Source organism: Triticum aestivum, chromosome 1D (assembly GCF_018294505.1).
Source record: "Triticum aestivum cultivar Chinese Spring chromosome 1D, IWGSC CS RefSeq v2.1, whole genome shotgun sequence".
NCBI classification, from domain to species: domain Eukaryota; kingdom Viridiplantae; phylum Streptophyta; class Magnoliopsida; order Poales; family Poaceae; genus Triticum; species Triticum aestivum.
The window spans coordinates 293,306,110-293,378,198 of record NC_057796.1 but is presented as its reverse complement, the minus strand read 5'-3'; the positions used below and the strand labels follow the sequence as shown (position 1 = coordinate 293,378,198).

The following is a 72,089-nucleotide window of genomic DNA, read 5'->3' as shown; positions in this document are numbered from 1 at the left end:
CTACTTAGGTTTCTTGCCAAACCACAGTTCATATGGTGTCGTCTCAACAGATTTAGATGGTGCCCTATTTAACGTGAATGCAGTTGTCTCTAATGCATAACCCTAAAACGATAGTGGTAAATCGGTAAGAGACATCATAGATCGCACCATATCTAATAAAGTACGGTTATGACATTCGGACACACCATTATGCTGTGGTGTTTCTAGGTGGCGTGAGTTGTGAAACTATTCCACATTGTTCCAAATGAAGACCAAACTCATAACTCAAATATTCACCTCCACGATCAGATCGTAGAAACTTTATTTTCTTGTTACGATGATTTTCCACTTCACTCTGAAATTCTTTGAACTTTTCAAATGTTTCAGACTTATGTTTCATCAAGCACATATACCCATATCTGCTCAAATCATCTGTGAAGGTCAGGAAATAATGATACCCGCCGCAAGCCTCAACACTCATTGGACCGCATACATCAGTATGTATTATTTCCAATAAGTCAGTTCCTCGCTCCATTGTTCCGGAGAACGGATTCTTAGTCATCTTGCCCATGGGGCATGGTTCGCAACCATCAAGTGATTCATAATCAAGTGATTCCGAAAGTCCATCATCATGGAGTTTCTTCATGTGCTTTACGCCAATATGACCTAAACAACAGTGCCACATATAAGTTGCACTATCATTATTAACTTTGCATCTTTTGGCTTCAATATTATGAATATGTGTATCACTACGATCAAGATTCCATAAACCATTTATATTGAGTGTATGACCATAGAAGGTTTTATTCATGTAAATAGAACAACAATTATTCTTTGACTTAAATGAATAATCATATTGCAATAAACATGACCCAATACTATTCATGCTCAACGCAAACACCAAATAACATTTATTTTAGGTTCAACACCAATCCCGATGGTAAAGGGAGTGTGCGATGGTGATCTTATCAACCTTGGAATCACTTCCAACTCACATCATCACCTCGCCCTTAACTAGTCCTTGTTTATTTTGCAACTCCCGTTTTGAGTTACTACTCTTAGCAACCGAACCAGTATCAAATACTGAGGGGTTGCTATAAACACTAGTAAAGTACACATCAATAACATGTATATTAAATATACCTTTGTTCACTTTGCCATCCTTCTTATCCGCCAAGTATCTAGGGCAGTTCCACTTCTAGTGACCATTTCCTTTGCAGTAGAAGCACTCGGTTTCAGGCTTGGGTCTATCATTGGGCTTCTTCATGGGAGTGGCAACTTGTTTGCCATTCTTCTTGAAGTTCCCTTTCTTTCCCTTGCCCTTTTACTTGAAACTAGTGGTCTTGTCAACCATCAACACTTGATGCTTTTCTTGATTTCTACCTTCGCTAATTTCAGCATCGCGAAGAGCTCGGGAATCGTTTTTGTCATCCCTTACATATTATAGTTCATCACGAAGTTCTAGTAACTTGGTGATAGTGACTAGAGAACTCTGTCAATCACTATCTTATTTGGAAGATTAACTCCCACTCAATTCAAGCGATTGTAGTACTCAGACATTCTGAGCACATGCTCACTGGTTGAGCTATTCTCCTCCATCTTGTAGGCAAAGTACTTGTCAGAGGTCTCATACCTCTCGACTCGGGCATGAGTCTGAAATACAAATTTCAGCTCTTGGAACATCTTATATGTTCCGTGGCGTTCGAAATGTTTTTGAAGTCCCGGTTCTAAGCCGTAAAGCATGGTGCACTAAACTATCAAGTAGTCATCATACCGAGCTTTGTCAAACGTTCATAACGTCTGCATCTGCTCCTCCAATAGGTCTGTCACCTAGCGGTGCATCAAGGACATAATTCTTCAGTGCAGCAATGAGGATAATCCTCAGATCATGGACCTAGTCCGCATCATTGCTACTATCATCTTTCAACATAGTTTTTCTCTAGGAACATATCAAAAATGAACGGGGAGCTACATCGCGAGCTATTGATCTACAACATAGTTATGCAAATACTATCAGGACTAAGTTCATGATAAATTAAAGTTCAAAATCATATTACATAAGAACTGCCACTTAGATAGACATCCATCTAGTCATCTAAATGATCACGTGATCCATATCAACTAAACCATGCCCGATCATCACGTGAGATGGAGAAGTTTTCAATGGTGAACATCACTATGTTGATCATATCTAATATATGATTCACGCTCGACCTTTCGGTCTCTGTGTTCCGAGGCCATATCTGCATACGCTAGGCTCGTCAAGTTTAACCCGAGTATTCTGCTTGTGCAAAACTGGCTTGCACCCGTTGTATGTGAACGTAGAGCTTATCACACCCGATCATCAAGTGGTGTCTCAGCACGAAGAACTGTCGCAACGGTGCATACTCAGGGAGAATACTTATACCTTGAAATTTTAGTGAGAGATCATCTTATAATGCTACCGCCGTACTAAGCAAAATAAGATGCATAAAGGGTAAACATCACATGCAATCAATATAAGTGATATGATATGGCCATCATCATCTTGTACCTTTGATCTCCATCTCCAAAGCACCGTCATGATCATCATCGTCACCGGCTTGACACCTTGATCTCCATCGAAGCATCGTTGTCGTCTCGCCAATTATTGCTTCTACGACTATCGCTGCCGCTTAGTGATAAAGTAAAGCAATTACATGGCGATTGCATTGCATACAATAAAGTGACAAACATATGGCTCCTGCCAGTTGCCGATAACTCTGTTACAAAACATGATCATCTCGTACAACAATTTATATCATCACGTCTTGACCATATCACATCACAACATGCCCTGCAAAAACAAGTTAGACGTCCTCTACTTTGTTGTTGCAAGTTTTACGTGGCTGCTACGGGCTTAGCAAGAACCGTTCTTACCTACGCATCAAAACCACAAAGATTTTTCATCAAGTGTGTTGTTTTAACCTTCAACAAGGACCGGGCGTAGTCACACTCGATTCAACTAAAGTTGGAGAAACAGACACCCACTAGCCACCTGTGTGCGAAGCACGTCGGTAGAACCAGTCTTGCGTAAGCGTACGCGTAATGTCTGTCTGTGCTGCTTCATCAAACAATACCGCCGAATCAAAGTATGACATGCTGGTAAGCAGTATGACTATTATCGCCCACAACTCTTTGTGTTCTACTCGTGCATATAACATCTACGCATAGACCTGGCTCGGATGCCACTGTTGGGGAACGCAGTATTTCAAAAAAATTCCTACGATCACGCAAGATCTATCTAGGAGATGCACAACAACGAGCGGGGAGAGTGTGTCCACGTACCCTCGTAGACCGAAAGCGAAAGTGTTAAGTAACGTGGTTGATGTAGTCGAACGTCTTCACGATCCAACCGATCAAGTACCGAACGCACGACACCTCCGCAATCTGCACACGTTCAGCTCGGCGGCGTCCCTCGTACTCTTGATTCAGCTAAGGCCGAGGGAGAGTTTCGTCAGCACGACAGCGTGATGACAGTGATGATGAAGTTACTGACGCAGGGCTTCGCCTAAGCACTGCAACGATATGACCAAGGTGGAAGTATGTGGAGGGGGGCACCGCACACGATTGAGAATCAACTTGTGTCACTATGGGGTGCCCCCTCCCCTGTATATAAAGGAGGGGAGGAGGAGAGGGCCAGCCCTCACAGGGCGTGCCCAATGGGGGGAGTCCTACTCCTAGTAGGAGTAGGTTTCCCCCCTTCCCTAGTTGGAGTAGGAGAAGAAGGAAGAGGGAGAGGGAGAGAAGGAAAGGGGTGACGGTGTCCTGGACTAGGGGGTACTCACCACATCATCTCCCGACCAGGTGGATCGGGCCGAGGACCCCCATGACGGTTCACTCATGGGCCACTTCGGGCAGCCCATGCCGCATACAAGGAGTATTCCACAAGACTTGGTGATCAAGACAAGGCTTCTCTCCACCAACGTATTTGGCTAGGACTATTGTTATCCTAGGCCTCTGGTGCATTATATAAGCCAAGGCCAGGCTATTCGATAGATCATGAGGACATTAATCATCATACTCTTAGGGTTTAGACCACAACATATGATCTCTGGGTAGATCAACTCTTGTAATCTCTATATTCATCAAGATCAATCAAGCGGGAAGTAGGGTATTACCTCCATTAAGAGGGCCCGAACCTGGGTAACATCGTGTCCCCTGTCTCCTGTTACACATCGATCCATGACAGACAACTCGGGACCCCCTACCCGAGATATGCCAGTTTTGACACCGACAATGGTGCTTTCATTGAGAGTTCCGCTGTGTGATCGGCAAAAGATCAATGGCTCGCATGTAGATCAACTGCGACGTCGGCGTCTTCGTCGCCGGCTTGACCAAGGACTATGCCCTTCCTCCAATCGTCATGTTCGGACGAGGGCCTTCATCAACATCAAATCCGTTCTCTATCATGATCATGGAGGAATCATCCATGGAGCTCGGGGGCTCAACGTCAACATTGCCCTCGGGCGACCGTGCTGTTTTTTCAAACAGCGAACTTGTATCTGCTACCACCACCTCCTCGAGCATCGCTTTGACGATTCCTTCGGTGGAATTGTGCGGAATTGATTCTACAACAACACTGTAAAATTTCGTTGCGTTCTGATGGAGCAATCTCCGCCGATCTCCTATATACCGAAGCCCTGTCGAATCTGGATGGGAATCTGGACGATTTTGGAGCATGGTGTCCATTATCTATCTCGGACATCCTTTGAAAGATCCAACCGTTGATCGGCTGCGGAATTCCTATGTCTACCACCTCTCAAAATTTCAGCTCGATCCGACCGTCCAAACTCCGGGAACCTTCCTATTAGTGCATCACTTTTCGGATCTGTTTTCTGTGCAAATACGAATCCGACCCGAGTTCATCTTTCTTCATGAACGGGATATTGGACAACCTTTTTGGAAGAATCTCTTTGTAGGGTATTGTGTTTTGTTTACGAACACGTGCTCACAAATTTTTCTCCTTTTTGGAGGTAATCTTCGTCGTCATGCCGGTGTCAAACCAACCTTTACTCCACGTCTGCCGACCTGCGCTAGACAGATCGTCGCTTCATCGAGCCGAGCCCAACCATATCGGATCATCAGCTCGGCAAGCCGAACAAGAGTTCGGCATCACGAAGACTAAATTATCACCAACACCATCACCCCACGGATTGCATGGGTCAGGCGCGCCGACATCGCCGCTCAGTCACTTCATCAATCCGGCTTTGACCACGTCACAAGTTATGACCAGCGTCAGCATGGCCGCACTGTTGCTTCTTCAAACTGATGTCCATCATGCCGAACTGCTTCAATACCTCGGCTGACATGGCAGCTGCAATGTCTCCTTACCGACCCGCTCCGTTACCTCGGCCTAGACCGGGGGCTTCGCCATCTCTTCATCAGCCTAATCCGGAGACTTCGGCGTCACCAGCCGACCAGCTTCGTCACGTTAGCTGGACCGGGGGCTTTGCCTCGGCGAGCCAACATTTACCAGCATCGCCATGCCGTCGCTTCACTGCCCATCAGGCAATGGGTATGCGGATCGAGTCCCAATTTTGGGAGTCACTTTTCTTCGGACTGCTAGAACAAATAAACCAGGTGCTATTAATCCTAGCAATTTTTGCTTGTTTGGGTTTATTTTTTCCAAGGAATTTTACTCTAGTGTGCTCCATCATCTGTACACAGGTCTATCAAATGGTGGCCGCATTAACGACGGTCGCGTGGTGGTTCGGTCAGTTTCCGTACATAGTTCGACGAATGCCGCATCCGGAACTCGGACCGACCTGTGAATTCAGGCTTTGCCACGCCTTTAACGCATCACGCCGACGCCCTGCATGGACATTGACTTCAGCGCCAGGCCACATATCTTTAAATAAATTATTTTGCGTAAATTAATTACGCGAGGATTTTTATATATTTATATTATTATTGTTGGCCTGCACTATTTTACATGTGCAGGTAATGGACTTCGATTGCGCCACGTGGTCTCTTCGGCAAGCCGACGCCGTCGTCCCAATCGGCATAAATCGGCTCGCGGGATCACCTTGTTGGTCGTGTTTCCATAACGACGTGTTCGGTTGCCTCGGGGACTTCGGCATCGCCGAGAGAGCTCTACCTCATCGAGTGTTCGACGCATAGGCCATATTTCTCTTTATTACTCACTTTGCATAAATCATTTATTATGCAACATTATTTATTTATTTATTATTACTATTATCTCCGGTTTGCACTATTTTTTGTGCACAGGAAAATGATCCGGGTCGGGCTTTGTTGTCACCTCGGCTGGACGGGGGTCTTCGTCAACACTTCATTAACCCACGCCGGGGACTTCGGCGTCACTCTGCCGGCCTGCATTGGTCGTGCTATGTCACCACTTCGGAGTACCGAGCTCTTCGCTCCGCCACCTTGGGACCGGCTTGGGGAATGGAACCTTGTCCCACATCAAGCTCAGACCGCGTCATCAATGCCGAACACATTAACCAGCTAAGTCGCTTTCATGCTCAAAAACTTTTAGTTTTAAATTTTGTTCGGTTCGACCAAGCATTATACATTTTTTGGCAAAAAGTTGTTTATGAAAAACTTCCTTGTCAAAACTTTGTTTGTGACACACAAATTCAAATACCCCGTCTACTTGGGGGCTTCCTTTATGAAGCCTTTCCTCTTGCATATGATTATACTTGTATGGCTTCGTTCCTTGTTCGTGTATTACACCACAATATGCACCATGTTGACTTAAGTGTTCCGCAAGCTGGGTTGCCTTGCTCCTGTGTTTGCCCCTACGTTCCCAATTGTTCGGCTAGGGAGTAAAGGGAACACCTCTGCGATTGTCACGATCGGGTCATCCGAGCTCGGACCTTAGACTGGGTGAATCCGAAAGCTAGCACTCTTATTGTTTTCAATCATGGTAGGCATACAACAGAACTCATGAGTACAAAAAAGCTATTGCACAAGTCTCATAGTAAAAATGAGCAACCGAAGAAAGGTATCGGTGGGGTACTATTTTCTTTGAAGATGCTTCTTACACTTCGTCAGTAATGTAGCATAAGTTCCCTGAGCGCGCTTTGTCTGTTACAGCCTTATGGCCTGATTGCCTGGTTATTGGAAACACCGTCGATATTCTCGATAGGTGGAGTACATAACACTTTTCGGCCCTTGACCAAAGAGGGAGAAGCCGACGGTCGGTTAAGACGCGTTTAAATTTCGGGTGAACACATATATAATATAAGTACTTTGGTACATACAACCATTATACATAAATTTCTTTTTTTTACCCAAGTCACTTGGGGGCTCTTTTTTATAAATTAGTATGAGTCGTTTTATAATAGATGTTTTCTTCTTAGTCGCTGCACAGTCTTTTTCTATCACTCCTTTCTCAACTCGAGTGTGTGGTCAATAGCCAGATAGCCTATTTTCTCTCTAATGCCGCTCGAGTTTAGTTCGCTAAACTGGCTTAATAAGCGGTACTCCGCCTTTAGGATAGGAGGTTGCAGCCGTAGGCTGACCCGCTTGAAGTCTTGAGATCGGATGTGTCATATTAATGCACGACAGAAGCACAAAAGTAAGACCAATTTTTGGATTGGTACCAAATGACATGATTTAGTTCGGGCATAAAGTTTTTGCTGAAGTTTTTGGCTTTTTGAGCCTACGGCACTTTTAAACTATTTGTGTGTTTCCAGCATAAGTCTCGTAGTGCAACGTCGGACACCTTTAGAGATTCTGCAAAAACATTCTCGGATATTGCTATATATGCATCGGTTTCGAATTGTGTCTTCGGCCAATAGTTGGGTTGCCCGGCTCCTGTGCTTGCCTCCTACGTTCCGCTTTGTTCGGCTAGGTGCGCAAAGGGAGAACCACTGCGATTATGCTTCCAGCTAGCATGGTTAAGCGCCTCAGTGGACAAAACCGAAAACTGACTGTCACAATAAGCGTAAACTGGTCAGCGACCCGGTGACTGTATTAAACTATAAGATCGATAGAGGTCACCCCGTGTTAAATGACGATCCATTCATAACATTGGCCGAAGTGTTTACGGCTTGACCTCGACTGTCGCCGAACACTAACCGGGGGCTAGTAACTGGCCTCCCAACTTTAAGCTCCTATGACTAAGTGAAATTATAAAGCCTGCATATCTGATTGCCTTGTTTCCGCTAACACAACCGCCTTCGGGCACCGAGACGTCGGCTAAGGGTTGTCTTGTTATTGCGAAAACACCCTGCATAGCATCTACAAGGGGGCGGAAGCCGACGATGGGCCACTTTCAAAAAACTGATAAACGGTCGCAACGGAGTCAAAATAAACATATCATCGGTGTTTGTATTTAATATACAAAGGCTGCCTTCCACAATCATCTTTATAAAGCCATAAATATGCATCAATTTGACTTAAGATTTTGGCCAAGCTGGGTTGCCTGGCTCCTGTGCTTACCCCTACGTTCCCGATTGTTCAGCTAGGCGGTAAAGGGAGCACCTCTGTGATTGTTACTACCGGGTCGTCCGAGTTAGTACCTCAGACTGGGTGAAGCCGAAAGCTGGCGATCTTAAAGGATATAATTGGTCGGCAACGATGGAAGTAAAAAAATTTGGTTCATTAATACCATAGAGTTCGGGAACCTTCCCCGAACTAAATCCTCCATATTTTCGTCCCACATTGATCGGAGGTGAGGTTTCATGATCATGATCAGCATGACAACACAAAGAAAGGAACTAATAACGGGACTATTTTCTTTGGAAGATTTTTTTTACATTTAATAGCAATATAGCATATCTCTCCGTGTACCTTTGTTTATAAAATTGTATGGCCGGATTGCCTTGTTTGCCGTAAATCTTTGCCCTCATAAAGGCTTTATAAAGTAGGACAAACACTCCCTAGCTAGTGGCCGAGGAGGTTGAAGCCGATGGTCGGTCAACAAAGTTTTGTACAATACGGATCCGAGCATTAATGATGTAAAGTACTTGGATACATAGAATTATTACACATAAAATTGCGAGTAAAATCCATTTACTGCAACCCATCTTTTAAACCCCTTGGGGCCTACCTTGGCGAGCTCGGATTTCGACCAGCTCTAAGCTCCTTTAAGAGATCTTTATTCTCTTTCTGAGAAGTTTGTGTTAAACACAACAAAATTTTCTGTCAAACGGATATCGATCCTTAATTCGGCCACCTGTGCCCACATTAAGGCTCGGGGGCTACTGGGCTTCCCGCTCATTATTTATAAATATTAAAGGGGCACATCGATCCCCTGATCTGGTGTTGCCACCCGACCAGTGTCTCGGGGGCTACTGCATTTCTTATTCAATGCAGAGAATTCAAAGTGCTCCGTGTTCGGCATGACCGAACTATGGGCAAGCGCGTCTTCAGACAACACTAAGTACCATCTGGGACTTATCCGGCATCAAGCTAATATATCACAGCGACTTCTCACAACCCTCTCTCAGGGGTCTGTCCGTCGATCATTATTTCTAATATATTACACTGCGTTTCTATTCCTACGTATGGTGCCGAGCTAGGAGTTGATCCTCAGGCCGATTTTGCAAATCGACCTGAGTCTCAAGGGCTACTAGGATCAGCAGTTTTAAGTTTTCCTTCAGGTGCATCTCGGGTTTCAGACCGACGCACACCTTGAGGGCTACTGGATATACATATACTGACTATATATCTCGGCAGAGAATAAATTGCACCAATAAAAAATATTCACAAAAATCAGCCCGCGGTCGTGGTGGTGCACCACCTCGGAAGCAGTCCGGCATAAAGCTTGGGCGCCAGTGGCTGGCTCCATAGAGGGCATTTCCGGCATTAAGCTCGGCTGAATTCGTTCAATCTTTTAAAAGACCGAGGTAGTTTACGACACCTCGGACGCTGACCATCGTTGGAGCTCAGAAATGGTCAGGCATAAAGCCTGGATTCAAATGGCTCGTTCCATAGAGAACTTTTCAGCATTAAACTCGGATAACCTCCTTCAATCTTTTTCAAGCCAAGGTGATCTATGACACCTCGGACATAGTCCGGTGTTGGAGCTCAGATATAGTCTGGCGTGGGAGCTCGGATATAGTCCGGCGTTGGTGCTCGGCTGCAAAAGATATCCCGAATGCAGTCCGGCGTTGGAGCTCGGATACAAGAGGACACCGCTGCACGGGAACAACTTCAAACCCGAGGTGTGGCGTAAAAAATAATAATAAGGCATTGATAAAGGCCGATAACTAGGGGCTCCTCGGATACCCGACGTATAAACTCTTCGGATTCACTTTGGCGATCCTCAAGATCGAAGATGAGGAGATTTGTTGAACCAGTTTTCAAGACCAACGACCGAAGATGAAGAACAGTTCGAAAGGATTGAGGAGCGTCCCCAACTTGAAGACCGGTTCAGGGGCTACTGACGGTGTCCTGGACTAGGGGGTACTCACCACATCGTCTCCCGACCAGGTGGATCGGGCCGAGGACCCCATGACGGTTCACTCATGGGCCACTTCGGGCAGCCCATGCCGCATACAAGGAGTATTCCACAAGACTTGGTGATCAAGACAAGGACTTCTGTCCACCAACGTATTCGGCTAGGACTCTTGTTATCCTAGGCCTCTGGTGCATTATATAAGCCAAGGCCAGGCTAATCGATAGATCATGAGGACATTAATCATCATACCCCTAGGGTTTAGACCACAACATATGATCTCGGAGTAGATCAACTCTTGTAATCTCTATATTCATCAAGATAAATCAAGCAGGAAGTAGGGTATTACCTCCATTAAGAGGGCCCGAACCTGGGTAAACATCGTGTCCCCTGTCTCGTGTTACCCATCGATCCATGACACACAGCTCGGGACCCCCTACCCGAGATCTGCCGGTTTTGACACCAAGAAGGGGGGCCGGCCCCCACCCCAATTCGGATTGGGCTTGGGGGGGCGCCCTCCACCTGGCCGCCTCCTCGTCTCTCCCACTAAGTCCCAATAAGGCCCATTGACTCCCCGGGGGGTTCCGGTAACCTCCCGGTACTCCGGAAAATGCCCGAACTCATCCGGAACCATTCCGGTGTCCAAACATAGCCTTCCAATATATCGATCTTTATGTCTCGACCATTTTGAGACTCCTCGTCATGTCCCCGATCACATCCGGGACCCCGGACTACCTTCGGTACATCAAAACACATAAACTCATAATACCGATCGTCATCGAACGTTAAGCGTGTGGACCCTACGGGTTCGAGAACTATGTAGACATGACCGAGACTCATCTATGGTCAATAACCAATAGCGGAACCTGGATGCTCATATTGGCTCCCACATATTCTATGAAGATCTTTACGGTCAAACCGCATAACAACATACATTGTTCCCTTTGTCATCGGTATGTTACTTGCCCGAGATTCGATCGTCCGTATCCTCATACCTAGTTCAATCTCGTTACCGGCAAGTCTCTTTACTCATTCCATAATGCATCGTCCCGCAACTAACTCATTAGTCACATTGCTTGCAAGGCTTATAGTGATGTGCATTACCGAGAGCGCCCGGAGATACCTCTTTGACAATCGGAGTGACAAATCCTAATCTCGATCTATGCCAACTCAACAAACACCATCGGAGACACCTGTAGAGCATCTTTATAACCACCCAGTTACGTTGTGGCGTTTGATAGCACACTAAGTGTTCCTCCGGTATTCGGGAGTTGCATAATCTCATAGTCATAGGAACATGTATAAGTCATGAAGAAAGCAATAGCAACAAACTAAACAATCATAGTGCTAAGCTAATGGATGGTCAAGTCAATCACATCATTCTCTAATGATGTGATCTCGTTCATCAAATGACAACTCATGTATATGGCTAGGAAACTTAGCCATCTTTGATTAACGAGCTAGTCAAGTATAGGCATACTGGTGACATTCTGTTTGTCTATGTATTCACACATGTACTAAGTTTCCGGTTAATACAATTCTAGCATGAATAATAAGCATTTATCATGATATAAGGAAATATAAATAACAACTTTATTATTGCCTCTAGGGCATATTTCCTTCAATAAGTACTGTAGCAAACCAATTCATATTTTGTCCTTGCATTATATCTACTGTATTCCAACTTTTCTATGGCAAAAACTCATCAAAGAAAACCATAGAACCATTAAAACAAGCACACAACGCAAAGAAAACAGAATCTGTCAAAAACAGAATAGTCTGTAGCAATCTGGATATTTCGAATACTTCTGGAACTCCAAAAATTCTGAAAAATTAGGAAGACCTGAGTAATTTGTATATTAATCTTCTGCAAAAAGAATCAAGGCAAAAGCATGTTTCTGTGATTTATGAAAATTATTTTCGTGAGTGCATAAGTTTCTATTTTTCAGCAAGATCAAACAACTATTACCCAAGAAGATCCTAAAGGCTTTGCTTGGCACAAACACTAATTAAAACACAATAATAATAGTAGCATAATTTTTCAAACACTCAAGAACAGAAAGCAAAAAGCAAAACTGAATTTTATTCATTGGGTTGCCTCCCAACAAGCGCTATAGTTTTACGCCTTTAGCTAGGCATAAAGCACGGATCTAAGTTTTGTCATCTTTGTTTCGAGATCCATAAGATGCCCTCATGATTGATTCATATGGTGGCCTAATTCTTGTTCTAGGGAAGTGTTCCATTCCCTTCCTTAGTGGGAATTGAAATTTTATATTGCCTTCTTTCATATCAATCACGACACCGATAGTGCGTAAAAACGGTCTACCAAGAATAATTGGACAAGACGGATGACAATCAATATCAAGAACAATAAAATCTATGGGCACATAATTCCTATTTGCAATAATAAGAACATCATTAATTCTTCCCACAAGCTCTTTAATAGTAGAATCTGCCAAGTGCAAATTTAAAGAACATTCTTCAATATCGGTAAGACCAAGCACATCACATAAAGATTTCGAAATTGTAGAAACACTAGCACCCAAGTCACGTAAAGCAAAACACTCATAATTTTTAATCTTGACTTTGATAGTAGGTTCCCACTCATCATGTAATTTTCTTGGAATTGAAACTTCTAATTCCAATTTTTCTTCAAAAGCTTTCATCATAGCGTCGACAATATGTTTAGTAAAAGCTTTATTTTGTTCATAGGCATGGGGTGAATTTAACATGGATTGCAACAAAGAAATACAATAAATCAAAGAGCAACTATCATAATTAAAGTCTTTGTAATCCAAAAGAGTGGGCACATCACTATTTAAAGTCTTGACATCTTCAAACCCACTTTTATCAATTTTCTCTACAAGATTTTCACCCTCTGAATTATCGGGACGCCTACTAGCTAAAGTTGACTCTTCTTCAGTCCCTTTTTCATCAATCTTAATTTTGCTAAACAAGGAATCAATAGAAGAAACACCAATCATTTTAAGATTTTCATCACTTTTGTGAAACCAATCACTAGCAAACGCTTTTTCTAAAAATTCTCTTCTAGCTCTAAGCATAGCGGTTCTTTTCTTACTTTCATCCATAGAAACATAAAGAGCTTTAATTGATTCCTCAAATTTAGGAAAATTTCATCTTGAGATTTTCCACATCATGAGAAATTCTATCAACACTTCTAGACAAATCATCAATCTTATTCAACTTTTCCTCTATGGTAGTGTTTAAAAAATTTTGCGTGTTGATAAATTCTTCAATATTATTCTCAAGATCAGAGGTGTTCCTATTATTATTATAAGAAGGATTTCCATAGGAATTACCATAATTATTAGAGGAATTACTAGGAAAAGGCCTAGGATTAAAATTACCTCTATAAGCATTGTTATTGAAATTATTGCGAGAGATAAAATTCACATCTACGACATCACTATTTTTCTCAATCAAAGTAGACAAAGGAATATCACTGAAATCAATAGGAGCACTTTTACTAGCAACCAATCTCATAAGAGCATCAACTTTTTCACTCAAAGAAGAAATTTCTTCAACCGAATTAACTTTTTTACTAGTAGGAGCTCTTTCGGTATGCCATTGTGGATAATTTGCCATGATATTTTCAAGCAATTTGGTGGCTTCACCCAAAGTAATTTCCATAAAAGTCCCACCCGTGGCGGAATCTAAAAGATTACGAGAAACAAAATTCAACCCTGCATAAAATTTTGTATGATCATCCAAAGATTTAACCCATGAGTTGGGCAATTCCTTAGCATCATTTCCATCCTTTCCCAAGATTGTGCAACATGCTCATGTTCAAGTTGCTTGAAATTCATGATCTGGGTTCTAAGGGAAATAATTTTTGCGGGCGGAAAATACTTAGTGATAAAAGCATCTTTGCACTTATTCCAAGAATCCATACTATTGTGAGGCAAGGAAGAAAACCAAATTTTTGCAGAATCGCGCAAAGAAAATGGAAATAATTTCATCTTCACAACATCATTGTCCACATCTTTTTTTTTTGCATATCGCATAATTCCATGAAGGTATCAAGATGGGATGCGGCATCCTCATTAGGAGTACCGAAAAATTGATATTTCATAACAAGATTCAGCAAAGCAGTATTAATATCACAAGACTCCGCACTAGTGGCGGGAGGAGCAATCGGAGTGCCAATAAAATCATTGTTGTTTGTATTTGAGAAATCACACAACTTGGTGTTCTCTTGAGTCATGATGACTACGCAACAAGATTGTACTAAAAACATATCCGGCAAGAAAATAGCGAACGAAAAAGAGGGGCGAATAAAAACGGCAAATTTAAGTGAAGTGGGGGAGAGGAAACGAGAGGTAAATGGCAAACAATGTAAATTCCAAAGAGATGAGATTTGTGATTAGGAACGTGGTATATGTTGAAGATCCTCCCCGGCAACGGCGCCAGAAATTCCTTTTGATTGCGGCTTGAAGCTACGTTGGTATTTCCCCAAAGAGGAAGGGATGATGCACCACAACGGCGGTAGGTATTTCCCTCAGTTATGAGAACAAGGTTATCGAACCAGTAGGAGAACCAAGCAACACAACGTAAACAGCCCCTGCACACAAATAACAAATACTCGCAACCCGACGTGTAAAAGGGGTTGTCAATCCCTTTCGGGTAGCGGCGCCCCAAGATAGGCAAACTGACGTGAAATAAATTGTAGTAGACTGATAGATCGAAAGCCAAATAAAATAAATAAGAATAAATTGCAGCAAGGTATTTTTGTATTTTTGGTTTAATAGATCTGAAAATAAAAGCAAAGGAAAAGTAGATCGCAAAGGCAAATAATATGAGAAAGAGACTCGGGGGCCGTAGGTTTCACTAGTGGCTTCTCTCGAGAAAAATAGCAAACGATGGGTAAACAAATTACTGTTGGGCAATTGATAGAACTTCAAATAATCATGACGACATCCAGGCAATGATCATTATATAGGCATCACGTCCAAGATTAGTATACCGACTCCTGCCTGCATCTACTACTATTACTCCACACATCGACCGCTATCCAGCATGCATCTAGTGTATTAAGTTCATGGAGAAACGGAGTAATGCAATAAGAACGATGACATGATGTAGACAAGATCTATCTATGTAGAGATAGACCCCATCATTTTATCCTTAGTAGCAATGATACATACGTGTCGGTTCCCCTTCTGTCACTGGGATCGAGCACCGTAAGATCGAACCCACTACAAAGTACATCTTCCCATTGCAAGATAAATAGATCAAGTTGGCCAAACAAAACCCAAATATCGGAGAAGAAATACGAGGCTATAAGAAATCATGCATATAAGAGATCAAAGAAACTCAAATAAATTTCATGGATATAAAAAGATAGATCTGATCACAAACACAAAGTTCATTCCGATCCCAACAAACACGCCGCAAAATGAGTCACATCATATGGATCTCCAAGAGACCATTGTATTGAGAATCAAATGAGAGAGAGGAAGCCCTCTAGCTACTAACTATGGAACCGAAGGTCTACAAAGAACTACTCACGCATCATCGGAGAGGCACCAATGGAAGTGGTGAACCCCTCCGTGATGGTGTCTAGATTGGATCTGGTGGTTCTGGACTCTGCGGCGGCTGGAATTGATTTTCGTCGACTCCCCTAGGGTTTCTAGAATATTGGGGTATTTATAGAGCAAAGAGGCGGTCCAGGGGCACCCGAGGTGGGCACGACCCACCAGGGCGCGCCTGGGCCTCCTGGCGCGCCCTGGTGGGTTGTGCTCCCCTCGGAGCACCCCCCAGGCGCTGCCTTGGCCCATTGGGTGTCTTCTGGTCCAGAAAAAATCTTTGTGAAGTTTCGTTGCATTTGGACTCCGTTTGGTATTGATTTCCTGCGATGTAAAAAACATGCAGAAAACAGCAACTGGCACTTGGCACTATGTCAATAGGTTAGTACCAAAAAATTATATAAAATGACTATAAAATGATTATAAAACATCCAAGATTGATAATATAACAGCATGGAACAATCAAAAATTATAGATACGTTGGAGACGTATTAGCCAACTAGATTGATTTTTCTTGCAATGGGAGAGGTACTATGTAATGGGTTTGATCTTGCGGTGCTCTATCCCAGTGATAGAAGGGGACATGACATGTATTGTATATCATTGCTATTAAGGATACAAAGATGGGGTTTATTCATGCATGAGTTTACTTTATCTACATCATGTCATCTTGCTTAAGGCGTTACTCCGTTCTTTATGAACTTAATACTCTAGATGCATGCTGGACAACGGTGAATGTGTGAAGTAATAGTAGTAGATGCAGGCAGGAGTCGGTCTACTTGTCTCGAACGTGATGCCTATATACATGATCATTGCCTTATATATCGTCATGATTATTTACTTTTCTATCAGTTGCCTAACAGTAATTTGTTTACCCACCGTATGTTATTTTCAAGAGAGAAGCCTCTAGTGAAAACTATGGCCCTCGGGTCTATATTCATCATATATCAAAAACTAAAAATACCTTTCTGCAATTTTCTTTACTTTACTTTATTTTATTTTGTGTTTTATTTATCCATCTACCTATACAAGATTTTATCCTTGCAATTAACCGCCAAGGGATTGACAACCCCTTGTTCGCGTTGGGTGCAAGTATTTTTCATTTTGTGTGCAGGTGTTGTTAACAAGGTGTTGTGTGGTTCTCCTACTAGATTGATAACCTTGGTTCTTAACTGAGGGAAATACTTATCTCTACTGTACTGCATCATCGTCTCCTCTTTGGGAAAATCCCAACGGAGCTCACAAGTAGTAGGAAGAATTTATGGCGCCGTTGTCGGGGATACATCATAAACATCTATCAAGTACCTACGCATAAACTCTCATCTCCTTGCATTTACATTATTTTCCATTTGCCTGTCGTTTTCATCTCCCCCACTTCTAAAACGTTTTCACAAAAATACAAAAATATTTTTCGTTTGCCTTTTTCGTGTTTGCTTCTTTGCTTGCTTGTTATCTTGTTTGCCTAGTCACGAATTCTCAAGAAAATAAAAAATTGTGCAATTTTTCCAATAATAAGAATAGTGATTTTATTAGTACTCCGATTGCTCCTCCCGCCACTAGTGCGGAGTCTTGTGATATCAATGTCGCTTTGCTAAATCTTGTTATAAAAGAACAATTTTTCGGTAGTCCTAATGAAGATGCCACATCCCATCTTAACACTTCCGTTGAATTGTGTGATATGCAAAATAAAAAAATGTGGATAATGATATTTTCAAACTAAAATTATTTCTGTTCTCACTAGGAGATGACGCTAAAACTTGGTTTGAATCTTTGGCACGTAATAGTATTGATTCTTCGGATAGATGTACTTATGCTTTTATTGCCAAGTATTTTCCTCCCACGAAAATTATTTCTCGTGGGAATCAAATTATGAATTTTAAGCAACTTGAGCATGAACATGCTGCCCAATCTTGGGAAATGTTGAAACTAATGATAAGAAATTACCCAACTCATGGCTTAAGTTTGTGGATGATCATACAAATTTTTTTATGCGGGATTGCACTTTGTCTCTAGACATCTTTTAGATTCCACCACGGGAGGTACTTATATGGAAATCACATTATGAGAAGCTAGTAAATTGCTTGATGGCAAATTATTCACAATGGCATACCGAAAGGACTCCTGCTAGTAAAAATGTGAATTCTGTTGAAGAAATTAGTACTTTGAGTGATAAAGTAGATGCGCTTATGAAAATGGTTGCTAGTAAAAGCGCTAATATTGATCATAATGGTGTGCCATTGTCTACTTTGATTGAGAAAAATAGTGATCCCATAGATGTGAATTTTGTTTCGCGAAATCATTTCAATAGCAATGCTTATAGAGGTAATTTTAATCCTAGGCCGTTTCTTGGAAATCTAATAATTATGGAAATTCCTATGGTAATTCTTATAATAATAATAATAATAATAATAATATGTCCTCTGATCTTGGTAGTAATATCAAAGAATTTATTAGTGTGCAAAAAGTTTGTCAACACTACGATAGAAGAAAAATTGAGTAAACTTGATGATATGTCTAGGACCATGGATAGAATCGTTCATGATGTGGAAAATATTAAATCTAAAATTCTGCCACGTCTCCAACGTATCTATAATTTTTTATTGTTCCATGCTATATTATATTCTGTTTTGGATGTTTAATTGGCTTTATTATACACTTTTATATTATTTTTGGGACTAACCTATTAACCGGAGGCCCAGCCCAAATTGCTGTTTTTTTGCCTATTTCTGTGTTTCGAAGGAAAAGGATATCAAACGGAGTCCAGACGGAATGAAACCTTTGGGAACGTGATTTTCGGAACAAACGTGATCATGAGGACTTGGAGTCTACGTAAAGCAATCAACGAGGAGGGCACGAGGAAGGGGGGCGCGCCCACCTCCCCCAGGCGCGCCCTCCACCCTCGTGGGGCCCACGTTGCTCCACCGACGTACTTCTTCCTCCTATATATACCTATGTACCCCCAAACCATCAGGGGCATCCACGGAAACCTAATTCCACTGCCGCAACCTTCTGTACCCGTGAGTCCCATCTTGGGGCCTTTTCCGGCGTCCTGCCGGAGCGGGCATTGATCACGGAGGGCTTCTACATCAACACCATAGCCTCTCCGATGATGTGTGAGTAGTTTACCTCAGACCTTCAGGTCCATAGTTATTAGCTAGATGGCTTCTTCTCTCTCTTTGGATCTCAATACAAAGTTCTCCATGATTCTCGTGGAGATCTATTCGATGTAATCTTCTTTTGCGGTGTGTTTGTTGAGACCGATGAATTGTGGGTTTATGATCAAGTTTATCTATGAACAATATTTGAATATTCTCTGAATTCTTTTATGTATGATTGGTTATCTTTGCAAGTCTCTTCGAATTATCAGTTTGGTTTGGCCTACTAGATTGATCTTTCTTGCAATGGGAGAAGTGCTTAGCTTTGGGTTCAATCTTGTGGTGTCCTTTCCCAGTGACAACAGGGGCAGCAAGGCACATATTGTATTGTTGCCATCGAGGATAAAAGATGGGGTTTATATCATATTGCATGAGTTTATCCCTCTACATCATGTCATCTTACTTAAAGCATTACTCTGTTCTTATGAACTTAATACTCTAGATGCATGCTAGATAGCGATCGATGTGTGGAGTAATAGTAGTAGATGCAGAATCGTTTCGGTCTACTTGTCGCGGACATGATGCCTATATACATGATCATACCTAGATATTCTCATAACTATGCTCAATTTTATCAATTGCTCGACAGTAATTTGTTCACCCACCGTAATACTTATGCTATCTTGAGAGAAGCCACTAGTGAAACCTATGGCCCCCGGGTCTATTTTCTATCATATTAATCTTCCAACACTTAGCTATTTCTATTACCGTTTATTTTACTTTGCATCTTTATTTCTCTTTATCATAAAAATACCAAAAATATTATCTTATCATATCTATCAGATCTCACTCTCGTAAGTGACCGTGAAGGGATTGACAACCCCTTTATCGCGTTGGTTGCGTGGTTCTTATTTGTTTGTGTAGGTGCGTGGGACTCGAGCGTGATCTCCTACTGGATTGATACCTTGGTTCTCAAAAACTGAGGGAAATACTTACGCTACTTTACTGCATCACCCTTTCCTCTTCAAGGGAAAACCAACGCAGTGCTCAAGAGGTAGCAAGAAGGATTTCTGGCGCCGTTGCCGGGGAGATTCGCGCCAAGTCAAGTCAAGATTTGACTCCCAACAACAAGCCATTTTTGGTGCCGTTGTCGAGTCTACACAAGTCAAGACATACCAAGTACCCATCACAAACTCTTACCCCTCGCATTACATTATTTGCCATTTGCCTCTCGTTTTCCTCTCCCCCACTTCACCCTTGCCATTTTATTCGCCCTCTCTTTTTCGTTCGTCACTTTCTTGCTTGCCTTGTCGTTATGGCTAGTCCCTTATCTTCTCCATTGTCTCCCGAGAATGAAGTTCTTAGTTTTAAGCAAAGGGAGGGAGAAAATCTAAAAGACGCTTCGTATAGAATTTGCAATGCTCAAAATAGATCTACCAGGAAGCAATCTACTTCCGTTCTTCTCCGCAATTTTTATGTAGGCGTTACTCCTTGGTACAGATATATTCTTGATACCATTACCAGAGGGAATTTCTTGGGTAGCCATACTTTTGATTCTTATAATGCTATGATAGATTTATTTGGCTCACCACCTCTTTTGGTTAATGGAACTATGTTAACTTTGGAACATGTGATGCAAAGGCTTGAAATTATTGAAGATAAAGTTGCTACTGTAGAGTTGATTGAGAATTTGGATAAAAAGATCCACAACCAAATTACCCAATATGGATCTAAGGTGGGAGTTACTCTGAAAAGTTTTAAGGAAAAAGAACCCATAGTTAATGAAAGAATAGATCAAGATTCTACTGGAATCGATAAACTTGAGGGAATTATCACTAACCTGGGGTCCGCTTTTTCTTCCGTTAAAAATACTCCAAATCCTCCTACCAAAATTGCCAAGCTTGTTTATGTTCCTAAAAATAAGGGTGAATCCTCTAGTAAGGAAACTGCGGATTTAAAATCAATAAGTGTTCATCCCAATCTTTTTGCTATCATTAAGGAATCATTTGCTACACATGATTTTCTTGATTTTGTGCCTAGTAGTTTGATAATTAATAAAAATAAAGAAACTCCTAGGGGTTATAGGTGTCTTATTGAAGAATTGCCTACCAAAGATGGCAATACCTAGATCTATCCTTGCTTTTATGCCTAGCTAGGGGCGTTAAACGATAGCGCTTGTTTGGAGGCAACCCAATTTTATTTTAGTTTTTTTTGCTTTTTGCTTTTGTTTAGGAATAAATATTTGATCTAGCCTCTGGTTAGATTTTTTATGTTTTAATTAGTGTTTGTGCCAAGTTAAACCTATAGGATCTTCTTGGATGATAGTTATTTGATCTTGCTGAAAATTCCAGAAACTTTCTGTTCACGAAAACAATTGTTAAAAATCACCAGAACGTGATAAAATATTTATTCCAATTGCAGAAAATCAATAAACAAATTGTTTAGGTTGTCCTATTTTGGTAGATTTTTTTGAGTTCCATAAGTTTGCGTTAGTTACAGATTACTACAGACTGTTCTGTTTTTTGACAGATTCTGTTTTTTCGTGTGTTGTTTGCTTATTTTGATGAATCTATGGCTAGTAAAATAGTTTATAAACCATAGAGAAGTTGGAATACAGTAGGTTTAACACCAATATAAATAAAGAATGAGTTCAATACAGTACCTTGAAGTGGTGTTTTGTTTTCTTTCGCTAACGGAGCTCATGAGATTTTCTGTTGAGTTTTGTGTTGTGAAGTTTTCAAGTTTTGGGTAAAGATTTGATGGATTATGGAACAAGGAGTGGCAAGAGCCTAAGCTTGGGGATTCCCATGGCACCCCAAGGTAATCTAAGGACACCAAAAAGCCAAAGCTTGGGGATGCCCCGGAAGGCATTCCCTCTTTCGTCTTCGTCCATCGGTAACTTTACTTGGAGCTATATTTTTATTCACCACATGATATGTGTTTTGCTTGGAGCGTCTTGTATGATTTGAGTCTTTGTTTTTTATTTTACCACAATCATCCTTGCTGTACACACCTTTTGAGAGAGACACACATGATTCGGAATTTATTAGAATACTCTATGTGCTTCACTTATATCTTTTGAGCTATATAGTTTTTGCTCAAGTGCTTCACTTATATCTTTTAGAGCACGGTGGTGGATTTGTTTTATAGAAACTATTGTTCTCTCATGCTTCACTTATATTATTTTGAGAGTCCTACAAAACAGCATGGTAATTTGCTTTAATTGTGAAATTAGTCCTAATATGCTAGGTATTCAAGATTAGTAAAAACTTTCTTATGAGTGTGTTGAATACTAAGAGAAGTTTGATGCTTGATGATTGTTTTGAGATATGGAGGTAGTGATATTAAAGTTGTGCTAGTTGAGTAGTTGTGAATTTGAGAAATACTTGTGTTGAAGTTTGCAAATCCCGTAGCATGCACGTATGGTAAACGTTGTGTAACAAATTTGAAACATGAGGTGTTCTTTGATTGTCCTCCTTATGAGTGGCGGTCGGGGACGAGCGATGGTCTTTTCCTACCAATCTACCCCCTAGGAGCATGCGCGTAGTGCTTGGTTTTTGATGACTTGTAGATTTTTGCAATAAGTATGTGAGTTCTTTATGACTAATGTTGAGTCCATGGATTATACGCACTCTTACCCTTCCATCATTGCTAGCCTCTTCGGTACCGTGCATTGCCCTTTCTCACCTTGAGAGTTGGTGCAAACTTCGCCGGTACATCCAAACCCCGTGATACGATACGCTCTATCACACATAAACCTCCTTATATCTTCCTCAAAACAGCCACCATACCTACCTATTATGGCATTTCCATAGCCATTCCGAGATATATTGACATGCAACTTTCCACCGTTCCGTCATGACACGTTCATCATTGTCATATTGCCTTGCATGATCATGTAGTTGACATCGTATTTGTGGCAAAGCCACCATGCATATTATTTCATACATGTCACTCTTGATTCATTGCCCATCCCGGTACACCGCCAGAGGCATTCATATAGAGTCATACTTTGTTCTAGTATCGAGTTGTAATCATTGAGTTGTAAATAAATAGAAGTGTGATGATCATCATTCATAGAGCATTGTCCCCCAAAAAAAAGAGAAAGGCCAAAAGAAGAAAAAAGAAAGGCCCAAAAAAGGGGCAATGCTACTATCTTTTTTTCCGTACTTGTGCTTCAAAGTAGCACCATGATCTTTATGATAGATAGTCTCTTGTTTTGTCACTTTCATATACTAGTGGGAATTTTTCGTTATAGAACTTGGCTTGTATATTCCAACAATGGGCTTCCTCAAATGCCCTAGGTCTTCGTGAGCAAGCAAGTTGGATGCACACCCACTTAGTTTCTTTTGTTGAGCTTTCATACATTTATAGCTCTAGTGCATCCGTTGCATGACAATCCCTACTCCTCACATTAACATCAATTGATGGGCATCTCCATAGCCCGTTGATTAGACGGGTTGATGTGAGACTTTCTCCTTTTTGTCTTCTCCACATTACCCCCGTCATTATATTCTATTCCACCCATAGTGCTATATCCATGGCTCACGCTCATGTATTGCGTGAAAGTTGAAAAAAGTTTGAGATTACTAAAGTATGAAACAATTGCTTGGCTTGTCATCGGGGTTGTGCATGATGAGAGCATTCTTGTGTGACGAAAATGGAGCATGACCAAACTATATGATTTTGTAGGGATGAACTTTCTTTGGCCATGTTATTTTGAGAAGACATAATTGCTTAGTTAGTATGCTTGAAGTATTATTACTTTTATGTCAATATTAAACTTTTATCTTGAATCTTTCGGATCTGAATATTCATACCACAATTAAGAGGGTTACATTGAAAATTATGCTAAGTAGCATTCCACATCAAAAATTCTGTTTTTATCATTTACCTACTCGAGGACGAGCAGGAATTAAGCTTGGGGATGCTTGATACGTCTCCAACGTATCTATAATTTTTTATTGTTCAATGCTATATTATATTCTGTTTTGGATGTTTAGTGGGCTTTATTATACACTTTTATATTATTTTTGGGACTAACCTATTAACCGGAGGCCCAGCCTAAATTGCTGTTTTTTTTGCCTATTTCAGTGTTTTGAAGGAAAAGGATATCAAACAGAGTCCAAACGGAATGAAGCCTTCGGGAACGTGATTTTCGGAACAAACGTGATCCAGAGGACTTGGAGTCTACGTAAAGCAATCAACGAGGAGGGCACGAGGAAGGGGGGCGCGCCCACCTCCGCCAGGCGTGCCCTCCACCCTCGTGAGGCCCACGTTGCTCCACCGACGTACTTCTTCCTCCTATATATACCTACATACCCCCAAACCATCAGGGGCATCCACGAAAACCTAATTCCACCGCCGCAACCTTATGTACCCGTGAGATCCCATTTTGGGGCCTTTTCTGGCGTCCTGCCGGAGGGGGCATTGATCATGGAGGGCTTCTACATCAACACCATAGCCTCTCCGATGATGTGTGAGTAGTTTACCTCAGACCTTCGAGTCCATAGTTATTAGCTAGATGGCTTCTTCTCTCTCTTTGGATCTCAGTACAAAGTTCTCCTCCATCTTCTTGGAGATCTATTCGATGTAATCTTCTTTTGCGGTGTGTTTGTCGAGATCCGATGAATTGTGGGTTTATGATCAAGATTATCTATGAACAATATTTGAATCTTCTCTGAATTCTTTTATGTATGATTGGTTATCTTTGCAAGTCTCTTCGAATTATTAGTTTGGTTTGGCCTACTAGATTGATCTTTCTTGCAATGGGAGAAGTGCTTAGCTTTGGGTTCAATCTTGCGGTGTCCTTTCCCAGTGACAGCAGGGGCAGCAAGGCACGTATTGTATTGTTGCCATCGAGGGTAAAAAGATGGGGTTTATATCATATTGCATGAGTTTATCCCTCTACATCATGTCATCTTGCTTAAAGCATTACTCTGTTCTTATGAACTTAATACTCTAGATGCATGCTGGATAGCGGTCGATGTGTGGAGTAATAGTAGTAGATGCAGAATCGTTTCGGTCTACTTGTCGCGGACGTGATGCCTATATACATGATCATACCTAGATATTCTCATAACTATGCTCAATTCTATCAATTGCTCGACAGTAATTTGTTCACCCACCATAATACTTATGCTATCTTGAGAGAAGCCACTAGTGAAACCTATGGCCCCGGGGTCTATTTTCCATCATATTAATCTTCCAACACTTAGCTATTTCTATTACCGTTTATTTTACTTTGCATCTTTATTTCTCTTTATCATAAAAATACCAAAAATATTATCTTATCATATCTATCAGATCTCACTCTCGTAAGTGACCGTGAAGGGATTGACAACCCCTTTACCGCGTTGGTTGCGAGGTTCTTATTTGTTTGTGTAGGTGCGTGGGACTCGAGCGTGATCTCCTACTGGATTGATACCTTGGTTCTCAAAAACTGAGGGAAATACTTACGCTACTTTACTGCATCACCCTTTCCTTTTCAAGGGAAAACAAACGCAGTGCTCAAGAGGTAGCACCGGCTGATTAGCCTTGCGCTTGTTGTTCTGCTGGTTGTGCTGCTGCCGGCTTCCTTCGCCGACCGGCTTCGGAGGGGGAACCGGCTTTGCTTTGCCGGCTTCATCCAGCGCCACCTGGATCTTCATGGCGGAGTCGGCGTTGGCGTACTTGTCCGCCGTCACCATGAGCGCGGCCATGGTGGCCGGCTCCGAGCGTAAGAGCTTGTGCTTGAGGAGGGTGCCATCCCGGCACCCGTTGACGAAGTACTGGATTGCTTGGACTTCGTGGATGCCCTCACAGCTGTTCTTGAGCTCGGTCCAGCGCGCAAGGTACTCTCGGCCGGTTTCCGCCGGCCCCTGCACGCACATGGCGAGCTGGCTGGGACTGCCGGGTCGCCGGTAGGTCCCGATGAAGTTGCGCACGAAGGCTTGCTCGATGTCGACCCATGCGGTCCTTCAGCTTGCCACCTTCGAGCTGATCCAGGCCGACCGTGGCTGCCTGGGCGGCACGCATGTTCTTCACTGGAGTCTCATAGACGGGGGAGAGGGCGCCGAAGGCGAGGCCGATCGCGCCACCCCGGGCTCGCACGTCGGCGACCCAGCTTGGCTCGGCCGCGGTAGGCGTGAAGCCATAGGCGGCGTTGCGCTCCAGTTGAGCTGAGTCGAGGCGATGCTGCGTGGCGGCGAGCGTCTCGGTGAGGTCCAGCAGGCACTGGCGGTCCTCGTCGAGCCTAGTCCGGGCCTCGGCGATGTTGGAGGCGTCGATGTCGGTGCCGATGGGAACGCGGAGGTTCTGCATCGTGGTGTGCAGCGGGTTGGACGAGCCGGCCCGATCCGCTGCGGCCTTGGCTTCGGCGGCCTTCCTCGCCGCACTCGACGAGGAAGAGGCGTCGGTGTCGGTGACGAAGACCTCCACGCAGAGGTCCGTTGCCCCGGCGGGAGCGCTGCCGCCGAGGGAGAGGGGGGAGTCAGAAAAGTCAAGTACCTCGCTGGGGTACTCGTCGGCTGCAGGCGCATCGGCGATGCGCAGCGCGGCGAAGGAGGCGGCGAGTGCGTCGATGACGTCGTCCGCCAGCGTGACGGGCTCGTCGGAGTCGGGGAGGAGCCCCGTTTGAAGCATCCTCCCGGCTAGGACCTCGAGCTGCCCAATGGTGGGCGCCAACTGTCGTGGTGGGCGCATGGCAGATGCCAAGGGATGGATAAAGGTAGGAGGAGGCTCGAGGGCACTGGTGGGCTCCAGAGGCGAGTTCGGCATGAGCGAGCACGGGACGCAAGACATACCTAGGTTCGGAGCTCTCCGGAGAGATAACACCCCTAGTCCTGCCGAGTGTAGTTGATATGTATCAGTAAAGGGTTGCTCCTTGAGCTGTATGGAGGAAGGAGGAAGACAGACCAAGGCTCGGGCTGCTTCTCCTTGTGGTGTGTGTGTGCTACTAATGATCTGATCCTCTGGTGTTCCCTATTGTTCTCCCCGTATGCATGAGGGCTCCTGGGGGTTTTATAGGCCAACCCCCCAGGGGTACAAGGGTAATGTTACAAGGCCGTGGGGCCGGATTGTCATTGTCCGGGAAGCCGGCGCTGGGACCCGCCGGGGGTCAGGGCTCGCCGGGTTCTCCGGGGGCGGGGCTGAAGGAAATATGCCCTAGAGGCAATAATAAAGTATTATATATTTCCTTATATCATGATAAATGTTTATTATTCATGCTAGAATTGTATTAACCGGAAACATAATACATGTGTGAATACATAGACAAAGTGTCACTAGTATGCCTCTACTTGACTAGCTCGTTAATCAAAGATGGTTATGTTTCCTAGGCATAGACATGAGTTGTCATTTGATTAACGAGATCACCTCATTAGGAGAATGACGTGATTGACTTGACCCATTCCGTTAGCTTAGCACCCGATCATTTAGTATGTTGCTATTGCTTTCTTCATGACTTATACATGTTCCTATGACTATGAGATTATGCAACTCCCGTTTACCGGAGGAACACTTTGTGTGCTACCAAACGTCACAACGTAAATGGGTGATTATAAAGGTGCTCTACAGGTGTCTCCAAAGGTACTTGTTGGGTTGGCGTATTTCGAGATTAGGATTTGTCACTCCGATTGTCGGAGAGGTATCTCTGGGCCCACTCGGTAATGCACATCACTATAAGCCTTGCAAGCATTGTGACTAATGAGTTGGTTGCGGGATGATGTATTACGGAATGAGTAAAGAGACTTGCCGGTAACGAGATTGAACTAGGTATCGAGATACCGACGATCGAATCTCGGGCAAGTAACATACCGATGACAAAGGGAACAACGTATGTTGTTATGCGGTCTGACCGATAAAGATCTTCGTAGAATATGTGGGAGCCAATATGGGCATCCAGGTCCCGCTATTGGTTATTGACCGGAGAGGTGTCTCGGTCATGTCTACATAGTTCTCGAACCCGTAGGGTCCGCACGCTTAACGTTACGATGACAGTTTTATTGAGTTTTGATGTACCGAAGGAGTTCGGAGTCCCGGATGAGATCGGGGACATGACGAGGAGTCTCGAAATGGCCGAGACGTAAAAATCGATATATTGGACGACTATATTCGGACTTCGGAAAGGTTCCGAGTGATTCGGGTATTTTTCGGAGTACCGGAGAGTTACGGGAATTCGTATTGGGCCTTAATGGGCCATACGGGAAAGGAGAGAAAGGCCTCAAAAGGTGGCCGCGCCCCTCCCCATGATCTGGTCCGAATTGGACTATGGAAGGGGGGCGCCCCCTTCCTTCTTTCTCCTTCCCCCTTCCCTTCTCCTATTCCCACAAGGAAAGGAGGAGTCCTACTCCCGGTGGGAGTAGGACTCCCCCCTTTGGCGCGCCTCTCCCCTTGGCCGGCTGCCTCCCCCTTGCTCCTTTATATACGGGGGCAGGGGGCATCCCAGAGACACAACAATTGATCCTTGAGATCTCTTAGCCGTGTGTGGTGCCCCCCTCCACCATATTACACCTCGATAATACCGTTGCGGAGCTTAGGCGAAGCCCTGCGTCGGTGGAACATCATCATCGTCACCACACCGTAGTGCTGACGAAACTCTCCCTCAACACTCGGCTGGATCGGAGTTCGAGGGACGTCATCGAGCTGAACGTGTGTAGAGCTCGGAGGTGCCGTACGTTCGGTACTTGATCAGTCGGATCGTGAAGACGTACGACTACATCAACCGCGTTCTGATAACGCTTCCGCTGTCGGTCTACGAGGGTACGTGGACAACACTCTCCCCTCTCGTTGCTATGCATCACCATGATCTTGCGTGTGCGTAGGAATTTTTTTGAAATTACTACGTTCCCCAACAGTGCCATCCGAGCCTGGTTTTATGCGTTGATGCTATGCACGAGTAGAACACAAGTGAGTTGTGGGCGATATAAGTCATACTGCTTACCAGCATGTCATACTTTGGTTCAGCGGTATTGTGAGATGAAGCGGCCCGGACCGACATTACGCGTACGCTTACGCGAGACTGGTTTCACCGTTGCGAGCACTCGTTGCTTAAAGGTGACCGGCGGGTGTCTGTCTCTCTCACTTTAGTTGAACCGAGTGAGGCTACGCCCGGTCCTTGCGAAGGTTAAAATAGCACCAACTTGACAAACTATCGTTGTGGTTTTGATGCGTAGGTAAGAACGGTTCTTGCTAAGCCCGTAGCAGCCACGTAAAACTTGCAACAACAAAGTAGAGGACGTCTAAATTGTTTTTGCAGGGCATGTTGTGATATGATATGGTCAAGACATGATGTGATATAATTTGTTGTATGAGATGATCATGTTTTGTAACCGAGTTATCGGCAACTGGCAGGAGCCATATGGTTGTCGCTTTATTGTATGAGATGCAATCGCCATGTAATAGTTTTACTTTATCACTAAGTGGTAGCGATAGTCGTAAAAGCAATAAGTTGGCGAGACGACAACGATACTACGATGGAGATCAAGGTGTCGCGCCGGTGACGATGGTGATCATGACGGTGCTTCGGAGATGGAGATCACGAGCACGGTGCTTCGGAGATGGAGATCACAAGCACAAGATGATGATGGCCATATCATATCACTTATATTGATTGCATGTGATGTTAATCCTTTATGCATCTTATCTTGCTTTGATTGACGGTAGCATTATAAGATGATCTCTCACTAAAATTTCAAGATTAAGTGTTCACCCTGAGTATGCACCGTTGCGAAAGTTCTTCGTGCTGAGACACCACGTGTTAATCGGGTGTGATAGGCTCTACGTTCAAATACAACGGGTGCAAAACAGTTGCACGCGCGGAATACTCAGGTTAAACTTGACGAGCCTAGCATATACAGATATGGCCTCGGAACACAAAGACCGAAAGGTCAAGCGTGAATCATATAGTAGATATGATCAACATAGTGATGTTCACCATTGAAACTACTCCATCTCACGTGTTAATCGGACATGGTTTAGTTGATATGGATCACGTGATCACTTAGAGGATTAGAGGGATGTCTATCTAAGTGGGAGTTCTTAAGTAATATGATTAATTGAACTTAAATTTATCATGAACTTAGTCCTGATAGTATTTTGTAAATTATGTTATAGATCAATAGCTCGCGTTGTTGCTTCCCTGTGTTTATTTTTTATATGTTCCTTGAGAAAGCTATGTTGAAAGATGTTAGTACCAAAGATGCGGATTGGATCCGTGATCTGAGGATTATCCTCATTGCTGCACAGAAAAATTATGTCCTTGATGCACCGCTAGGTGACAGACCTATTGCAGGAGCAGATGCAGACATTATGAACGTTTGGCTAGCTCAATATGATGACTACTTGATAGTTTAGTGCACCATGCTTAACGGCTTAGAATCGGGACTTCAAAGACGTTTTGAACGTCATGGACCATATGAGATGTTCCAGGAGTTGAAGTTAATATTTCAAGCAAATACCCGAGTTGAGAGATATGAAATCTCCAACAAGTTCTATAGCTAAAAGATGGAGGAGAATCGCTCAACTAGTGAGCATGTGCTCAGATTGTCTGGGTACTACAATCGCTTGAATCAAGTGGGAGTTAATCTTCCAGATAAAATAGTGATTGACAGAATTCTCTAGTCACCATCACCAAGTTAGTAGAACTTAGTGATGAACAATAGTATGCAAGGGATGACGAAAGTAATTCCCGAGCTCTTCGTGATGCTGAAATCGACGAAGGTAGAAATCAAGAAAAACATCAAGTGTTGATGGTTAACAAGACCACTAGTTTCAAGAAAAGGGCAAAGGGATAGAAGGGGAACTTCAAGAAGAACGGCAAGCAAGTTGCTGCTCAAGTGAAGAAGCCTAAGTCTGGTCCTAAGCCTGAGACTAAGTGCTTCTACTGCAAAGGGACTGGTCACTGGAAGCAGAACTACCCCAACTATTTGGTGGATAAGAAGGATGGCAAAGTGAACAAAGGTATATTGGATATACATGTTATTGATGTGTACTTTACTAGTGTTTATAGCAACCCTTCGGTATTTTGATACTGGTTCAGTTGCTAAGAGTAGTAACTCGAAACGGGAGTTGCAGAATAAACAGAGACTAGTAAAAGGAGAGGTGACGATGTGTGTTGGAAGTAGTTCCAAGATTGATATGATCATCATCGCACACTCCCTATACTTTCGGGATTAGTGTTGAAACTAAATAAGTGTTATTTGGTGTTTGCGTTGAGCATGAATATGATTTGATCATGTTTATTGCAATACGGTTATTCATTTAAGTTAGAGAACAATTGTTGTTCTGTTTACATGAATAAAAACCTTCTATGGTCATACACACCAACGAAAATGGTTTGTTGGATCTCGATCGTAGTGATACACATATTCATAATAATGAAGCCAAAAGATGCAAAGTTAATAATGATAGTGCAACTTATATGTGGCACAGCCGTTTAGGTCATATTGGTGTAAAGCGCATGAAGAAACTCCATACTGATGGGATTTTTGGAATCACTTGATTATGAATCACTTGATGCTTGCGAACCGTGCCTCATGGGCAAGATGACTAAAACACCGTTCTCCGAAACTATGGAGAGAGCAACAGATTTGTTGGAAGTCATACATACAGATGTATGTGGTCCAATGAATATTGAGGCTCGTGGCGGATATCGTTATTTTCTCACCTTCACAGATGATTTGAGCAGATATGGGTATATCTACTTAATGAAACATAAGTCTGAAACATTTGAAAAGTTCATATAATTTCAGAGTGAAGTGGAAAATCATCGTAACAAGAAAAATAAAGTTTCTACGATCTGATCGTAGATAAGAGTATTTGAGTTACGAGTTTGGCCTTCAGTTAAAACAATGTGAAATAGTTTCACTACTCACGCCACCTGGAACACCACAGCATAATGGTGTGTCCAAACGTCATAACCGTACTTTATTGGATATAGTGCAATCTATGATGTCTCTTACCAATTTAACACTATCGTTTTGGGGCTATGCATTGACAGCTACATCCACGTTAAATAGGGCACCATCAAAATCCGTTGAGACGACGCCTTATGAACTGAGGTTTAGCAAGAAACCAAAGTTGTCGTTTCTTAAAGTTTGGGGTTGCGATGCTTATGTGAAAAAGTTTCATCCTGATAAGCTCAAACCCAAAATCGGAGAAATGTGTCTTCATAGGATACCCAAAGGAGACAGTTGGGTACACCTTCTATCACAGATCCGAAGGCAAGACATTCGTTGCTAAGTATGGATCCTTTCTAGAGAAGGAGTTTCTCTCGAAAGAAGTGAGTGGGAGGAAAGTAGAACTTGATGAGGTAACTGTACCTGCTCCCTTATTGGAAAGTAGATCATCACAGAAATCAGTTTCTGCGACACCTACACCAATTAGTGAGGAAGTTAATGATAATGATCATGAAACTTCAGATCAAGTTACTACCAAACCTCGTAGGTAAACCAGAGTAAGATCCGCACCAGAGTGGTACGGTAATCCTGTACTGGAGGTTATGTTACTAGACCATGACGAACCTACGAACTATGAGGAAGCGATGATGAGCCCAGAATCCGCACCAGAGTGGAACCCATTCCGTTAGCTTAGCACCCGATCGTTTAGTATGTTGCTATTGCTTTCTTCATGACTTATACATGTTCCTATGACTATGAGATTATGCAACTCCCGTTTACCGGAGGAACACTTTGTGTGCTACCAAACGTCACAACGTAAATGGGTGATTATAAAGGTGCTCTACAGGTGTCTCCAAAGGTACTTGTTGGGTTGGCGTATTTCGAGATTAGGATTTGTCACTCCGATTGTCGGAGAGGTATCTCTGGGCCCACTCGGTAATGCACATCACTATAAGCCTTGCAAGCATTGTGACTAATGAGTTGGTTGCGGGATGATGTATTACGGAACGAGTAAAGAGACTTGCCGGTAACGAGATTGAACTAGGTATCGAGATACCGACGATCGAATCTCGGGCAAGTAACATACCGATGACAAAGGGAACAACGTATGTTGTTATGCGGTCTGACCGATAAAGATCTTCGTAGAATATGTGGGAGCCAATATGGGCATCCAGGTCCCGCTATTGGTTATTGACCGGAGAGGTGTCTCGGTCATGTCTACATAGTTCTCGAACCCGTAGGGTCCGCACGCTTAACGTTACGATGACAGTTTTATTGAGTTTTGATGTACCGAAGGAGTTCGGAGTCCCGGATGAGATCGGGGACATGACGAGGAGTCTCGAAATGGCCGAGACGTAAAAATCGATATATTGGACGACTATATTCGGACTTCGGAAAGGTTCCGAGTGATTCGGGTATTTTTCGGAGTACCGGAGAGTTACGGGAATTCGTATTGGGCCTTAATGGGCCATACGGGAAAGGAGAGAAAGGCCTCAAAAGGTGGCCGCGCCCCTCCCCATGATCTGGTCCGAATTGGACTAGGGAAGGGGGGCGCCCCCTTCCTTCTTTCTCCTTCCCCCTTCCCTTCTCCTATTCCCACAAGGAAAGGAGGAGTCCTACTCCCGGTGGGAGTAGGACTCCCCCCTTTGGCGCGCCTCTCCCCTTGGCCGGCTGCCTCCCCCTTGCTCCTTTATATACGGGGGCAGGGGGGCACCCCAGAGACACAACAATTGATCCTTGAGATCTCTTAGCCGTGTGCGGTGCCCCCCTCCACCATATTACACCTCGATAATACCGTTGCGGAGCTTAGGCGAAGCCCTGCGTCGGTGGAACATCATCATCGTCACCATGCCGTAGTGCTGACGAAACTCTCCCTCAACACTCGGCTGGATCGGAGTTCGAGGGACGTCATCGAGCTGAACGTGTGTAGAACTCGGAGGTGCCGTACGTTCGGTACTTGATCAGTCGGATCGTGAAGACGTACGACTACATCAACCGTGTTGTGATAACGCTTCCGCTGTCGGTCTACGAGGGTACGTGGACAACACTCTCCCCTCTCGTTGCTATGCATCACCATGATTTTGCGTGTGCGTAGGATTTTTTTTGAAATTACTACGTTCCCCAACAGGGGCCTGCCGGGTACGGGGGCACTGTTGGCCGTCTTGTCGATCGTCAGGGAGTGGCCGGGTTGAGTCGGCTACAGTGGCGCTCCGTCAGGTCGCCGCTTGCTGGCGTCATCGGTGACGATGGTTGCACTGTTGCCACGCCAGCCCTGGTCAGCGGGTAGGTGGGGCACTGTTGCCACGCCCCGGCTGACGAGAGGCATGGGCGGGGCACTGTTGCCTCGGTCATCGGTAGGTGGAGACTCGTCCCATCGTACGACTGGGATGGGACGGGAGCTGACCCATGGCCGGGTTGAGGAACGCGCCAAGGGTGGAGCTGGCTTGTTGGAGAAGTCTTGATGTGCCGGGTTCGGCTGTCTTGAGCTGGTTGTTGGGGCCGAGTTGAGTAGTCCGGCCGGGTTGGAGAGTTTGGCCGGGTCGAGGGGCTTGGCCAGGTTGGGCAACCCGGTCAAGCGCGAGCCGGCTTGAGGGGCGATGCTGGCCTCGTTGTTTTTGAAAAGGATCCGGGTTCCATTGCCTGCCTGGGGTTCATCCCCCCGACAGGTGCTTTCTTAGGAAAATGATGAGCAAACTTGGTTTCTGTGAGGCCTTTGTGGAACTGATAATGCAATGTGTAGAATCTGTGAAGTACACTATAAAAGTGAATGGAGAGCTAACTGAAGAGATTATACCAGGAAGAGGATTAAGGCAAGGAGACCCGCTATCCCCTTATATGTTTATTATTTGTGATGAAGCTTTATTCTCCATGTTGTACAAGGTTGAAGTAGACAAAACAATGAGAGGAGTGTGTATTTGCCAAAAAGCTCCTAGCATCTCACATTTTTTTGCCGATGATTCACTTATCCTATGAAGAGCAAAGAAAAAGGATGTCCTGAATCCAATGGAAATATTAGCCATGTATGAGTCTCTCTCAGGTCAAACTATGAATGAGGATAAGACACCAATTCTGTTTATTGTAAACACAACTGACTAGTGCAGGAATGAAATCAAGGAGGTATTAGGAATAAAAAAAGAGTCAACAAATGAACAATATCTTGGACTTCCGGTGCATATTGGGAAATCAAAAGTGGGTATATTTAGCTTCCTAAATGACAGAATCTGGAAGAAGATCCACGGGTGGAAAGAAAAGATGTTGTCTCGTGTTGGGAAGGAGATCCTCATCAAAGCCGTGGCTCAGGAAATTCCCACGTATGCAATGAGTTGTTTCGAGATGACTAAGACCGTTTGCGAGCAAATTTCATCCCTAATTGGTAGATACTTGTGGAAGAATCAGGAAAAGGGGAACAAAATACACTGGATAAGTTGGGAAACATTAACAAGACCTAAGGGAGAAGGTGTACTGGGAATTAGGGTCTTTTATGCTTTTAACATTGCCATGTTGGGCAAGACAGGCATGCAGGCTTTTAAATAATCCAGACTCACTATGTGGTCAGGTTCTTAAAGCTCGCTACTTTCCGAATGGAAATGTGTTAGAGGCAGAGGCAAGGCAAGGAATGTCTTATACTTGGAGGAGTATCTTAAAAGGCATTAACCTACTAAAATGGGACTTATGTGGAGAATTGGAGATGGGAAGAATGTGAGAATCTGGGATGACCCATGGATCCTCAGGAATTTTACTAGGAAACATTGCACTCCAAAATGTAATAGCCCTTTGAAAACAAAGTAGCTGAATCAATTAATATGGATGGAAGATGGAACATGGAGGTGCTGGAAACAATTTTTTGGGAGGAAGATGTCAAGGCTATTCTAGCTATCCCAACTGGTACAGGCTATAATGATGAATCTGCTTGGCATGCTGGTGAAAAAGGTTTATTTTCAGAAAGATCAGCATACCATGTCTATGTGGAGGAAGAAAAGAGGAGAAGCCAAAGAGGGATAGTAAGACCGTCAAGGCAGAATGCCGAATATGAAGTAAATTAGAGAAAGGTATGGAGAATAGGATGTCCAAATCACTTAAAGCACTCCATATGGAGATTAGGTCACATTTCCTTAGCTTTGAGCAATACCTTGAGAAAAAGAGGAATTGAAGCAGAGAAGGATTGTCTGATCTGTAAGCGAACATTTGAAGATGGCGGCCACCTCTTTCTCAAATGTAAAAGAGTAACTCAAATATGGGAGATGCTAGGATTGAAGAACATAAGGAAGAAGTCGGTAACTAAACAATCTATTGCAGATTTTATAAATGAAGTCCTCAAGCTAGAAGAAGAAGAAAAAAACAAGGTGATGGTACTTCTGTGGCAGTGGTAGAATGAAAGGGATAATATTACAGAAGAAGGTAAAGTACGAACTAATGATGATATATATTACACTATTATTGAGAAGACTAATGAATATTGCCACGCTCTCATGAAGGAAAAGGAGCTCAAGAAAACATGTCAAGATCGGTGGAAACCGCCTCAGCACGAAGCACCGAAGATGAACATTGATGGCGCCTTTCATCCTCAAACAAGTAGTGGTGGCTGGGGTGCTGTTATCCGGGGTCATAACGGAGCTGTTTAGGCGTGTGGAGCAGGAAGGCTTGAGAATCTAATTAATCCACTTCATGCTGAAATATTTGCTTCATGGGCCAAGCTGGCTGCGTCTAAAGGAATCACTATTATCTGCTTCGAAACTGACTCCATGTTGCTAAAACAAGGATGAGCAAGATCGATCAGTGGTCTGCAAGGTACTAGCGGAGTTGAAAGTGTTCCTGAAGCAAAATTTGGATCAATTTAGTTTCAGTTTTGCTAGTAGGAACTGTAATAGAGTTAGCCCATTTATTAGCAAGTATGAGATGTACCATGAATTTGTTTGAAGTGTTAAACACAAACAATATATCCCTGATGTACAAGATTTGGTGGCGAGCGAGTCAGCTTTGTCCACAGAGTAATGCAATCAGTTGCATTTGTTCCCCCCCTCCCCCCCCCCCCCCCCCCCCCCCCCCCCCCCCTCCCCCCAAAAAAAACGTGTTTACTCCAAAAAAAAAGAGAAGAGAGAGAGAGAGAGAGAGGAGACCAGCGCGGCAAATTTTCCTCCGGTTGCCACTCTTATGTTCCAGATGCACCCGCTCCCCTTCCTCGACGACCCGCGCCGCCTCCGCCGGCTCCTCTCGTCCTGCGCAGCGCTCCGGACACTCACCCGCCTCCACGCCCTCCTGATCGTCTCCTCCTCCGCCTCCTCCCACCACATTCTTTCCTCCTGCCTCGCCACCGCGTACGCCCGCGCCGGCGACCTCGCCGCCGCCGAGTCCACGCTCGCCACCGCGCCCACGTCGCCGTCCTCCATCGCCGCGTGGAACGCCCTCCTCGCGGCGCATTCCCGCGGGGCCTCCCCGGACGAGGCGCTGCGCGTCTTCCGCGCTATCCCGGCCGCCGTGCGCCCCGACAGCACCACCTTCACGCTCGCGCTCTCCGCGTGCGCGCGCCTCGGGGATCTCGCCACTGGGGAGGTCGTCAGGGACCGCGCGTCCAAGGCAGGGTACAGGAACGACATCTTCGTGTGCTCGTCGCTGCTAAACTTCTACGCGAAATGGGGCGCCATGGACGATGCCGTCAAGGTGTTCGACAGAATGCGGAAGAGGGACCGCGTCACGTGGAGCACCATGGTTACCGGATGCGTGAACGCGGGGCAGCCGGTTCAGGCGATTGAGATGTACATGAGGATGAGGGAGGACGGTCTGGAGGGAGACGAGGTGGTTATCGTCGGGGTTATGCAGGCTTGCGCAGCAACAGGGGATGTCCGGATGGGGGCCTCGGTTCATGGGTACTTGTTGCGGCATGCTATGCGGATGGACATTGTCATCTCAACAAGCCTTGTTGACATGTATGCGAAGAATAGACTGTTTGATCAGGCGCGCCGGGTGTTTGAGCTGATGCCGCACAGGAATGATGTGTCGTGGAGCGCGCTGATCTCACAGCTTGCACAGTATGGGAATGCAGATGAGGCACTTGGTTTGTTCAGACAGATGCAGGTCTCTGGTCTTCAGCCTAATTCAGGGCCAGTTGTTGGTGCACTATTAGCTTGTTCTGATCTTGGACTCTTGAAGCTAGGGAAGTCAATACATGGTTTCATCTTGAGGCGGCTTGAGCTCGATCACATGGTAGGTACGGCAGTCATTGATATGTACTCAAAATGCGGCTCCCTGGCAAGCGCCCAATTGCTTTTCGATAAGGTTGTCTCAAGAGACTTGATTTCGTGGAATGTGATGATTGCGTGCTTCGGTGCTCATGGACGAGGCCGTGATGCCCTCTCTTTGTTCCAAGAAATGAAGAGAAACGAAGTAAGACCTGATCATGCCACATTTGCTTCTCTTTTGTCGGCACTCAGCCACTCCGGTCTCGTAGAAGAAGGGAAATTCTGGTTCGATTGCATGGTTAATGAGTATGGAATTGAACCTGCCGAGAAACACTTGGTGTGTATAGTGGATCTCTTAGCTCGTTCTGGTCTTGTTGAAGAGGCCAAAGACCTGCTGGCATCAATGCACACCAAACCAACCATCTCAATTTTGGTCGCTCTACTTTCAGGCTGTCGGAATAACAAGAAGCTGGAACTTGGGGAGAGCACAGCAGAGAAGATCCTTGAACTGCAACCTGGGGATGTCGGCGTCCTTGCCTTGGTCTCAAATCTTTACGCCACTGCCAAGAACTGGGACAAGGTCAGGGAAGTGCGCAAGCTAATGAAGGATCACAGCAGCAAGAAGGTGCCCGGGTGTAGCTCGATAGAGATACGCGGAGCACTGCATACATTCGTCATGGAAGATCAGAGCCATCCTCAGCATAGACAGATTCTACAGATGGTCTCGAAGCTCGACTCCGAGATGAGGAAGATGGGCTATGTCCCGAAGACGGAGTTCGTGTACCATGACCTCGAGGAAGGCGTCAAGGAGCAGCTTCTCAGCCGCCACAGCGAGAGGCTGGCGATCGCCTTTGGGCTGCTGAACACGAGCCCAGGGACGAGGCTTGTGGTCATAAAGAACCTCAGGGTCTGCGGCGACTGCCACGATGCCATCAAGTACATGTCGAAGATCGCCGACAGGGAGATCGTGGTGCGGGATGCGAAACGCTTCCACCATTTCAAGGACGGAGCCTGCTCCTGCGGCGATTACTGGTGAAGCTCGCGACACAACCTGTCCGTTGTCCACCAGCTCCGTCCTTGCTTGGTCTCAAATCTTTATGCCGCTGCCATGAACCGGAACAAGGACGTGCGGAAGCTAATGAAGCCTGGGTGTAGCTCTATAGAGATGCGCGGAGTCTACTGACTGCGTGAACCAGCATATAGTTGAGTGCTAGTTCCAGCTGTCCTGTGCAACTGCAAACACAGTGATTTGATCAGATTTCATACTCCCTCCGTCCCAGCGATACATTCGTTTGAGCGACAATTAATATGGGGCAGAGGAGTATATGAAACCGGGATGGTTACGTTTCAGAAATTTGAACGAAGGCTCTAGATCTTTCATGCTTCTAACAGATTTGATACCATAGGGAGGACAAGCAGAATAACTGTGCAGACGTCTCTCATCAGTCATTGTCCGCTGAAATAAGTGTCACCCGAGTGCAGTTCCACAAGTTCACATGCACTGCGTCTGCGTCGTCACCCCTGTTGAAATCCTCGCCAGAGTCGTAGGCGACCGTACCTCTGAATACATGACGCAGCGGTCGGTCGCCGAGGTCGTCGAGGTTTACGGCACCACGACTCTACCACCACCGCCAACACCAGGACCGATCGCGACGTCAACACCGGCCGTGCTCGGCGCGCCATCCCGAGCCTTCGACGCACCGTCGTCAGTCTCCGCACCGGCCTCGCGATCGTTTCATTTTCCACCGGCCGCGGACCCGGACGGGAGGCGTGCCGCGTCGCGGTAGTGCCCCGTCGGCGAGCGTGGCCGTCGCCGTCTGAGCGGCCGCGGGCGTCTCTTGCCGTGGGAAGGCAACTCGAAGCGTGGCAAAGTTTTGCTTTGCCTTGCGTTGCTTTTCTCCCGGGGCTCGTCTCGTGGACTCGTCGTTATCGCTACGAATCTTGACGAGGGGAGGGGGTCCAGATAACGCTGGACGGACTTTCGTGCCGTTCGTTGGAGCTGCTAGTGGTTGAGGAACGCTTGCTTCTCAAGTAGGAGTACTGGAGTAGGAGTGGCGGGTCGGACGGGATTTTTTGTCGAAAAAGATCACTTGTTCTGCCGCCACGGTGTAAGGCGGCAGCCCCTGCCGCCAGCCGGCCAGGCGGCAGGCTGCCCATAACAGCGAGCGGTGAATTGCTACCAGGCCGGTGTTGGGCCCTGCAGCCTCGTCCGGTGGCGGCAGGACTGTTTGCTGCAGCAAGACCCGATGCATGCATGCGCTAGTACGTCGTGGCCTCGTGGACAAGCTTTGCCATGCATGCATCGCTTAGCGAACCAATCAACTTGTGCATGCACAATACAAGCCTTTGTATTTTTAAAATACATGCGTGTATAGCCTGCACTTACGAGCAACTGGACGCATGGTTTGTTCGTTTTTTGTCTGTTTGGATATGCCAGGCAGACGAATGCGTCTACCTTTTTATATGAGTTGACTGGAGCGCCCAACGAGAGGCCGACCCAAATTTGCGCGCGTACAGATAGCCATAATAGGAATTTAATTAACCTTAAGTGATCGGTCAACCGTGGGCCAAAGTCCACTTAAAACATAATTAAACATTAATAAAAACTAAAAATAGTCGGCGCCCGCATGCAGCCTTAGACGTCCGCCTTGCCCTTGCCCTTGCCCTTGCCGTCATCATCACAGTAAGTGAGGTCGATGAAGACGGAAGCCGGCCCAGCCCAGCCGAAGGCGGCTTGATATGCCGCCAGGGTTGCCTCCTTCGGCGTCTACTGCGGCGGAGGCAATGCGGCAACGTGGGCGCACTGCTCTCCTCCTCCCGCTCCCTCTGCATGCGCCGCTAGCCGTCGACGCGCTCCTCCGTCAGCCAGCGTTGTCGTCAATGCTCTAGATACATGACCTCCTGCGTCGGCGTGGCACCTAGCCAAACCCGGGGGGGGGGGGGGGAGGGGAGTGCTGACCCACTCCCGCAGCTGGCCGGTCCACAAGTACCGCTGGGCCGGCTTGGGCTTAGGCGTCGTGGTGGTTAGCGGCGGCGGCACTTATCGACGACGGGTCGCCGCGGAGCCATCCCTTCTAATGTTGTTGTGGGAGCAATTCTCAATTATTGTTTTTTTTGCTGTCGGGAAATGTAGAAGCGATGTTTCATGAGTGTTCAATGAGTTTTTGTTGTATTGATTCCGTTCACATAGCTTATTTTGGATCTTCAATGATTTTATACACGCACGTGTTTTAGAAATACAAAGGTTCATTCCATAAAAGAAGAGAAATACACAGGCTCATATTGTGCGTACACAAGTTGATCGGTTAGTTAACTTTTCTTTTTGAGGGGTAACAAGCTAACTGCCACGACGTACTAGCACATGCATGCATCGGGTCTTGCTGCAGCAACAGTCCTGCCGCCACCGGACGAGGCGGCAGGGCCCAACACCGGCCTCCGTTTCGTAGCGATTCACCACTGGCTGTTATGGGCAGCCTGCCGTCTGGCCAGCTGGTGGCAGGGGCTGCCGCCTTGCACCGTGGCGGCAGGTGCCACGTGTCAGCTGATGCGCCTGCCGCCACGGCCCAGGGGTCTTTTTTGCCAATATCATCTAGAGGGGGTCTTTTTTGATAATTTCGTTGGGCAGGTGGTCTTTTTCAAAAAAAAAAATCGTCGGACGGACCTGCCCCATGTGGGAGCATGGCAATGCCGCTCGCTGTTCGAGACTGCCAGGCTATAGCTATAGGGCCTCAACTATTGGCAGTTGGGCATCCACTGCTCATGATTGGGATCGTTTTTCCGCTTGATCGTGGAGCTGGTTTGGCCTCGTCGTTGACCTGCCGGTGAGTGGAAACTGGCCGGCGTCTGCACGACGCGGAATGTCGCGTCCGACTACAGCGAAACTTCTTTCTTTGGAGGATCAGGGATCGCCTCCCCGGTTCCGTTTCATTGCAGAATGAACACGCATCATCCATCTACCCTACCCCACTCCATCCACAGCGAAGGCGTTTTCTTTTCTTTTATAAAGCTCCGGAGGAAATGTTTCTGAATCTGCACCCAAAATAAATCTTAATCTCTCCCAAAAATAAAATGCAAAATCTTAATCTCTAATTATCTTGGCGCGTCCACGTGGGCCTTTTGGGATTTTCCAGCTGGTTCCGCCCCGCCCAACCCGCGGGAAATCGGCACGGGAGCTTCGCTACGACGCTTACCCGCCCGCCATTAACAATCGCAACCTGCCAACACCACCACCCCCCTTTCGCTTCTCTCGCGTCTCGCCACAACTTTAATTTTGCGGAAAAGGCCCCTCCAACTACCGGCGCTGGGCGAACGTGGGCGATGCTCCGGCCATCGCCGTATCCGTCGAGGCGTCTCCTCCAGAGCGGCGACCCCAGCCGCATCCCCGGCATCCCCCCGGCCGATCCGCCCGCCGGCGTCAGCTCGGATGTCGTCGTCATCCTCGCCGCCCTGCTCTGCGCGCTCATCTGCGTAGTCGGCCTCGCCGCGGTCGCGCGGTGCGCGCGCTCCCGCCGCAACGCCAACGCCCACGCCAACCAATCCTCGCCGTCCGGCAGCCCGGCCCACGCCCTGGCGGCCTTCGGCGGGGGCGGCGGCGGGCATAACCATGGTACTACAACTACTACGACGACAGGCGCGTCGGGGGGCAGCGTGACGACCACCAGCAAGGGGCTCAAGAAGAAGGCGCTCAAGGCGCTGCCGAAGCTGGCGTACGCGGACGCGGTGGCCGCGGCGGCGGCGGCGAGGGGCGCCGTGGCGGGGGGCGAGGAGGAGGAGGGGCAGGACGGGATCCTGGCGGAGTGCGCCATCTGCCTGACGGAGTTCGGCGAGCGGGAGGAGGTGCGCGTGATGCCGCAGTGCGGCCACGGGTTCCACGTCGAGTGCGTCGACACCTGGCTGCGCTCCAACTCCTCCTGCCCGTCCTGCCGCCGCCCCATCGTCCTCGACGACCCCGCGCCGCCCAAGCGGTGCCGCAAGTGCGAGGAGACCATCCTGGAGGCGGTCATCGCCTCGTCGTCGTCGGCCGGCGGCAGCCGCGGCGGCGGCCGTGGGGGATTCTTGCCGTAGTAGCAGTAGAAGAGGCGTCATGTCCCCTGGCGGGTGGGTCCAGGTCGGTGTGGGTAGTTGAGCTGCTCCTTTCTGCTGGTGGCCCACGCTGCAGTACTACCGCAGTGAAGTTTTTCTTCTCAAGAAATGGAAAGGAGAATAATTAGAGCTGTGATGTGAATGTGACTCTTTTCTGCAACCTTTTTCGCCTTGCACTTGCGCTACTGCTCCAGTACGTGTGGACGTGGGGAACATGACATCAGATTTGTAAAGAGCGTGCGTGGTCTCGTATAAAAATATACTATTTGTACTGCATATAGCTTGCTCAAAAGAGGCAAAGAAAAAACATTTTAAATGTGGATCCGGCAAAAATATGCAGCTCGTGTCTGAAGATCTGTTTGGTGTGGAGAAATAGGTGGAAGTTGTCTTTAAAAAATCTTTGGTACTCTTTGGCTAGGGTTTCTCGTGCCTCGTCTTCTGTGGTCTTAGGGCCATGAAGGTGTGGTGGATCCCGGCCCTTGCCGGCAGGAGGGCTTCATTTTTTCATACTTTTTTGAGTTTTGTTAGGGTTTGTGTACTGTTTAGAGAGTCGAGGCGGTGGCGACTCTTTGCAGATAGAATAAGGTTCTTCCCGCCTTGTCCCCATCCCGGTGATGTTTCTAGCATCGTCGGAGAGCGTGTGGAGATTTGTCTCTGACGGATCTTGCGGGATTCAGCCGACCTTTGTCTTCGGTGGATCCACGTGAATCTTGTCTTCGTTCGTCTATGTTCGTGTATCTACAGGTTCGATCCTTCTGATCTACGCTTCTCTTCATCGGCGGCGGATGCTGTTCTGGTGCGCTGGTCCTATGGGGCCTTAGCACGACGACTTCCTGACTGTCTACTACAACAAGGTTTGCCCGGCTCCGATGAAGGATGGGCGAAGATGGCGGCGCGCCTTCAGCTCGCTCCAGTGCTAGTAGTCGTCGCTAGATGATCTACGGACTTAGATGTATTTTTTACTTCTAGTGTTCTTTGTATTACCTTGACAGTTGAAGAATAGATTAGAAGTTATTCTTGCAAAAAATAGGTGGAAGTTGTGGAGTAATGACAGTTATGAAATATCGAACTTGTATGGAGAAACATGTAGAAGTCGACAATGGCATGAAAATGTTTCTCGTGTGGAGAGAGAAATAGGTGAAAGTTGTGGAGTAGTGGCAAGTATGAATATCAAACTTCTGGTACGGAGAAACATGTAGAAGCGGACAATGTCATGAATATCTTTTTGGTGTGGAGAGAGACATAGGTGGAAGTTGTCAAGTAATGACAACAGTAGCGGAGCTACAACAAGGCGACATGGGCCATGGCCCGCCCAGCTTTGCAGCGTTTGCTTCTATAACAGTTAGCCCATGGGCCCAAAAAAGCCAGCTATAAGCATTTGTTTTGCAGTGTGGCCCGCCCAATTTTTTGCTACAAGCTCCGCCACTGAATGACAGGTATGAAATATCAAACTTCTGATATGGAGAAACATGTCGAAGGCTACAAAGGCACTCACGATGACAGGGAGACCACACTAACTCTGGAATACTCGGATCATTTGTCGTTACACCCCTATCTTCGCTTGTGGATCTTGTTACTCTTGGGTATTTGGGCACCCTTAAGAAAAGAGGTCACCTTAGAGCCATAATCCATCGTGGTGAAGCTACGTGGTGGTGTTGGGAGCCTCCAATTAAGTTGTGGAGATTGCCCCAACCTTGTTTCTGAAGGTTCCGGTTGCCGCCTCCAAGGGCACCGCATATTGGAATCATGGCACCTTGCATTGTGCGAGGGTACGAAAAGAATAAGATAAGCCACTATGGCACTTGGGGAGCATCGTGCCACCACACCTCTCCAACAGAGACATACCTCCCCCAAAGGAGAAAACTTCGGGAACTACATCATCGTCTCCACTTGCGGATTTTTTTAACTTACTTGTTGCAAGCTTACTTTAAGTGTTAATCTTTCTAACTTGTTGTTCTTGAGCTTGTCATACATGTTGTCCACCTAGTTGCATATTTAGACAACATATTCTTGTTGTTTTCCTAAAATTTGAAAAGAAGTTAAAATTATTAGTCGTCTATTCACCACCTCTCTAGTCGACCGTACCGATCCTTTCACGTCCTCACCCAGTCGTCGCCACATCCGACATTGTCAGGCCAACGATTTTCATCGCAGTTGCCGAGACCAACCACTAAAGGCCAGTACATCAAACAATACGGCGATGCCTTCAACATGGTAACAACACAAGTTCATCGCTGTTGAGCCCGACCAATAAAGGCCAGATCAAGAATTCTCACTCCGGACATGGAGCGGTGTTTCAAACATCATCTTGATGATGGGTATTTTGGTAGTCACCCCCACTAGTACTCCACTGCAGGGTGTAGTTGCGCTAGCAGATGGGTGGGATGTATTCCCACCATAAACGTGCTGGGGAACGAAGCATGAAAATCAAAAAATTCCTACGAACAACCAAGATCTATCTAGGAGAAGCATACACTAGTAGAAAACAGGGCTTTGGTCCAGGCCTGAAAAGGGCATTAATCCCGGTTCTCCTACGAACCGAGACTAGTGGGTGCATCAGTCCCGGTTCGTGAGGCCAGGGCGCTGGCCGGGCCTCTGGGGCCATTGGTCCCGGTTCCAGACACGAACCGGGACCAAAGGGCCTCGCTCCTGGCGCTGCCCTTTAGTCCCGATTGGTGGCTGGAACCGAGACTAAAGAGCAGGCTTCTGTCCTGGTTCTAGCCACCAACCGGGACTAAATAGATGCCTATATATACCATCGCCCCTCCCACCCTCTCTCTGTTTTTTGGCCGTGTGGGAGGTGTGCATGCGCTGCTCTGTTCACTTCTATGCATGCACATGAGGTGTTCGATGAAATGCCCGAGCCACACTTAAGCTTTCTCCTCTCCAAGCTCGACCTCCAAACTCCATTTTCCTCAAGATTTGTCTAGGTTTGGCGGTCCGTCCCGTCCCCTCCCCGTTCTCACCGCCGTCGATCGCCCGCGCCAATCTCGTCGCCGGCACCACCGTGGTTAGCCTCTTGTTCTTATCTTCTTTCTAAAACAAAAAAATTCTTACTTGTATGATTTAGATAAATACTTGTATAATTTTCTTACTTTTATTATTGTTTGTTATTATATAGTGCCATGGTTTTGGTATCCGCCCCCGTCGGCCCTCGTCCTGTCTATGATTCGGATGTGGTATATTATCTTTTATAACTATTTGTTACATTTAGTGTTTATGACAATTATGCCGACCAACGTGACATAGATGTTTTTATGTAGGAGGTATGTGAACCGGAAATTCCAACCGACCCTCTTGTGGAGAGGTTAAATTTAGTTGAAAAAGAAAACAATTACTTGAAGAAAAAATTGAAAAGAATTGAGGAGGAGAAGATGGAATTGGAGTTGCGTGTTGCGGATGTCGTCGATGATCACAAGATCGAGATGGATGCAATGCGCTTGAAGATTAGAAATATTAGAAAATATGCCATTCATACTGAGGCTTGGTATCATTATGTCGTTGGATCAATTGTTACCTTAGTTGCGATTATGATCGCATTTGTTGTTGCATTGAAATGTTTTACATAGTTTCAATGTATGTTTTAATTAAATGCTCTAGAGAGCTATATGTTGTTCAATGAGAACTATGTATCAACTTTATGTATTTTTTTTAGTAATAACATTTGGTCACTACTGCACTTTGGTTTTAATGTGATGATGAACTTGTATTAATTTGGTCACTTCTCTATTCATGATGTTCTGTAATGGTTTTTGATACACTTAATTATATAATGCACGCAGATGAACCGACAATGGATGTACGGTGACAGACGCACCTCCGAGTACATTGAGGGCCAGCATAATTTTCTCGAAGTGGCTGAGGCAAACAAGCAGAATGGTTTTATGTATTGTCCATCCCTATCTGTGGGAATACGAAGGATTACTCTGACTCGAAAACCCTTCACGTCCACCTACTTGACAAGGGTTTCATGCCACACTATAATGTTTGGACCAAGCACAGAGAAAGAGGGGTTATGATGGAAGACAACGAAGAAGAAGAGGATGATGACAACTATCCGCCCCCTGAATACGGTTATACTGCAACGAGGGAAGCCGGAGATCAAGAGGAACTAGACGATGTGCCCAATGATGATCTTCGTCCGGTCATTGTTGATGCAAAGAGACAATGCCAAAGTGAAATGGAGAAGTTGAAGTTCGATCGCATGTTAGAGGATCACAAAGAAGGGTTGTACCCAAATTGCAAAGATGACAACACAAAGCTCGGTACCACACTGGAATTGCTGCAATGGAAGGCAGACAATGGTGTATCTGACAACGGATTTGGGAAGCCTTGAAGAAGAAGCTTCCAAAGGATAACGAATTGCTCGACAGTACATACGAAGCAAAGAAGGTTCTATGCCCTCTAGGATTGGAGGTGCAGAAGATACATGCATGTCCTAATGAATGCATCCTCTACCGTGGTGAGTACGAGGATTTGAACGCATGCCCGGTATGCGGTGCATTGTGGTATAAGATCAGACGAGATGACCCTGGTGATGTTGAGGGCGAGCGCCCCAGGAAGAGGGTTCCTGCCAAGGTGATGTGGTATGCTCCTATAATACCATGGTTGAAACGTCTGTTCAGAAACAAAGAGCATGCCAAGTTGATGCGATGGCACAAAGAGGACCGTAAGAAAGACGAGAAGTTGAGAGCACCCGCTGACGGGTCGCAGTGGAGAAAAATCGAGAGAAGGTGGGGGGACTTTGCAGGTGACGCAAGGAACGTATGGTTTGGTTTAAGCGCAGATGGCATTAATCCTTTTGGGGAGCAGAGCAACAATCATAGCACCTGGCCCGTGACTCTATGTATCTATAACCTTCCTCCTTGGTTGTGCATGAAGCGGGAGTTCATTATGATGCCAGTGCTCATCCAAGGCCCTAAGCAACCCGGCAACGACATTGATGTGTACCTAAGGCCATTAGTTGAAGAACTTTTACAGCTGTGGAATGGAAAAGGTGTACGTGTGTGGGATGAGCACAACCAGGAGGAATTTGACCTACATGTGTTGTTGTTTGTAACCATCAATGATTGGCCCGCTCTCAGTAACCTTTCAGGATAGACAAACAAGGGATACTACGCATGCACGCACTGCTTAGATGACACCGAAACTATATATTTGGACAAATGCAGGACTAAAGTCTCATGACTGCCACGTGATTACGACGCAACTGCTTCCGATTGCATTGAGGGGGCTTCTACCGGAAAACGTTCGATTAGCCATTGTGAAGCTATGTGAATTCCTCAATGCCATCTCTCAGAAGGTAATCGATACAGAAATCCTACCAAGGTTAAAGAATGATTTGGTGCAATGTCTTGTCAGTTTCGAGCTATTATTCCCACCATCCTTCTTCAATATCACACACGTCCTAGTTCATCTAGTCGATGAGATTGCCATTCTGGGCCCTGTATTTCTACACAATATGTCCCGCTTTGAGAGGTTCATGGGAGTCTTAAAGAAATTTGTTCGTAACCATGCTAGGCCAGAAGGAAGCATCTCCACGGGCCATCAAACTGAGGAGGTCATTGGGTTTTGTGTTGACTTCATTCCTGACTTTAAGAAGATTGGTCTCCCTCAATCGCGGTATGAGGGGAGACTGACTGGAAAAGGCATGCTAGGAGTGGACTCAATAATATGTAGGGACGGGCATTCTTGGGCTCAAGCACACTACACAGTTCTACGGAATTCAACCTTGGTGACCCCGTATGTCAATGAACACAAAAATATTCTGCGCTCCAAACACCCGGAGCAGTGTGAGGACTGCATTACATGTGAACACATCAGGACTTTCGGCAGTTGGTTGCAAACACATCTCATGGCTAACACCATTGTTGCAGATGAGTTGTACTCGTTGGCCAGGGGACCATCTTCGACTGTATTGACTTACAAAGGTTATGAGATAAATGGGAATACATTTTACACGATCGCCCAAGATCAAAAGAGCACCAACCAAAACGGTGGTGTCCGCTTTGATGCAGCAACCAACAGGGGAAATGACAAATATTATGGTTACATATGGACATATGGGAACTTGACTATGGACATGATTTTAAAGTCCCGTTGTTTCGATGCAAATGGGTCAATCTGTCAGGAGGCGGGTGATACTCCATTTTGCATCATGTTTACCTACTATTATTTATAATGTTTTTATGCATAATAATGCTTTTTGGAGTAATTCTAATGCCTTTTCTCTGATAATATGTAAGGTCCACACAAAGAGGGAGAATTCCGGCACCTGGAAATCTGGACCTGAAAAAGCTACGTCAGGCCACCTATTCTGCACAACTCCAAATGAGCTGAAACTGCACGAGGAATTTTTATGGAATAAATAAGAAATACTGGAGCAAATAACTACCGGAGGGGGCCCACCTGGTGAGCACAAGACACCAGGGCGCGCCAGGCCCCCCAGGCGCGCCCTGGTGGGTTGTGCTCAGCCCAGCCCACCTCCGGTGCCCCACTTCTGGTATATAAGTCATTTTGACCTAGAAAAAATAAGGAGATGACTTTCGGGATGAAGCGCCGCCATCTCGAGGCGGAACTTGGGCAGGAGCACTTTTGCCCTCCGGTGAAGCGATTCTGCCGGGGAACTTCCCTCCCGGAGGGGGAAATCAACATCATCATCATCACCAACAACTCTCCCATCTTGGGGAGGGCGATCTTCATCAACATCTTCAACAGCACCATCTCCTCTCAAAACCCTAGTTCATCTCTTGTGTTCAATCTTTGTACCAGAACTATAGTTTGGTACTTGTGGGTGACTAGTAGTGTTGATTACATCTTGTAGTTGATTACTATATGGGTTATTTGGTGGAAGATTATATGTTCAGATCCATTATGCTATTTAATAACCCTCTGATCTTGAGCACGCTTATCATTTGTGAGTAGTTACTTTTGTTCTTGAGGTCACGGGAGAAATCTTGTTGCAAGTAATCATGTGAACTTGATATGTGTTTGATATTTTGATTATATGTATGTTAGGATTCTCTTAGTGGTGTCATGTGAACGTCGACTACATGACACTTCACCATATTTGGGCCTAAGCGAATGCATTCTGGAGTAGTTATTAGATGATGGGTTGCGCGAGTGACAGAAGCTTAAACCCTAGTTTATTAGATGATGGATTGTTAGAGATGTTGAAGTCTTGTGTGGGAAAATAAAATATCCTAATGATTTTCTTGTTCTTGGTTCCCCACAAGATGACTTTTGTCCCATTATCTTTGGTAGACCCTTCTTAAACACCATCAATGCTAAAATAGACTGTGAGAAACAAACTGTCGGTGTTAGCTTTGGTGATGAGTCTACGAGTTTAATTTTTCCAAGTTTAGTAGAAAGCATCATAAGGAAGAATTGCCTAGTAAGGATGAACTTATTAGTCTTGCTTCTATTGTTGTACCTCCTACTGATCCTTTAGAACAATATTTGCTAGACCATGAGAATGATTTGCATATGCATGAAAGAAATGAAATAGATAAGGTTTTCTTTGAACAACGTCCTCAGCTTAAACACAATTTGCCTATTGAAACTTTAGGAGGTCCTCCTCCACCTAAAGGTGATCCTGTGTTTGAATTAAAACAATTGCCTGACACTTTGAAATATGCTTATCTTGATGAGTAGAAGATTTATCCTGTTATTATTAGTGCTAACCTTTCAGAACATGAAGAAGAAAGATTATTGAAAGTTCTAAGGAAGCACCGAGCTGCTATTGGATATACTCTTGATGATCTTAAGGGCATCAGTCTCACTCTATGTCAGCACAAGATTAATGTGGAACCTGATGCTAAACCCGTTGTTGATCACCAACGTCAGTGAAATCCGAAGATGAAAGAAGTGGTAAGAACGGAAATATTAAAACTTCTGGAAGCAGGTATAATCTATCCCATAGCTGATAGTAGATGGGTAAGTTCTGTTCATTGTGTCCCTAAGGAAGGAGGTGTAACTGTTGTTCCTAATGATAAGAATGAACTTATTCCACAAAGAATTGTCACATGCTATAGGATGGCAATTGATTTTAGAAAATTAAACAAAGCAACTAGAAAAGATCATTACCCTCTGCCTTTTATTGATCAAATGCTAGAAAGGTTATCTAAGCGCACACATTTTTGTTTCCTTGATGGATATTCTGGTTTTTCATAAATATCTATTTCTCAACCTGATCAAGAAAAGACCACTTTTACTTGTCCTTTTGGAACTTATGCTTATAGACGTATGCCTTTTGGTTTATGTAATGCACCTGCTACCTTTCAAAGATGTATGATTGCTATATTCTCTGATTTTTGTGAAAAGATTGTTGAGGTTTTCATGGATGACTTTTTTGCATATGGGAAGTCTTTTGATGATTGTTTAAGCAATCTTGATCGAGTTTTTTAGAGATGTGAGCAAACAAATATTTTCTTGAATAGGGAGAAGTGCCACTTTATGGTTAACGAAGGTATTTGATGTCTGCTAGAACTACGTCGGTGTTTCCCCAAAGAGGAAGGGATGATGCAGCACAACAATGGTAGGTATTTCCCTCAGTGATGAGACCAAGGTTATCGAACCAGTAGGAGAACCTAGAAACACTACGTAAATAGCACCTGCACACAAATAACAAATACTCGCAACCTGACGTGTTAAAGGGGTTGTCAATCCCTTTCGGGTAATGATGCTAGAAATTGGCAAGAGGACATGAGAAAGTTGTAATAAGTTGATAGATAGATCGCCAAATAAAATAAAGTGCAGCAAGGTATTTTTGTATTTTTGGTTTAATAGATCTGAAAATAAAAGCAAATAAAAATAGATCGCAAAGGCAAATATAATAAAGAAGAGACCCGGGGGCCATAGGTTTCACTAGTGGCTTCTCTCGAGAAAAATAGCAAACGGTGGGTAAACGAATTACTATTGGGCAATTGATAGAACTTCAAATAATCATGACGATATCCAGGCAATGATCATTATATAGGCATCACATCCAAGATTAGTAGACCGACTCCTGCCTGCATCTACTACTATTACTCCACACATCGACCGCTATCCAGCATGCATCTAGTGTATTAAGTTCATGGAAAAACGGAGTAATGCAATAAGAATGATGGCATGATGTAGACAAGATCTATTTATGTAGAAATAGACCCCATCCTGTTATCCTTAATGGCAACGATACATACGTGTCGGTTCCCCTTCTGTCACTGGGATCAAGCACCGTAAGATCAAACCCATCACAAAGCACGTCTTCCCATTGCAAGATAAATAGATCAAGTTGGCCAAACAAAACCCAAATATTGGAGAAGAAATACGAGGCTATAAGCAATCATGCATATAAGAGATCAAAGAAGACTCAAATAACTTTCATGGATGAAAAGATAGATCTGATCATAAACTCAAAGTTCATCGGATCCCAACAAACACACTGCAAAAAGAGTTACATCATATGGATCTCCAAGAGACCATTGTATTGAGAATAAAAAGAGAGAGAGGAAGCCATCTAGCTACTAACTACGGACCCGTAGGTCTACAATGAACTACTCACGCAACATCGGAGAGGCACCAATGATCATGATGAACCCCTCCGTGATGGTGTCTAGATTGGATCTTTGGTTTCTGGAACTTGCGGCAGCTGGAATTGATTTCCGTCGACTCCCCTAGGGTTTCTGGAATATTGGGGTATTTATAGAGCAAAGAGGCGGTGCGGGAGGCCACCGTGGTGGGCACAACTCACCTGGGCACGCTTGAGGGCCCAGGCGCACCTTGGTGGGTTGTGCCCCCCTTGGGGCACCCCCAGGTGCTTCTCCAGCCCATTGGGTTTCTTCTGGTCCATAAAAAATCCACAAAAAGTTTCGCTGCGTTTGGACTCCGTTTGATATTGATTTCCTGCGATGTAAAAAACATGCAGAAAACAGCAACTGGCACTGGGTACTATTTCAATAGTTAGTACCAAAAAATGATATAAAATGACTATAAAATGATTGTAAAACATCCAAGAATGATAATTTAACAGCATGGAACAATAAAAATTTATAGATATGTTGGAGACGTATCAACATCCCCAAGCTTGATTCCTGCTCGTCCTCGAGTAGGTAAATGATAAAAACAGAATTTTTGATGTGGAATGCTGCCTAGCATATTCATCACATATTCTTTTCTTTGTAGCATGGACATTTGGATTTTTATATGGTTCAAAGCAATAGTCTAGTTTTGACATGAGACTTAAATACTCAAGCATATCAACAAGCAACCATGTCTTTCAAAATATCAACGCTAAAATAAGTTATCCCTAGCCCATTATGCTCAATCATTGATCCATTCATGAAACACACTCGCATATTAGCTACACCCAATGCTCAAGTACGATCATAGTGCCCCTTAGTTGGTGCTTTATAAGAGAAGATGGAGACTCAAATTAAAAATTAAAAATTGCATAAATTAAAAGAAAGGCCCTTCGCGGAGGGAAGTAGGGATTTGTAGAGGTGCCGGAGCTCAAAGTGAAAATCATAGAGATAAAAACATTTTGGGAGGCATGCTTTTCCTGTCAACGAGAACGATCGAGAAGTTCCCAATACTTTCCATGCTAGATATATCATAGGCGGTTCCCAAATAGAAATTAAAGTTTATTCGTTTTTCCACCATACTTTCACTTTTCATGGCTAACCGTATCCACGGGTGCCTTCCATACCAACACTTTCCAAGGAATTTATTATTTGACAACATAAAGTAAATTCATTTTTCATTTCGGGACTGGGCATCCCTAATACCTTTGCCTTACTCTCGTGCAATGACAAGTGAATAAACACTCATCGTGAGAATAACATATCTAGCATGAAAATATATTAGCCACCCCCTACCGTTTCATGAGCGGTACGAGCACACAAAAGAGAAGTTTATTTTGAAAATTAGAGATGGCACATGCAAATTTGCTTAGAACGACACAGAAATACCGCATATAGGTAGGTATAGTGGACTAATAAGGCAAAACTGGTTTAAAGGATTTTGGATGCACAAGTAGTGATCATACTTAGTGCAAAATGAAGGCTGCCAAAAAGATTGAGAAGCGACCAACCAAGAAACGAAAAATCTCATAAGCGAGCATTAAGCATAATTAACACTGAATAATGCACCACAAGTAGGATGTAATTTCATAGCATAACTATTGACTTTCGTGCTTGCATAGGGAATCACAAACCTTAACACCAATATTCTTACTAAAGCACAATTACTCATCAACATGACTCACATATCACATCATCATATCTCAAAACTATTACAAAGAATCAAGTTTATTTTGTCCAATGATCTTCATGAAAGTTTTTATTATATCCTTCCTGGATATCTATCACTTTGGAACTAATTTTCATATGTTGCTTTTGATAAGCTCAAACAAATAAAAGTGAAGATCATGAGCATAATATTTTTTTCTCTCAAAATAATTTAAGTGAAGCAAGAGAGAATTTCTTAAAAAAATTACTAACACTCAAATAAATCTAAGTGAAGCATGAGAGCATTTCTTCAAAAATGAAAAAGCACACCGTGCTAAATAAGATATAAGTGAAGCACAAGAGCAATTCCATAGCTCAAAAAGATTTAAGTGAAGCATAGAGAGCAATTCTAACAAGTCGTAGCATAATTTTGGCTCTCTCAAATAGGTGTGTACAGCAAGGATTCATGACTTAAAACAAAAAGCAAAACAAGCAAAGACTCATATCATACAAGACGCTCCAAGCAAAAATCATAGTATGTGACGAATAAAAATATAGTTCCGAGTAAAATACCGATGGTCGTTAGAAGAAAGAGGAGATGCCAGTCGGGCATCCCCAAGCTTAGTCGCTTGCTTCTCTTTGGATAATAGCTTGGTATACCATGGGCATCCCCACGCTTAGGCTCTTCTTACTCCTTATTCCTTCATCCATCGTAACATCACAAAACTTGAAAACTTCAATCACACAAAACTCAACAAAACCTTCGTGAGATCCGTTAGTATAAGAAAGCAAATCACTACTATAAGTACTGTAGCAAACCAATTCATATTTTATTCTTGCATTATATCTACTGTATTCCAACTTTTCTATGGCAAAAACTCTTCAAAGAAAACCATAGAATCATCAAAACAAGCACACAACGCAAAGAAAACAGAATCTGTCAAAAACAGAACAGTCTGTAGCAATCTGAAAACTTCAAATACTTATGTAACTCCAAAAATTCTGAAAAATTAGTAAAACATGGGAAATTTGTATATCAATCTTGTGTAAAAAATTCATAGCAAAAGCACGTTTCTGTGATTTATTAAAATTATTTTTCTGGGTGCAAAAGTTTCTGTTTTTCAGCAAGATCAAACCAACTATCACCCAACAAGATCCCAAAGGCTTTGCTTGGAACAAACAGTATTTAAACCACAAAAACACTTCTAACGAGAGGCATAATTGGGTATTTTATTGAAAACAGCAAGAAAACCAAAAAGCAAAAAGATACAAGTTGGGTTGCCTACCAACAAGCGCTATCGTTTTACCCCCCCTAGTTGGGCATAAAGAAAGGATCTACGTATTGTCATCTTTGGTTTTAGATCCATAAGATGCCCTCATGATTGATTCATATGGTGGCCTAATTCTTGTTCTAGGGAAGTTTTCCATACCCTTTCTTAGTGGAAATTGAAATTTAATATTGCCTTCTTTCATGTCAATCACGACACCAATAGTACGTAAAAACGGTCTACCAAGAATAATTGGACAAGACGGATTATAATTAATATCAAGAACAATAAAATCTATGGGCACATAATTCCTATTTGCAAGAATAAGAACATAATTAATTCTTCCCATAGGCTTTTTAATAGTAGAATCCGCCAAGTGTGAATTCAAAGAACATTCTTCAACATTGGTAAGACCAAGAACATCACATAAAGATTTCGGAATTGTAGAAACACTAGCACCCAAGTCACATAAAGCAAAAAAATCATTATTTTTAATCTTGACTTTGATAGTAGGTTCCCACTCATCATGCAATTTTCTAGGAATTGAAACTTCTAATTCTAACTTTTCTTCCAAAGCTTTCATCAAAGCATCAACAATATGTTTAGTAAAAGCTTTATTTTGTTCATAAGCATGGGGTGAATTCATCATGGATTGAAACAAAGAAATACAATCAATCAAAGAGCAACTATCATAGTTAAAGTCTTTTTAATCCAAAAGAGTGGGCACATCACTAGTTAAAGTCTTGACCTCTTCAAATCCACTTTTATCAATTTTCTCAACAAGATTTTTACCCTCCGAATTATCGGGACGCCTTCTAGCTAAAGTTGACTCTTCTCTAGTCCCTTTATCATCAATTTTAATTTTACTAAACAAGGAATCAATAGAAGAAACAACAATCATTTTAAGATCTTCATCACTTTTATGAAAGCAATCACTAGAAAACGCTTTTTCTAAAAATTCTCTTCTAGCTCTAAGCATAGAGATTCTTTTCTTACTTTCATCCATAGAAACATAAAGAGCTTTAATTGATTCCTCTAACTTAGGCACAAAAATTTTCATCTTGAGATTTTCCACATCATGAGAAATTCTATCAACACTTCTAGGCAAATCATCAATCTTATTCAACTTTTCTTCCATTGTAGCATTGAAAACTTTCTGAGTATTGATAAATTCTTTAATATTATTCTCAAGATCAGAGGTGTTCCTATTGTTATTATAGATTACCATAGGAATTACCATAATTATTAGAGGAATTACTAGGAAAAGGCCTAGGATAAAAATTACCTCTATAAGCATTGTTATTGAAATTATTTTGAGAGATAAAATTCACACATATGGCATCACTATTTTGCTCAATCAAAGTAGACAAAGGCACATCATTAAAATCAATAGGAGCACTTTTATTAGCAACCAATTTCATAAGAGCATCAACTTTTTCACTAAAAGAAGACATTTTTTCTACCGAATTAACTTTTCTACTAGTAGGAGCTCTTTCGGTATGCCATTGTGAATAATTTGCCATGATATTATCAAGAAATTTGGTGGCTTCACCCAAAGTAATTTCCATAAAAGTACCACCAGCGGCGGAATCTAAAAGATTGCAAGAAACAAAATTCAACCCCGCATAAAAATTTTGTATGATCATCCAAAGATTTAACCCATGAGTTGGACAATTCCTTAGCATCAATTTCATCCTTTCCCAAGATTGTGCAACATGCTCATGTTCAAGTTGCTTGAAATTCATGATCTGGGTTCTAAAGGAAATAATTTTCGCGGGCGTAAAATACTTAGTAATAAAAGCATCTTTGCACTTATTCCAAGAATTGATACTATTGCGAGGCAAAGAAGAAAACCAATTTTTTGCACGATCTCGCAAAGAAAACGGAAATAATTTCAACTTCACGACATCATTGTCCACATCTTTTTTCTTTTGCATATCGCATAATTCCACGAATGTGTTAAGATGGGACGCGGCATCCTCATTAGGAGTACCGGAAAATTGATCTTTCATAACGAGATTCAGCAAAGCAATATTAATATCACAAGTCTCCGCACTAGTGGCGGGAGGAGCAATCGGAATGCTAAGAAAATCATTGTTGTTGGTATTTGAGAAATCACACAACTTGGTGTTCTCTTGAGTCATTGTGACTATGCAACAAGATTGCACTCAAAAACAGATCCGATGAAAAAACGGCGACGAAAAAGAGGGCGAATAAAACGGAATTTTTTTGTGTAGTGGGGGAGAGGAAAACGAGAGGCAAATGGCAAAAATTGTAAATTGCAAGGAGATGAGATTTGTGATTAGGAACCTGGTAGATGTTGATGATGTCTCCCCGGCAACGGCGTGAGAAATTCCTTTTGATGTCTGCTAGAACTACGTCGGTATTTCCCCAAAGAGGAAGGGATGATGCAGCACAGCAACGGTAGGTATTTCTCTCAATGTTGAGATCAAGGTTATCGAGCCCGTAGGAGAACCAAGCAACACTACATAAACAACACCTGCACACAAATAACAAATACTCGCAACCCGACGTGTTAAAGGGGTTGTCAATCCCTTTCGGGTAACGGCGCCAGAAATTGGCAAGAGGACGTGAGAAAGTTGTAATAAGTTGATAGATAGATCGCCAAATAAAATAAAGTGCAGCAAGCTATTTTTGTATTTTTGGTTTAATAGATCTGAAAATAAAAGCAAATAAAAATAGATCGCAAAGGCAAATATAATAAAGAAGAGACCCGGGGTCCGTAGGTTTCACTAGTGGCTTCTCTCGAGAAAAATAGAAAATGGTGGGTAAACGAATTACTGTCGGGCAATTGATAGAACTTCAAATAATCATGACGATATCCAGGCAATGATCATCATATAGGCATCACGTCCAAGATTAGTAGCCCGACTCCTGCCTGCATCTACTACTATTACTCCACACATCGACCGCTATCCAGCATGCATCTAGTGTATTAAGTTCATGGAAAAACGGAGTAATGCAATAAGAACGATGACATGATGTAGACAAGATCTATTTATGTAGAAATAGACCCCATCATGTTATCCTTAATGGCAACGATACATACGTGTCGGTTCCCCTTCTGTCACTGGGATCAAGCACCGTAAGATCGAACCCATCACAAAGCACCTCTTCCCATTGCAAGATAAATAGATCAAGTTGGCCAAACAAAACCCAAATATCGGAGAAGAGATATGAGGCTATAAGCAATCATGCATATAAGAGACCAAAGAAGTCTCAAATAACTTTCATGGATAAAAAGATAGATCTGATCATAAACTCAAAGTTCATTGGATCCCAACAAACAAACCGCAAAAAGAGTTACATCATATGGATCTCCAAGAGACCATTGTATTGAGAATCAAAAGAGAGAGAGAGAGAGGAAGCCATCTAGCTACTAACTATGGACCCGAAGGTCTACAAAGAATTACTCACGCAACATCGGAGAGGCACCAATGGGCATGATGAACCCCTCCGTGATGGTGTCTAGAGGTATCAGTATTGTTTTGGGCCATAAAATTTCTGAAAGAGGTATCGAGGTGGCCAAAGCTAAGGTTGATGCAATTGAGAAAATGCCATGTCCCAAAGATATCAAAGGTATTCGTAGTTTCCTTGTCATGCTGGTTTCTATAGGAGATTTATCAAAGACTTTTCTAAAATTTCCAGGCCTCTTACAAATCTTTTGCAAAAGGATATTCCTTTTGTTTTTTATGATGATTGTTTAGAAGCCTTCGAAACACTCAAGAAAGCCTTAATTTCTGCACCTATTGTTCAACCACCTGATTGGAACTTGCCTTTTGAAATAATGTGTGATGCTAGTGATTATGCTATTGGTGTTGTTCTACGACAAAGAGTTGATAAAAAACTGAATGTTATTCAGTATGCTAGTAAAACTCTAGACAGTGCACAAAAAAATTATGCTACTACTGAAAAAGAATTTCTAGTAGCGGTGTTTGCTTGTGATAAATTTAGATCCTATTTTGTAGATTCAAAAGTAATTATTCACACTGATCATGGTGCAATAAAGTATCTTATGGAAAAGGAAGATGCTAAACCTAGACTTATTAGGTGGGTTCTTTTGCTACAAGAATTTGATTTGCATATCACTGATAGAAAAGGAGCTAAGAACCCCATGGCTGATAACTTGTCTAGGCTTGAAAATATTCTTGATGGCCCACAACCTATTAATGATAGTTTTCCTGATGAGCAGTTAGCTGCAATAAATGTTTCTCACAACACTATTTGGTATGCTGATTATGCTAATTATATTGTTGCTAAATACATGCCACCTAGTTTCACATACCGACAAAAGAAAAAATTCTTCTATGATTTAAGACATTACTTTTGGGATGACCCACATCTTTATAAGGAAGGAGTAGATGGTATTATTAGACGTCGTGTAACTGAGCATGAACATGAACAAATCCTATGGAAATGTCACTCCGAAGCTTATGGAGGACATCATGCGGGAGACAGAACTGCTCACAAGGTATTGCAATCTGGGTTTTATTGGCCTACTCTCTTCAAGGATGCTTGTAAGTTCGTCTTATCTTGTGATGAATGTCAAAGAATAGGTAATATCGGTAAGCGTCAAGAAATGCCTATGAATTATTCACTTGCTGTCAAACCATTTGATGTTTGGGGATTTGATTACATGGGACCTTTTCCTTCCTCTAATGGGTATACTCATATTTTGGTTGCTGTTGATTATGTTACTAAGTGGGTGGAAGCTATTCCAACTAGTAGTGCTGATCACAACACCTCTATTAAAGTGCTTAAAAAAGTTATTTTCCCAAGGTTTGGAGTCCCTAGATATTTAATGACTGATGGTGGTTCACACTTTACTCATGGTGCTTTCCGTAAAATGCTTGCTAAGTATGATGTTAACCATAGAATTGCATCACCCTACCATCCTCAGTCTAGTGGTCAAGTTGAACTTAGCAATAGAGAAATAAAATTAATTTTGCAAAAGACTGTCAATAGGTCCTGGAAGAATTGGACTAAGAAATTAGATGATGCACTTTGGGCTTATAGAACAGCTAAGAAAAATCCTATGGGTATGTCTCCTTATAAAATGGTTTATGGAAAGGCTTGTCATTTGCCTCTTGAGTTAGAACATAAAGCTTACTGGGCAATTAAAGAACTCAACTATGATTTCAAACTTGCTAGTGAGAAGAGGTTATTTGATATTAGCTCATTAGATGAATGGAGAACCCAAGCTTATGAAAATGCCAAGTTATTTAAAGAAAAAGTTAAAAGATGGCATGATAAAAGAATCCAAAAGCGTGAGTTCAAAGTTGGAGAATATGTTCTTTTGTACAACTCTCGTTTCAGATTTTTTCCAGGAAAACTCCTCTCCAAATGGGAAGGACCCTATGTTATCGAGGAGGTTTATCGATCTGGAGCTATCAAAATAAATAATGCCGAAGGCACTAACCCGAAGGTTGTTAATGGGAAACCAATAAAACATTATATCTCAGGTACGCCCATTAATGTTGAAAGCAATATTATTCAAACAATGACACCGAAAGAACACATAAAACAAACCTTCTAGAACACTCCAGAATCGTGAAAAAGAGGAGGTACGTGATACGGTAAGTAAACAGACTCCAAAAAATCTGCGAAAATATTTTTTGTCAGTTTTGGAATATTTGAAAAATTAGGAAAATAAGAAACTACCAGGAAGGTGACCCTGGTGGGCACAAGACACCAGGCGCGCCCAGGTGGGCTGTGCCCACCTGGGGTACCTTCCGGACTCCGTTTTTCTTCCGTTTGCTTGTTTCCCAAGATTAAAAAAATCTTTATATACCCTCCGAACCTATTGAGCTCCGTATCGCAGAGAAATCTCCTGTTTTCTTTTCCTTGTTATTTTTTGACAGATCCCATCTACCATATTTGCGGGAGGTGGCGCAGCACCCTCAGGTTATCCAGATGCATGAGTGGGTGCTTCACATCCGCGATGTGCAAGGTCCCAAGGGGACGAGAACCATGGAGGCCAGGCTTGAAGCTATGGAGCAGGAGGTCTTCCGGTGCAAGGGGATGTGGGGCGTGGACTCAATGCCAATCACCTCATGATCACGGACCTTACCCGTGATCTCAAGGTGGATGGCAAGTCCATGAAGGACATTGTCTTCACCTTCAACGAGCAAATGATCTTCCTCCAAAGCCAGATCTACGATCTCCAAAACCAAGTCTTTGAATATGAGGTGAGGTTTAAAGGTATGAGTTTGGCTGCCAGTTGCAGGACCCGTGAGACTCATTCCTCATCTGATGATGGTGGACCTCTACCATGGAAACCCGAGGACAAGATCGCTACTTCATCACCACCACCTCCTTCTTCATCACCAAAAGAAAATTGAGTATCGGGTATGGGCATTCCCCTTGGCTTGAGCCAAGCTTGGGGGAGGTCCCCGGTATCATATCATCTCCACTATATTTTGGCTTTACTTATCTTAGTTCGATCCATAGTTATCTTTTGCTTTAGATGAATAAAATTTGAGTTCGATCCTTTCTTTTCGAGAGTTTGCTTAGTGATCTATCTTTGTAATCATGTGCGAGATATATAATAAAGTTTAGTTTGAATTTTTTGCTTTCTTTACTTTCTTGTTTTAATAAAAAGAAAGGAAATAAATAAATAAATAAGGGGATCATATGCTAATCTTATGGTAAGTAATGACATCACATAAGGAAAAGTATAAGTAGAAAATTTTATTATAGATTGACAAACATAGCATTGGTCAATGATGCAATGCATGAAAGAATTAATAAGGGAAGAGAAAATTCACATGCAAATACACTATCTTAGAAATCTTTTGTGATTGTGAGCCCCCATCAAAATATTATATGCCAAAATTGTTGACGTTGGACAAGGAAGACAACGTAATGATTTATGTTTGTTCATATTCACATAGAAGTTATATTATCATAGATCCTTCAAAATGTGGTGCTTGCCCCCCATCTTTGCTAGCCAAAAATTCTGCACCAAGTAGATACACTACTTGTGCATCCAAAAACCCTTAAACCCAAATCTTACTTTCAAGAGTCCACCATACCTACCTAGGGATTGAGTAAGATCCTTCAAGTAAGTTGTCATCGGTGCAATAAGGCAATAAAAATTGCTTCTAAAAGTGTTAGATCATTTAGTGTAAGAGAAAATTGAGCGTTGTACGAACTGTTGATGGCAAAGAATAAAAGCGACAGACTGCATAATAAAGGTTGCTATCACAAGGGGCAATATAACGTTACGTTCTTTTGCACTAAGGGGTTGAGCATACAAACAAAAAGCGCATGGCAACCTCTGCCTCCCTCTGCGAAGGGTCTATCTTTTACTTTTATGTATTTACTTTCATGCAAGAGTAAAAGTTTTTCTCTCTATTCCCTTTTATTTTTTTCTCTTTTGGCAAGCATCATGTGGTGGGGAAAGATCTAGGCACATATATCTAGTTGGATATGGATAGCATGAGTTATTATTGTTGACATCACCCTTGAGGTGAGTATGTTGGGAGGCAAAACTATAAGCCCCTATCTTTCTGTGTGTCCAGTTGAAACGTTTTGCTCATGTGTATGCGGTGAGTGTTAGCAATCATAGAAGACTATATGATGGTTGAGTATGTGGACTTGCCAAAAAGGCTCCAATATGTGACCCTTCCTAAAAAGATGATGAATTGTAGTTGCAAACTTGACTGAGAACATAGTTTGTTGGTTTCCAATAGAGTTTATGCTTCATACTTAGATGTTGTGATGAATTGTTACTTATTCATGAGAAGTCTATGATAAAAGTTCTATGATAAAAGTTTCATGTTTAAGTTTGTTGCTGTTATAACAATTTACATGATGCTTCTATGTCCGTATTTTTTTTATCGACACCTCTCTCTCTAAGCATGTGGACATGTTTTTCGATTTCGGTTTTCGCTTGAGGACAAGCGAGGTCTAAGCTTGGGGGAGTTGATACGTCCATTTTGCATCATGTTTACCTACTGTTATTTATAATGTTTTTATGCATAATAATGCTTTTTGGAGTAATTCTAATGCCTTTTCTCTCATAATATGCAAGGTTCACACAAAGAAGGAGAATTCCGTCAGCCGGAAATCTGGACCTGAAAAAGCTACGTCAGGCCACCTATTCTGCACAACTCCAAATGAGTTGAAACTTCACGAGGAATTTTTATGGAATAAATAAGAAATACTGGAGCAAATAACTACGGGAGGGGGGCCACCTGGTGTGCACAAGACGCAAGGGCGCGCCAGGCCCCCCAGGCGCGCCCTGGTGGGTTGAGCTCTGCCCAGCCCACCTCCGGTGCCCCTCTTCTGGTATATAAGTCATTTTTACCTAGAAAAAATAAGGAGAGGACTTTAGGGACGAAGCACCGCCGTCTCGAGGCGGAACTTGGGCAGGAGAACTTTTGCCCTCCGACGGAGCGATTCCGCCAGGGGAACTTCCCTCCCGGAGCGGGAAATCATCGTCATCATCATCACCAACAACTCTCCCATCTTGGGGAGGGCAATCTTCATCAACATCTTCAACAGCACCGTGTCCTCTCAAAACCCTAGTTCATCTCTTGTGTTCAATCTTTGTACCGGAACTATAGTTTGGTACTTGTGGGTGACTAGTAGTGTTGATTACATCTTGTAGTTGATTACTATATGGTTTATTTGGTGGAAGATTATATGTTCAGATCCATTATGCTATTTAATACCCCTCTGATCTTGAGCATGATTATCATTTGTGAGTAGTTACTTTTGTTTTGAGGTCACGGGAGAAATCTTGTTGCAAGTAATCATGTGAACTTGATATGTGTTGGATATTTTGATAGTATGCATGTTGTGATTCTCTTAGTGGTGTCATGTGAACGTCGACTACATGACACTTCACCATATTTGGGCCTAAGGGAATGCATTGTGGATTAGTTATTAGATGATGGGTTGCGAGAGTGACAAAAGCTTAAACCCTAGTTTATGCGCTATTCCGTAAGGGACTAATTGGATCCAAAAGTTTAATGCTATGGTTAGAATTTATTCTTAATACTTTTCTCGTAGTTGCGGATGCTTGTGAGGGGGTTAATCATAATTAGGAGGTTTGTTCAAGTAAGAACAACACCTAAGCACCGGTCCACCCACATATCAAATTATCAAAGTAGTGAACACAAATCAAACCAACATGATGAAAGTGACTAGATGAAATTCCCGTGTACCCTCAAGAACGCTTTGCTTATTATAAGAGACTGTTTTGTCCTATCCATTGTCTCAAAAGGATTGGGCTACCTTGCCGCACATTTGTTACTATTACCGTTACTTGCTCGTTACAAATTATCTTGCTATCAAACTACTCGCTACTTATAATTTCAGTGCTTGCAGAGAATACCTTGCTGAAAACCACTTGTCATTTCCTTCTGCTCCTCGTTGGGTTCGACACTCTTACTTATCTAAAGGACTACGATTGATCCCCTATACTTGTGGGTCATCAGCGGGGTACAGGTAGACCCGCAGTACGGAATGACAACAGTGGATTTGAACAATGTTGGGTACACAGACGAACCATTCGTCCTAGCCAATGACGTGGCGCAGGTTTTCTATGTGAAGGACATGTCTACCAAACCGAGAAAAGGAAAAGATAAGGAAGCAAATACATCATACGATGAGCCTAAGCGCCACATAGTTCTTTCAGGGAAAAGAGACATCGTGAGAGTGGAGGGCAAGACAGACATGTCTGAAGATTATGAAAAGTTTCATGAAATTCCTTCCTTCAAAGTCAAGGCTTACCCAAGCAGCCTGTTAAACGATGAAGATTATCCATGGTTACGACGCAATAAGCAAGGGACACACGCAAAGAAAAAGTGAAGAATTTCTCTCCACAACTATTCTAATGATGGCTTTGATCTATAATATCACTGGAGTTACATGTCAAGAAATGAAATCCCTTTTGTAATAGATGAGTTTTCGTCCGAAACCCTGATACTTCGAAAGAGATTGACCAGTTTGTACACGAAGTGCATCCAGTTTGTCCCGTAACCCTCTCAACTTTTTAACACATGCTATGTGGGTGAAATTATGATACCATGCCAAGTTTCAACCTTTTCAGAGTTCATTTGTAGTGCTTGTCAATTTTAGGGTCATTTAACTCAAAATAAATCATTAAATGCATGAAAAATAGCAAATGAGGTCACAAAAGGGTTGAAAATTGAAGATGTGGCTTTGAATGGTGCATTTTGAACACACAAAAAGTCTGGAGTTAAAATAAGTTAAAATAATGAAATGCCTTTGTAGTAGATGAGTTTTCGTCTGAAATCCTGATACTTCGAAAGAGATTGTCCAGTTTATACATGAAGTGCATCCAGTTTTTCCTGTAACCCTCTCAACTTTTTAGCACATGCTATGTGGGTGAAATTATGATGCCATGCCAAGTTTCAACCTTTTCAGAGTTCATTTGTAGTGCTTGTCAATTTCAGTGTCATTTGGCTAAAAAAATCAGTAAATGCATGAAAAATACCAAATAAATTCAGAAAGGGTTGAAAATTGATGATGTGGCTTTGAATGGTGCATGTTGAACGCACAAAAAGTCTGGAGTTGAAATAAGTTCAAAAAATGAAATCCCTTTGTAACACATGAGTTTTCGTCCAAAACCATGATACTTCAAAAGAGATTGTCCATTTTGTACACGAAGTGCATCCAGTTTTTACCGTAACCCTTTTTAGCACATGCTATTTGGGTGAAATAATGATACCATGCCAACTTTCAACCTTCTCAGAGTTCATTTGTAGTGCTTTTCAATTTCAGGATCATTTAGCTCAAAGAATGAACTAATAGCAAAAAGAACGAACTAAAAAGAATCAAAATAGTATTAACTAAAATTATCAAGGTATTTACTTGTAAAAAGAATGAACTAAAAAGAATCAAAAAAATATTAACTAAAATTATCAAAGTATTTATTTGTTAAAAAGAATGAACTAAAAAGAATCAACTAAAATATTAACTAAAAAGAATGAACTAAAAACAATCAACTAAAACATTAACTAAAAAGACTAAAAATAATCAACTAAAATATTAACTAAAATTAAGAAAGTATTTACTTGTTAAAAAGAATGAACTAAAAAGAATCAACTAAAACATGAATTAAAAACAATAAAAAAATCAACTAAAAAGAATTTTCAGAAAGTTTTTTTGTTAAAATCTTTAATAGCAAACGAAAATAACAGGAAAAAAATTGCCCGCCTACTAGGCCACCACGGCCTGCATACGACTAGAAACACATCTGTACATGGGCCAGGATGTAGGCCCGCGGGCCTAGTAGGCCCAACAGGGCGTCAGATAGGCAAGTACTGCCTGCATTAGAGAGGAGCTCGAGAGGGCAGCGGCAGCGGCATTTATGAACCACTCCGAGCCCCTCTCAACTAGTGAGGTGAGACTAAACTTTTGGCCGCGGCAACACCCCCCTTTCGTCCCGGTTGGTGGGACCAACCGGGACCAATGCCCCCCGTTTGCCTCGGTTGGTGGCACCAACCGGGACCAATGCCACCCTTTCGTCCCAGTTGGTGCCACCAACCGGGACTAAAGGTCTCTCCTTCCCGCCCTTTGGGCTGCTGAAATTGACCTTTAGTCCCAGTTGGTGCCACCAATCGGGACCAAAGGTTGCCTTTCGTCCTAGTTGGTGTGTAACATCCCAATTTTTATTAAATTTGTTTGCTAATAGAATCATTCAATGCATATCATATTTCTTTGCATTTTGGAGTTTTTGAAATATTCAAATAATATTTTTCCACTCGAGAAAAACAAATGAGAGGGGATAAGATGACTTCCTCAAATTCATAAAAGAGTGGGAAATTTTATTTTGAATATTATTTGAAGTTTTGGAGTTTATTGGTATTTATTTTATTTGCAAAAGTGCATTAATTGCATTAGCAAAATATTTTCAAAATGTTCTGTGCTTAAATTAATGTTCCTTAGGCTTTAAATATTGTATAGTTATTTTAGAAATTATTGTGGTGTTTTTATTAATTCATTTTAATTATTTAGGGCCACTTTAGTGTTCGGTTTAAAAAAACGCATGCACGCACTCACCGCAGCCTGGACCGAAACTGGGTTCAGCCCAGGAGCGCCCCAACCGGCCGAGCTGGCCATTTGGTCCAAGGACTGCGCCCGCGCGCCCGAAGCCTCCCGCCCGGTCGACCGCCCCGCGCTCGCCCTCGCTGGCCTCCTCTCGCTGCCGCTGCCAGGCGGGCCCCGCACGTTAGCCCGTCCCCAACCTCTCGCACCGCGCGGGATAAACATCCGCGCCTCGCCGCCCGCAACCGCCGGCCACCTCGCGCTCGGATAGAGCTTATCCGCAGCTCCAGTGCCCTCTGACCTCGCCTGTAAATGCCCCTGCACCCCCTCTTCCACCCTCGCCGTCCTGCTTCTTCCCACGCCGCTCACAGCCGCTGCGCTGCTCGTCCGCATCTCGCCGGAGCCGCGCAACTCGCCGGAGCATTTCGTCGCCCGTAGACCACTCCGACCCTCCTTTTTCTGTATTTTTTTCTTAGCTCGCCGAGGCGCATCCGTTTGACATAATTTTTGCCCCTAGGTCCCGTCGGAGCCGCCGCACCGTCGACGCCGGAGCTAGTCCTGGCCATGGGCAGCCCGACCTGAATGACCCGGCCCGAACGGCCCGGCCCAAAAAAGCCCGACCCGGCCCGGCCCGACGCCGCTCCCGGGCCGGGCTCGGGCCTAGATTTTGAGCCCGAAGACCGGGCCGGGCCCGGGCCCATCGTTTTTGCGTTTTCCTGAAGGACGGGCCGGGCCGGCCTGAAGCCCGACGGGCTTTTACGTGTTCGGGCCGGGCTCGGGCCCAGAAAACAGGCCCGACGGCCGGGCCGGGCCGGGCTCGGGCCTGGTTTTTTGCGCCGGGCTTGGCTAGGCCCGACCCGAGGTATGGCCAGGTATAGCCGGAGCCGCCGGAGCACCGAAGGCCGCCGTCTTCACCCCGCCCCGTCCGGACGCCGCCGACGCACGCCACCACCACCATCCGGATGCCCACGCCGCGCCGCACCTCCCCGTCTTCTTCCCCGACGTCGAGGACCGCCGTAGCCGCTGCCCCGCCACCGCCCGACGCCGCGCCACCGTCCTCTGCTCGTCGCCGACGTCGCCAGTCGCTGTAAGCCGCCGCCCCACTTCCGCCCGTTAGATCGATCACCGACGGCCCAGATTAGATTAGGTTCATTTTTTTTATTTTGCGAAGAGGTACGCGGTTAACCGCGGTTCCCTTAGACCATGCGGTTTTATTTAAACCGAGCGTCGGTTTTTCTTTAGTTAGCCGTCGCCGTTGTTTTTTCTATTTAGCGGCCGTTCGCCGTATAGCCTCCGCAGCGGACGCTGCTCGGCCAGCCAGGAGCCGCCACGTGGCTAGGGACTTGGTTGCAATAGTTTTCTTCTCTGTTTAGTCCCTGTAATTAGCAGATTAGTCCCTGAACTTAGATTAGCCATAACTTTTAAACCGTAAATCCAAACTCGATGAAACCTGCGGAAAATTCTTCGTATTGTTTATATCTATCCAGTGGTATCCTTTTTGCAAACTTTTGTCAGATTCAAATTTGAATTTATTCAGATTCGAATTCAAACTTCAAATGGCCATATCTCTCAAACCGTAGCTCCGATTAAGTTGATTCTTTTTGCATTCTGTCACCGTAGCCAAACCCTATCACATGGACCTTTTTCACAATAATTTTCACACATTAGAATCTGTCCATTAATATTTTTACTAGTATGCATAGAACGCACTATAGTTCACATCACTTCTTGAACCATAGGCCTATGTTGTTTTGCACTTAGAATATTTTCGTGCAAGTTAAGTGTTGTTTGTTCATTTGGTTTTTCCGAGACTTCTTGCTTTGCACGTTCTTCTTGGTTCTCTGAAATGTTTGCTTATGTTTGTTTATCTTCTTTGCGATAGATTGCGCGGAGTGCGAAGCAGAACATTATCAGTCTTTAGAAGTCAACCAGCAGTACCAAGGCAAGTTGCATCTTGATCATGTTTCATTACCTATGTTTTTATTATGCACTTAGTTCTTTGCGGTAGGACTGCATGGTAGGAATTGATGACGCATGACTATGCTTTTCACCCAGTAGTTCATTGAGGTAGGTCTGAACCTTATAACATTGTCGCCATCGTTTTACGTTATGTTGCTTCGCTAAGTAGACGTGGATTGGGGAGTAATCATTGTAAAGTATGAGTGACAATGTAGTAAACAGGACCTAAGATAATTAATGAACTACCTGGGAGGAAACTTGTTGGAATGGTGGCGAAGTACAGTGGGGCACACATGGGAAATCCATGGTGGTGCACCACTAGTGGACCGTCCGCTCAGGCTCAAAGAGATCAATCGTATTCTCATGTCTAGAAGCTTACGTGTGCAGCCACAAGCCAATATGGGCTCTGGCTTAGTTGAGTAGTTAGTGTGACCCCTTCCGGGATGGGCTAGCAGATGTAGAATGATGTAGGTGTACCGGCCTATCCATGGGTTAAGGGGGAACATTTTCGAAAGACTATGTCTCGATCTTCCGATCATGGAGGTGGTTGAGTCTTGTGGGGAAAAGTGTGCAACCTCTGCAGAGTGTCAACCTAATCGATTAGCCGTGTCCCCGGTTACGGACAACTTGAGCATCTAGTAGTGAAAATGCCGGGAGATCTCCTCACCTTTAATTAAACAGTTGGGTTTTAAATGAAACTTGGGAACGGAGGGAGTTGGGTTTGCCAACTCATCCTATGCAAATGTGTAGTAGTAGAATAACATCTTTCCTAATAGGAAAAAACTAGCTTTATGCACAAAACTAAACTTAGAGCTTTCCACCAGCCAAATTGCATGTACAAGTAGGTTCTTTACACTTATGATGTGACTTGCCAGTACATTCAATGTACTGACCTATATGGCTGCAACTTATCACATTGCAGATATATCCGACGAGGATTAAGGTGCGATAGGTTGGTGTTCTACACTCAACCTTGCTCACGGAGTTGGACTCATTTACTACTTTGCTTCCGCAGTATTTGTTTATTGGCTCTATGCCCTATTTTGTAATAAATGTATTGCTCCTGGACTATCGATGTAATAAAGAGATGTGTGTTATTTCTGTTATTTCATCGAGTATTGTGTGTGCTAGCAAGTCGATCCAGGGACTAGCACGGTAAGCACAGAGACTTCGACTCTTACTGAATCGGGTCGCTACAAGATGGTATCAGAGCACACGTTGGCTGTAGGACGCAACCCCTAGAAAATGGAAAAACCATAGGATAAAAAAACTATATTTTTCACTTTCCCTATATATCCTTTGGTCTCGTACCTTCTCTACTTCGGTACTAATTTCTTCTCTCTTTCAAAATGTAGATGTCGTCCGCCATTGTTGAGTTTGAGCAGCCCGATGAGACCATGCCCTTTGGACGACAGCTGATGAAGATCGTGAAGCACCTGAAGATTGGGCTTCCCACATTCACTGGAACTTTCACTGCCACCTTGCCCGAGGAGATGCGTTGGAGGATTGATGCCCATATCCCCGGACGCATCCTCGGAAACCGCACCGAGCCCATTGATTTCCATGTGGATACTTCAACATGGGGCTTGGGCAGGGGCATCGCTGCTCACATTGCTCTCGGACGCATTCGGGAGGAGTATGAAGAGGACCTCAAGAAGACCTCCTTCGTGATGTACGGACGCCGCGACGCAAATGGAGATGTGGTGCGTACCCTGGAGGACGAGACGATAGCATCCCATATCCAGGGCATGGAGGATCACATTCGTATGATGGAGCTGGAGCTGTCTGACAACATGATCATCATCAAGAACCTCATGACTCGCAAGGCCGATCTCGAGGAGGAACTCCAGGACGCTCGCATCGAGCATGAGGGAGAGCTGGACGCACTACAAGAGAAGATCGACGACCTGAAGCTTGAACTTGAGGAGGCCGAGGAGAAGCTGGATGAGGGAGAAAACATCCAGGAGGATCACTCTTATGGAGATTACGTCAGCCAGGACAAGGACCAGGATGATGAGCTTGGAGATGACGACACAGACAGTGATGCAAGGACACCTGATGTCAACATGGTTGACTGGTCTTCATCCGATGAGAGTTAGATTTTATACCACCATGAGAGTTAGAAATTCGATTTCGTTATCCGATTAGTTTTACTTCATTTGTAAGACCTTTTCATATCTTGTGACATGGCTTACCTTAGGTTTGATTATTTGTGTGAACCTCTTTGTTTGAAATTGAATTGGAGTGATTTGAAGTTTTATTGCTATCATGTGCATATGGGTAGTGTGATTTTACTCACTAGGCCTCATTCTATTCTAACTCCTCATCCACTCTAAACCCATCAGATGCCTCCAAGACGTGACCACGGATTCAACTTTCCGCCGAAGCTCACGCAATTGATCCAGCAGCAGAATGCTCTTATGCAGATGCTCATTCAGAACCAGAACAACAACAACAACAGCAACAACAA

The 72,089-nt window shown here is 43.9% G+C and overlaps 2 protein-coding genes across 2 annotated transcripts; both read left to right on the top strand.

Moving 5' to 3' along the window:
- Window positions 1-37,008: 37,008 nt before the first annotated feature.
- LOC123181543 (putative pentatricopeptide repeat-containing protein At3g25060, mitochondrial) lies at window positions 37,009-40,394 on the top strand. Its single transcript, XM_044593825.1, has one exon. The coding sequence runs from the start codon at window positions 37,037-37,039 to the stop codon at window positions 39,095-39,097; it is 2,061 nt and encodes a 686-aa protein (XP_044449760.1). The 5' UTR covers window positions 37,009-37,036; the 3' UTR covers window positions 39,098-40,394.
- A 1,852-nt stretch (window positions 40,395-42,246) lies between these two features.
- LOC123181542 (probable E3 ubiquitin-protein ligase ATL44) lies at window positions 42,247-43,319 on the top strand. The gene has a single exon (XM_044593824.1). The coding sequence runs from the start codon at window positions 42,379-42,381 to the stop codon at window positions 43,123-43,125; it is 747 nt and encodes a 248-aa protein (XP_044449759.1). The 5' UTR covers window positions 42,247-42,378; the 3' UTR covers window positions 43,126-43,319.
- Window positions 43,320-72,089: the final 28,770 nt, after the last annotated feature.

Coding starts and splice junctions, on each gene's coding strand:
- LOC123181543 (XM_044593825.1), top strand. CDS start 37,037: ATGTTCCAGATGCACCCGCTCCCCTTCCTCGACGACCCGCGCCGCCTC.
- LOC123181542 (XM_044593824.1), top strand. CDS start 42,379: ATGCTCCGGCCATCGCCGTATCCGTCGAGGCGTCTCCTCCAGAGCGGC.